Below are 71,768 nucleotides of genomic sequence, written 5' to 3' on the forward strand. Positions count from 1 at the left end.
ACTTCTATGGATAAAAATATGATATATGTATTTTGTGTGTAACAGCTAAGGGTCTCATCTTAGGCGGTTTCGACACTGCCACCTCATGATCTTTTCTACCCCTCATTAGTAGACTTTTTGACTTTCGTGAGAATCGAACCATGTACCTTGAGGTTCAAGTATATGTTCAATCCATTTTCACTACAATTTGTTATAGGGTTTCAAAATTAATCTATTGAATACATCTGATATTTTATAAACACTAACGATATGTAACTATTATTATAGGACCTCACAATTTTGAGTTGAGTCCCCCGAAATTTTGAGGCTCGATGTCATCCCTCACCCTGCCTGCAACTTCATAGTGGCTGGGCTTGCTTCCACATATGACCAAAAGGTCAAAAATAATTTGAGATATACAATCTTTGATGACATCCAACTCAAGAAAAAAGATATTTGCATGTGTTTGCATAAAAAATCGACTATATGCAGTCTCTTTGAGATGACTGATTCTGCCACATACTGACAAGATATTTGCGAGGTTGAGAGAAAATGACCTTAGTGATAACGTTATAAGATCCTTTCTCGAACTATAGTGTATATGACTCTGTTTGGGAAAGCCAATAAGGTAACTTATAGCTTTTATAGCTTAAGCTAAAAGCTTTGTTTGATGACAGTTTTTTAAAAAGAGCTTATAGCTTATTTTTCAAGCGCTATTTCAATTAGCTTTTGAGCTTATAGTTTATCATCTTTTATTCAAATTATACCCCTATCATCTTACTTGAAAAAAAAATTAAATATTAATTTTTTATGTCATTTCACACTTATAAGCTAGTTCATCCGCTAATTTTATCAAACACTACAAATTCAATCAGCTAGCTTATTCGCTATAAGCTCATCCGCTATAAGTTAGCTCATCAGCTATCCGTTATTCTTTACCAAACAAAGCCTATGTCTTTGAACTTGTATATCAATGTTTGAAGATGTAATGAGTCAGAGCTGATTTGCCACTCAAATCAAACAAGACACCACACTGAGGCGGGGCAAAAAAAATGTCGCACAAACATGAATTCAAAGCCAAAGTGAATCGCACAAACATGAATTCAAAGCCAAAGTGAATATATATACCTTGATGAGATTGGATACATCCTCTCAATTGTAAAAAAGAAATGAGAAAATAACGTGAAACTTTAGACCATTAAAACTATACAAATATGATAGAAATAGAATTTGGAAAAAGAAAAAAAGAAGAAGAAAAGTTGGTTAAAGATTTAGATGTATAAATTGAGAAAAAATGAGAGGAAAAAAATGGAGAAGATTCATTCTCTTACCATACCAACATAATTGAAAAAAAATGAGAGAAAAAAAATGAGAGAAAAAAAAATGAAGAAGATTCGTTCTCATACCTTATTAATATGCTTGATTGACATGACATAATAGATCAAATCAAAGTTGTTGCTATATTGTACCAAAAAAAAAAAGTTGTTGCTATATTCCTGTGAATTTAACTCAGTTGGCATAGACGTCACCCTATATATGCAGGAGTCGGGGTTCGAATCTGGGGACACTCCACTTATTCACCTTTAATGTATATTTTTTTTGCCACTAGAGACAAAAATAAAATAAAATTGTTGCTATATAACTAAGGATTTTCTGAATTGAATAATTTCTTTGCATTGATTTGTTATTTTCACTAATTCATGATTTTTAGACGCATAACTTGATTTGAGAGAAGAGATTTTGTTTTGATAATATAACCGATGATTGACGTTTAACTTGGTAGAAAGAATTACAGTTCAATTCTCCGCAACTATGATCGAGAGGAAGCATAAAACAATTAATGTCAAAACTGAAATCGAATCAGATTAGACGGTCTAGTGAACTAGATATTAATGCTGAACAAAAAAAGGACTAAACATTGTCATCAATCACGATCAAAATAGTAGTAGTAGTACTACGTTGTTAATTAATTAAAGAGCAATTAAAAGCTTAGTATTGAATGTCAACGTCACAGTGTCCAAAGTCATTTAATTTTTTCCCGCTGAATCCGCTTCCTAATCATCACAACCCCCAACTTCAACTCCAACTGTCTCTCCCATTCCATTAACACCCCTCTCTCATTTTCTCTCTTCACATTCTTCTTTCTAAATTCTAACCACAAAAAAAAAAAATTCTACTTCACCCCACATTCTCATGTCCACAGCTCAGCCACCATTTTCCACCACTCTCACCACCACCGGTGTAGGTCTCGGCTACGGCATCGCAATAGCCGTAAGCATCCTTGTTCTAATCTCCACCATCATGCTAGCTTCTTACCTTTGCGTCCGTATAAAATCACACGGCCGTCGCGATTCTTTCCATCTCGAAATCATTCATCAAAATCAAAATCAAAATAATACTAATAACTCCGTGCAGCTCAGTCCAATTATCTTAGGCTTAGAAAAGCCCATGATTGAAGCCTACCCAAAGATGATACTTGGAGAGAGCAGAAGATTACCTAAGCCCAATGAAAGCCTATGTGCTATTTGCTTGACAGAATATCTTCCAAAGGAAACAATACGGTGTGTTCCTGATTGTCAACATTGTTTTCATGCGGAGTGTGTTGATGAGTGGCTTAAGATGAGTGCCACGTGTCCTTTGTGTCGGAATTCTCCTGCTGTTTCGCCGGTGACTACTCCGGTGGTTTCTCCGTTGTCGGAGCTTGTTCCTCTGGCTTTTCATGCCAGGTGATTTTCTTTTTGTATTTTGATATTTTTACATTTGAATATTTGAGGTAAATTATCTAAAAGTTGGAATTTCGTTAGAGATCGATAGATAATTTCCTCTAGAGTTGAAGCAATGATTCAATTTGTGAATGTGTCTCTCAAAATTGTACATAATTGCATATATAATTTCGGCCAAACCAACATTTTGGTCATCGGAAGTATAACTCGCTGTCATATTAATTTTTGAAGTGTAAAAATTCTAAACATTAATAAGTGTCATTTTATTAGTTATATTGATCATCAAATCTATTTTTTAGGTAGCTAATGCAGTTTTTGAATTATTTTTTAATGGTCAATTTAGTCTATAATAAAACTATTATCAAAAGAGATACTATGTATCTATAATTTCAATACATTAAGAAAATAACGTGCCAGAGAATTATATATTTTTAAAGATCAAAATAGTTCTTCTACCGCGGTTGTAGGAATAATTAGATTTAGAGAGATAAATGACTCTTAAAATCTAACAATCTCTACAATTACCGCACGCGAACCCTATATTGCAGTGGTAGATTCAAAACATAATGTTTGTTCAATAATAAATTAAGACTAGCTTAGTTCTCATATGTGGTTGATTTACCCACATTATTGTAAGTTTTAAATTGCAATTCTAATTAGTGAGTATTGTTGGGGTTGTTGCGGCTTAAAATTATCTCTTCGCAGCTTAGTAACATTTGCTTGTAACATAAATTGGGGACATTGAGGGCATTAAGGTATTGAAAAAGTATAATGTGTGCCAAAAGAATAAAATTATCTCAGACTTTCACTAGATAGTATAATTATTGAGTAGGGCTACCAATACCTACTCTACTATTAATAATACTACTTAAATTTCACCTTGATGAATAAAGAGAAAGCCAATTGAAACTCAATACAACTGTTTCACCTACTACATTGCAGTGTTGTGATATTGTGATGCAGATTTTATTGAGATCTAGAATCACTGCAATTGCAGACTGATATTGTTTCTAGATACTGTCACAACTTAAATATTGCAGCTGCATCAATGCTGTCTGCAATTTAAAAGTCTCATTACCAGCATAAACTAAGTTGCAAGAGTTGACCATGACATTAACATTTATCAAAGTTTCATTTTTCTGTCTTAGACAAAGTGGCATACATCACTTAAATTTACACACAACTATGACATTCCGAGTTTGATCTCAGATGAAAATATTGAATTTAACAATATTGACAGTGTGATTGTATGCAGCCACACATGCCAGTGTTGGACACCAATATGTATCAAATACTCCGACACACCTTAAATCTAAAGTGGCAGTGCTATGAATATCAAAATATCTGAACTTTTTTTAAGCAAATGACGTGCAGAAGGGAAAGTCTTTGCAATACCTAGATATATTAAAATGAAAATAAAAGACAATACATAAAATTGGGAGGGACATAAATCAAACTCAATCTAACCACATAATCTGCCCAAAAAGGTATACAGATAGTCTAAATACAACAAAAATGGTCTAAAAAGCATAAACAAATGCGCACGCACACCACAAGCACCACACAGCGAATAAGCTAATGGTTTCCTAAAGTGTCAAGATGAATAGTGGTTCCAAAGTCTATGTTTGAAAAAATTCCATTTCCTATAGAAATAATCATAGAATCTGATTCAATGCTTAAACAATTGAAATCATCTTCAGAAAATAAATTATCTGCAGCTTCAATATTTTTAACAAATATGTTGTAATTTAGCACATCAACTCAAACATAGGTGGAATTAGTTGAATGACATGATTTCCACATATCAATAAAGAAGCTATAACTATTAGCTTAAAATTCATATTTAGTTATTAGCTATAGTTGAATCATGGCAAATATTAATTACATTTATTTATATTCATATTTAGCTGATAAAATTATAATAATATGATTAGAATAAAGATGTTTTGTTCATTTGATGCAACACACATAAGAAACTTCAATGGGACTGTCACTGTGGTCCCTCTTGTGCAACACTTGATGCTGTTATATCTATTGATTATCACATCAAGAAATCATAAATGACAATTTCCTATTGGATGTAACAAGTTTTTCATGATATTCACTTGTGATATTGTGGATTTCTCTATGTTGGGGATATAAACAAAAAATCATTCAATAAGATATGTGGTTTGAGAAGCAAGTCTAATGCTCCAAACCAATTGAAAATCAAGATATAGATTTCATAAGATAAGGACCACTTATTTTCCTTATAGAAATCACATATAAATAGTACACATAAGTCATTACTAAGCATCATCAATAACCATCCTCTTCATTTTCAACAGAGCTATTCATTTGATTAACTTAGTTGCCAGTAAAATACTAAAATGGCTTCTTCAACAATGGCTCTCTCTTCACCATCATTGGTTGGGAAGGCAATCAAGCTTTCCCCCTCTTCACCAGACCTTGTCATGGGAAGAGTCACCATGAGGAAAACAACCACCAAGAAGACGGTTCCATCTGGAAGTCCGTGGTACGGTCCAGACCGTGTCAAGTACTTGGGTCCATTCTCTGGTGAAGCTCCATCCTACCTCACTGGTGAGTTTCCTGGTGACTATGGTTGGGACACTGCTGGACTTTCTGCCGACCCAGAGACATTCGCCAAAAACCGTGAACTTGAGGTTATCCACAGTAGATGGGCTATGTTGGGAGCCTTGGGATGTGTCTTCCCAGAACTCTTGGCCCGCAATGGTGTCAAATTCGGCGAGGCAGTGTGGTTCAAGGCAGGGTCCCAAATCTTCAGTGAGGGTGGACTTGACTACTTGGGTAACCCAAGTCTAGTCCACGCACAAAGTATCCTTGCTATCTGGGCCGTCCAAGTCATCTTAATGGGAGCTGTTGAGGGTTACCGCATTGCTGGCGGACCTCTCGGTGAAGTTGTCGACCCACTCTACCCCGGAGGCAGCTTCGACCCATTGGGCCTTGCTGAAGACCCTGAGGCTTTTGCCGAGTTAAAGGTGAAAGAACTCAAGAATGGTAGGTTGGCTATGTTTTCTATGTTTGGTTTCTTCGTTCAGGCTATTGTCACCGGAAAGGGACCTCTTGAGAACCTTGCCGACCACATTGCTGACCCTGTCAACAACAATGCTTGGGCCTTTGCCACTAACTTTGTCCCCGGAAAGTGAGCTAAAACTGTAACAGAACATTGTTAAGTGACTGTGGCTTGTATATCAGACTGTGAATTTCTTGTTAATTAATTTAGTGATATATTTGGTGCATTTAGAACTTTCCTCAAGTTTGTACCATTTAAGAGAGTGAAATACATATGACATTGTTCCAATGCAATGAATCAGAACGATGATTGATATAGTGATTGTGCAAAGCCGTCAGCACTTTATGATCAAATCTAATGAAACACAATAGTATTGTAACTGGTTCTTCCAAAATCTCTACCAGCATGTCACTTGTAATTACTTTATTCTAATCACTTGTTCTAAATTTGTTTTCGTACTTGGTATTGCCGTCTGCAGAAAATTGAGACCATAAGAAACTGTTTGTGTTAATTAACTATTTCTATATGCCATGAAAGAAAATTTTATATGATTGAATTGCATAAAGCAATGGTCACTTGGATTCTAAAATGATAACTTTACATAAAATCACCTTTGTTTACCTCTGTTGCATAGAGGAGTTTATAGGAGAAAAAATTATAAAGTGAGATTGTTGAGCATTAGCACAGTCCTAAAGGATAAATTATTGGACAGACGCTCAAGTGTAGCGTTGCAGATCAAGTAACGCTGAAAGCCAGGGATTCTGACCTTAGTTCTGCTCCATATTATAAGTTGTTCTTAGGCTTCGAATGTGTTATGATTTTGTTTATGCCTATCTTGAAAGTAATGAACTTTCAGCTTCTCCATGTTATCCATACCGAAAATTCGCTGACAAGAATATTCTTAGTTTCTTATCTATTCCATTGTACCTCTATGTTTATCATCAAAACCTATGATTGAACCCACGACAATGACATGACACCGACACCGGTAATAATTTGAGAAAATAAGTGTCAGACACCAACCTATATTAGATACTCAGACTGTTGAGTAATGATAATTGATAACTGTCCTTACATTATGTAGCAACTTGAAGAGAATACTGAAATCTCTAGTTATGACAGATACTGTGTGATGTGAATAACTGTTCATAATTTAAGTTAAATCATAATAAGAGGTTTAGTAGTATTAGAGTGATGGTATATTAGAGTGATTAATTGGTCCACCATAGCTTGAACATTACTTGCAATGAAAGTTGAAGTTGGCATGGGTTCAAATTAGAGTTAGATGATCATGAGTTCAATATCTATAACGTGTGCTAAGAAATTGAGATTCGAACTCTAATATTCTTATTTACTCACTTAAAAATGTTGAAGTTTTAGACATTATACTACTTGACTAAAAAAAATATATCCAGTGAAATTTTGGAAGATGTCAACTATTTAAATGAATATATTCGTTCTTCAAGAATTATATCGGATTGTGGCTGCATGCAACATATAAATTTTTGTGACCTCATTACTACTATTACAATATCAATAATAATCACAACCTTTTTTTACAATTTAAAAATAAACTCTTGAACATAAAAATACATACAGTAACCAACAACAACACATCAATATCACCATGTAAGAGTTTAATTTATATGTATTGTCGGTGTAAAAGTTTTTTATACAAGCATCCAATAATGTTTTGCCATACCATTTAATCAATGTGACACGTTATGTATTTTTAAAACAAAATACATGATGTGTTGGTATATTATTGGACGCATGACAGATATATAAATTAAATTCAAACCGTATTTACGGTTTCTATATATTTTTTTTTGGTACAATATTTACGGTTTCTATAGTAAAAGTCTATTATATTAATTTATGTTATTAATAAAATGACGTACCATAAATTCATTATACACGATATTTTTAAAATTCACATTTACAATGAGTGGATTCCATTAAATCAAATAATGAAAAAATATGAGAGGATTCGAGTTTGATTACTGATAAAAAATAGTTTTTGGTCAAATTATTTACTTCGTGGCTGAATTAAATTACCGAACCCTTGCACTACCCTACCCATTGGAACTAGAGGTTAATACCAAAAAAAATTGGGGGAGGTACATATTCCAAAACTAGATGAGATTCAAATCCTAAGCCCAATAAACTTTTTTTAATAGGCCCATCATACATACACACTGCCCACTTTTTACTTGTTGCATCAGACGGAGGAGCAGTCATCTCAATTCGCCGGAAAACGCTGCCGGACGGAGTTCATCGTTGGCCGCAAGACTCAGAAGAAAGACTGCGCCATAGCAAGTGCCTCTGTTGAGTTAATCAGAAAGATTTTTTAGAGTGTTTGTTTGAGAAACATGTTGAAGCAAGCAATTGGAAGAATTTGCGGCAGAGCCAATGTTTATGTTTATGAAGGAAACATTTTGCCTTCGATTTATGTGCCGTCGTGTTGTTTCCACAATGGACAAGTAAACTCTCCTATTCTTCCATTAAAAGCTTGTGTTTTAGTATTTCCTTATGTTATGTTACTTGAATTTCTTATTTATCTTTTTACTAAAGTAGTTGAATTTGGCTTAATATAGATTTAAGTGACTGAATCTGAGTGAAACATATGGTTGAAAAGGTCTATGGTTCACATGTATTGCAAATTGAAAACAAATTGTGATGAAAGTTTCATTTCCATTTTGATGCATGTTATATAGAATTATATAGAGCTATTGATGATTCAAAACGGGTCGGGCCAGCCTTTCCTGGTTGGCTCACATTAGGTTAAGGGTAGTGAGCTAGGAAAACGCAATTCAGATCGTTCCATCTCAGATTGGTGGGTTGGCTCATCTAATTTTCGAAGAAAAACTATTGGGGTGATTGGTTTTCTGTGCATTTCATATTTTAGATATTATAGTGCTTTTAGAAAGAATTCCTTGTTTCTGAGTTTTGGCATTAGATGAATTATGCCATTGAGCTGAATGCCCGTGACAGAAATAATCTGTAATTTATTACTGCATAGGTTTTCTACAACAGAAGAAAATAATTAGTGCCTCTTTGTCCTTGATGTGAAAGATTTTCTTTTTGAAGAGTTGTTTTCAATATATTTATCTTGTCCCCCACCCTGCTTATGTTTTTGTATAGGAGGAGAAGCACTTCTTGCTTTTCTGTAATAGCAGATTTATTACATCTGTTGTTACATAAAATACGTGTATACTTTAGCCAAACTTGAAAAGAAATTAGAATGTTCCTTCTTTAGACTTAAAAGGAGCTTTTGTTGATTTCTAGCATGGCCAAGTACATTATAGTATCAGCTGCTATTGAATAAGATTCATAGTCCATCTTCCACGCACGAGTTTGAGATTATAGGATTTAAATATTGGAATCCCTTACCTTGTCAAAACTGTTATTCCTACACTCCAATCGCTTCCCGTGATAATTTCCATTATCTTTAGACTCACCTTTTTTGCAAACCTATTGTTTTCTGGATTAGACGATCCTACATTTATAGTCACCTAAATTTAGTTCAAAAAACAATAACGCTTTCTGTGATAATTGCCTCAACTTTAAACTCACATTTTGTTTGCCAAGCTATTGCTTTATGGATTAGATGATCCTAGATATACTTCTATCGCATATTGTTGTTTATCAAAAAACAATGCATTTCAATAGGATAGGTGGCACTTTATAACTCCTAATTTGCTGTTGTCTATGTGTAAAGTTATTCATACAAGAGTCAATGTGCGTTTTATCAGATTGATGTTGAAATTAAAGTTGACATTCGGTCTTCGTGAGTCTTAAAGATCAAACTTACCTAAACTTCTGTTTTAAAAAAGTTGAAATTGGAAATCAATAGTTCAGGTGAAGATATTTGGAGTAATTGTTAGCTTGTAATTTGAAGGCGAATCATATATGAAATATTGATCCTCGTTTTTTGTGCATCTCTTTTATATAGGCAAATATGGCTCCTAGAAGTTTTTTCGGTGTAGAGGATTTCGTCGATGATGACAACAGCCGACCTTATACATACCAGAAAGGGAAGAAGTCAAAGAATCCAAACAAACATATATCGTTCAAACAAAGAACAGTTGCCTACATGGAGCCTTTTACACTTGACGTGTTTATCTCAAAACGATTTGTATCAGCTTCACTCACTCATAGAGTGACTAGCAAACAGGTTGCAGTTGCAGGTACCAACTCCAAGGACATTAAAGCTGTTCTTAGATCTCGATCAGACATACCAGCATGCATAGCCATTGGTCGGATTTTAGCCGAACGAGCAATGGAAGCTGATGTTTACACTGCTTCGTATACTCCAAGGGATCGGGATAAGTTTGAAGGCAAAATCAGAGCTGTAGTTCAGTCACTTATCGATAATGGGGTTGATCTCAAGGTTTATCTTGATTGAGTCACACAGACTCTTTTAAAGCAAACACTACCAGCCAGTTATGTTATTCAGATTTTGGATTTCTGGTTGAAGCGATCTCGCCCCTTTGTGTGTTTCGTTATGTCCATGTAGCTTGGTTAATAAGTGTTTTGATATCAAATACTGGTATTGTGCACCTCTAGGGTTCCATTTTCCGAATCATGTTGTAGAACCACCAAATCATAGGAGACCCTTAGGTTGCACTGCCAACTGTCGTCCCCTTCGCTGTAATATATTGAAAAGTTCAGACAACTTAGTAATGGCTTTTTTCTTCTTTTGTTCATTAGTGGTTTTGTTATGGGTTTGTATTTTTGGGTTGTCTTTATGTGTTCTACTTCCTTCCTCCGTTATGGTTTGTTCTTCTTTCATTTTACTGCATGCTGCAACTTTGCTTTTTGTAAAAGCTTCATTTCAATATTCGACATAGTTGAAGGCACATTATGTTGGCCATGACACAAAGTTAATGTTTTTTCCGTTGTGTACCTCCAAACTTTGGGGTAAGGAAAGTTTTTCGGAAGATAAATTAATGAGAGCTTCTTTTCCCACTTTCGTGATTCTTAAAAGTTGCCTTTGTCCTGATTTACCCATATTGAGGCGTTAACTCGGTGAACTGAGTAGCAAGATTATACATGTGTTTGGGCAGTAGCCCGTTCTATGGTGTCACAGTGTGATGACATAGAAGCTTCATTTCATAGCTTCTAAAAATCACGGCAATATTGCATTGGAACGCGAAAAAGCTGGAATGAACAGAACCAAACATGCTACTGTAAATTCAAAAGTACCATCTGAATAGTCTCACCAGTAACCATCTCCCCAAAATTGCAGCACAACAATACAGGAAAAGTCAGAAACAACATGAATACAAATGATTTTGGCACATTGCTTGACATCCAAACTACTCATCTAGAAATAAATAGTAATGATATTCTCAGTGAATATGAGAAGTATGTTTTAGAAATGGTAACATTGTTTTTGGCTTAAACTACATGAAACTTTTCACCTTTGTTTAGACATTCAATATAACTAATAGTTGACATCTCTTTCCAAACACTTCAAGAAAAGTTGGTAGAGCTATCACCTGTAGAAGAATATGAGAAGATGAAGTTGTCACCATCTTTGCTAGATGTAGCTGCAGTATAAAATGCTCAATACTGAGTTAATAGTTTCAAAATGAGAAGTGGATGACATAAGTATTGTCAATCGTGGATTACAAAAAATAGTGGTTTGTTTAAATTTTAATACACTACTGTTATGACCTTAATTTTTTTGTAAAGCAAAGTATCATTTGCGTGCAACTGCAGAAATTAATCGTTCGAAATAACTGAGATTCATTTAGGGGGTTGACCTTTCCCAACACATATTTTTCCATACGCACCAGTTAGTGATCAAACCTAGGACCAAAATTTGACATCTTAGTAATTGACGCTGAAATGATATAGATATAGATAAAGATAACCTTGTAAACAACGCCATAGAAATAAACCATAAATAAAAGAAAGAAAACATTGACATAAAACATGCAATGAAATTAGAATTTTAATAAACCAGCAAGAAAATTTAAATAACTGACAAAATACTAAACTTACTAGCAATTCAACCCTTAAGTGTGGATAAGTGTGGTGTATATTAATTTTACCTTTATGTCTTAGGGTAAATTTAGCCAAGTTGATAGGGAGTAGGGACATTACATTTTATATAGAGGGGTTAGGACCGAAGTTCGAATGTCGGACACCACACTTTTCTATTTTATGGGTTGAATTTCTAGCCACTAGATTAACAAAAAAACAAACTAACATCCATTTTTTCATACTTTCTATTGTTTAATAAAAAAAATCAAATGGTCCTCAATGAACATAACTCAGTTGATAAGGGCATTGCACAGAGATAAAAAATGTATATTATTTCTTTTTAAAGTGCCATTAATTTTGTCAAAAAAAAAGTCTTCATAACAAAATATTCATTAAAATGGATTTTTGGTAAAAAATAAAATAAATTAAAATTTATTGGAAGGTGAAATTCTATTTTCTAATTTGTTTGTCTATTTCTTTTTTACAAAAATCTCTATTTTATTCTGTGTTATATATAAGCACGAGCGTGGAGAGAAGATAAAGTCATTGGTGACGACGATGATGATGATGATGATATCATAAGTTTTTTATTAGATTCTGTGATGATAATAATCTTCTTCACTTCGATCGATCAATTTCAAGTACGCTTTTCGACTCGTTCGATCTCCTCCGAGTTAACTCACCTCTCTAAGGTACTTTCAACTCGTTCTCAATTCACGCCTCTTTCTCTTTCGCACTTTTCATTTCGATCATCAATTGCTCTCATTTTTGTTACTTATCTATCCATGAATCGCTTCTAGGTCACTCATTTCCCAAATAATAACCGCTTATTTATTTTCATTCATTTTTAATTGAATTTGTTGAAATTATGGTTCTATGTGTTGCATTTGAATTCCTTATTTCTAATTCATTGTTATATAGTTACCTCATTTCGGCATTATTATTATTATTGTAATACATATCGTTAAATTTTGAGAAAAGAAGAGTGCAGACACCGACACAATATTGACACTTTTAATTACATTCAAATATGTTATTTTATCAAATTGCCAACGTGTCTGTGTCGTGTCTGGTGTTTGTGTGTCCATGTTCGTGCTTTGTACTTTTTATCAAATATGTCACATGACCAAATAGACACGCTCACATAATTTTTTTTTGATGATTTATGAAATAATTAAAAGAATAAAATAAAAAATTGAAATTTTGTGAGTGTGTGTGACTAAGAAAATTATATTTGGTCACATGACCGTATAAGAATAATTCATTAATTACACTATGTAGCACTATATGTATCATTCTCATGTCATTGTGTCCTATGTAGCACTGACATTTCAGAGTGAACACATGTATCGGTGTCCAACACCAACCCGTCTGGTGACTTTGTTTGTGTTAGTGTTTCGTAGATTGTGTCTGCCCAATTTGAAATGTTACTTTTGTTTTACAATTAAATCGATGTAGTTCTGTGAAGAATTGATAAAGGATTATCCAGAATACGTTACTGAAGGAAATGGGGGAGAGTTGGATGAGATGTAGTTTAGATAAAATTGTTGATAAAATTTGAATATTATAGTGTTTGGAACAAGTGTTATCGAATATTGGCCATGGTGGATGTCGGTGGAGGATTTCGGCCTCTACGATACGGTAAATATCAGCTGATATGGCAGGTTTTTCCGCCATAATCCACTATTGCGGCGCCACAAAATGGCCATTATTGCGGGATTTTGGCTCTCCGCCATCGACAACACTGATCAGAACTTATAGTTTCAGCTATGGAAATTCCCGTTTAATTCGAAGATATGCTCACTAGAGTTGGACTAATGCGCGGTTGACAGGAATCTACTGTGATTTCGAACATTATATAAAAGAACCTTAAAATAGCTATGAGTATGTTAAACAATAGCTTCTTGTATGTTGAAATTAGTTTTGCATCTCAATTTGTTTCAAAAGCTCTCATTTAACTTCTTCATTAACATCTATAAAACATACAATAGCTTTTTCATAAGGGAAGAATCATAAACTTGTTTTCCTCGAAAAACTCCCATAAGTTAAAAGCAAATTCAAACTGGGCCTAACCCTTCTTTACTCTTGATTAAACTGTTAGAAAACCTTCTTCGTGAACTGTGTTTTGATTTTTGACTGCCCAACTGTTCAATTCAGAGGACGCGCGGTCTCTAATTTGTATTTTATTTATTATTGACCTCCAAAGGTAGAGGCGTGAAGCTGTGTTGCATTTGAATCTGTTTTATGAAATGCTTTCTAACTTTTTCTTTATTTCCCATCTCTTAATCTTCTGTATTTCCTTTGTGTTAGGTCTGTTGTTATTAAGCGGAATCATATAAATTTTTTGTTATTTTGTAAATTGTATGGGAATCAACATGAAGAGTGAATTGGAATTGCAATGGGAATCAACATGCCATATTTGTGTCACTCTAATGGCTTTCAGGGTTTAGAAACTTATAATTTCTTCTTCTGTTGTATTTTTGTTGCCTTGTTGTATGACTTTCTTTTTGTCGTTAGTTCTACAAATCACTGTCTGTCTGTTGTATTTTCTACTGAACTATTGCAAATAAGAACATTTTTAGACGGCCTCTAATTTTTTTACTTTGTATTATGTAAGAAGAGTTAATTAAGGTTGTTCTTAGATATTCTAATTGGCCGTTGCAGTGATAGAAGAATATGGAATATCTCATTTATAATACGTCCCATAAGTGTAGCTCAAATGGTAGCTACCAGGGACGTTATTGGAGTGGTCGGGGTTCGAACCCCGGATTCCACATTTCTCCACATTTAAATGTGTGAGAGTCTAGCCACTAGGCTACTTAACCAAAAAAAAAAAATACAGATGAAGCACATGGGTTAGATGTATAAACCTTCAACCTTAACAAAAAGGGAAGGAACAATAGTCAAATCCCAAGATTTATAGGATTCCTATCACAATAAAAAATAAATTATATTAGCTTTATTCTAGGAATATAATTTACAAAGCTTTCCATCTGCACCTCAAGCTTATGTAATATAATTTATAATTAAAATTCCAGACTCCTTAAGCTCATTGGCAAGCTGACCTTGTGTGGACACATAGGATTTGCAAAGTAAGTTACTCAAGTTTCCCTTTCTTAAAGTGTTTTTCAACCTCGATGTGCCTTCTTATGCTATGTTTTTTTTTTGTGTGACATAGATATGTCTTCCCACCATTATACGTGTCTGCTATTGCAACACCATCTGATTGTTTAAGTCTCATTAAAAATCTATTATATTTGCCAATCTGCATGCTGTTTCTTTTAGGAGATATGTAGCATACTTCTTGTTGGATGATATATAATTATCTTATATTGTCTGATACAGTCTTATAGTATCTCAGATGACTCCTTAAAATTAGTTCCAACATTTCTTAGTTTTTATTATGATTTGTATCCCTATTTGGTTAGTACTTTGAGGCTTGCATTAGTTTAAGGAAGTGAATAACATGCACCAATTTTTAGTGGTGCAATAGTGAGGTAATTTCAGATATTCCCTAGTCCTTCTACTATAAAACAAACAGGATAGGAAATAACAAAAGATTAAAAGAGCAACGCTTCAAAGCCACCATGAGCTTCACTGTGGCCACCCAATGACCTTCATCGTATTTCCCTTCCCACAGAACTGTGATCAGAAATTACCTCTGCCACTTAGAGCTACTGCTTGGAATTGAAACTCTGCTAATATTTGGAACATTATTCTTGTCAATTGTATGCAAACCCTGGGAAATTTCTCTCTCTCACTCTCTCCCTCCCGCGCCGTGCACCTTTCCAGCATTTTCAGAAGCTATCCTCTGTCATCTTTTTGTGGTTTATGTGAAATATCAATCAGGTTTAAAGACATCGATATTTACTTTGTTTTATTTATTGGTTACAGTAACATTTTTCCTCGGAAACCTCCGTGCTAAGTATCTGCATAATATGGATCAAGAAGAGAGCAAGATCGACACTGAGCATAACATAGATCAAGAAGAGCGCATAGTCGACACTGAGCATAATACGGATGAAGAAGAGAACAAGCTGGGCTCTGAGAAAAACATCGATCAAGAAGTGAGCAAGATGGGAACTGAGCATAACATGGATCAAGAAGAGTGCGGAGTGGGCACTGAGCATAATACGGACCAAGAAGAGAGCAAGATAATCACTGTGGATAGTATGGATCAAGACGAGAGCAAGATGGGCACTAAGGATAACATGGACCAAGAAAAGAGCAGGGTGGACACTGAGCATAATATGGACCAAGACGAGAGCAAGATAGGCACTGTGGATAATCTGGATCAAGATGAGAGCAAGATGGGCACTGAGGATAACATGGATCAAGAAAAGAGCAGGGTGGACACTGAGCATAATATGGATCAAGAAGAGAGCAAGATGGGCACTAAGAATCTTCCTGATTTTTCTTCTAGTCCTAATCCTCAGTCATCAGAAAATGATGATAGCAAGAAGGATACTGGTCTTCCTGAAGGATCTAGTAAACCAGAGTTGAGTGAGAAGATTACTCCACAATCATTGAAGGCCAAAAAAATTGTTAAGAAATCTCTTGTTGGTGTTGCTAAATTGAAGGCCAAGAAGAACAAGAGAACCCCTCAGATTGTGAGGAAAAAAATAAAACGGAAGATCAAAAAAGTAGGGGACAATGCTGAAAGCTCTCACAAGGAAGACGATAAACAGATTTCAGACAGTCCCCGGCAGAATGAACCACCTAAGGAGAAAAATCAAGAGGCTGGAAACAATGATGTGAAGAAAAGTCATAATACGATCAGTAATGATCAAAGTTCTACAGAGAAGAGCCGTCAGGATAAAAAAGATGAGGAAATCAATCTGTCGGATAAGACTGAACAAGAACAGAAGAGTGAAGAGAAGCACACAGAGTCAAATAAGGGTTCTAGGAGGAGAAAAAACAAAAACAAGCAAAAAGGCAAGGAAAAGAATCTACCAAATGACCAGGAAACGAGTCTACCAAATGACAAGGAAAAGAGTCTATCAAATGACAAAAAGAGTGGAAAGCTTGGCGGTCTCATCTTTATGTGCAGTGCTAAGACAAAGCCGGATTGTTTCCGCTATCGTGTCATGGGTGTTTCAGCTGCTAAAAAGGATGATATTTTAAAAATTAAGCCTGGGCTTAAGCTTTTTCTTTATGATTTTGATCTGAAGCTACTATATGGGATTTACAAGGCTTCATCTTCTGGTCGCATGAAGCTTGAACCCAGAGCTTTTGGTGGCAAGTTTCCTGCCCAGGTTATTCTCTTTTATTTTTCTCCATTTTATTCTGGTTGTCTTAATTTATGATGGTTTTTATGCTGATAGCTGACAAATTCAGGTGCGGTTTAAGATTGTTTCTGATTCTTTCCCGCTACCCGAAAGCATTTTCAAAAAGGCTATCAAGGATAATTATAACAAAAAGAACAAGTTCAAACCAGAACTTACTGTTGCGCAAGTGAGAATCAAAGTTACCTCTTGGCTTTTTGTTTTTTTTCTTGCTATATCATGGATGATATTCAAAGGTTCTTCTCCAGGTTAGGAAGCTCACTAGACTTTTCCGACCAGTTGGAGCTCATTCAGCTGTGCAGCAGCCTGTTTATTCTCCTCCAAAAGCAATAATTCGAGAAAGGGAAGTTCCGGGTCGGGTTAGGGAATCACAGCACCATTCACACAGGGAAAGAGCTGCTGGACATCGATTTGAGCGTCGAGAGGATATTCCCCGTGATTCATTTCTTATGGAGATGAATTATCGAGCTTATGATCGAAGAAATGTAGCTACTACTTCGCATGTTAATCCTATAATGGAACCTTACGAGAGAGATTATGAACACCGTCTCGTGGAACCTCGCTACCGGAGCAATGTCCCTGCTCATGTAGAAAGTCTTCGAAGGGATCCTATTTATTTGAATGACCGTGAACAGCAGAGCTATACTCGTGTTTTTTCAGACCATATAAATGATCCTTATGCCTATCGATACGGTGCTTCATCTAGGGATGCATATTTGGCTCCATTAAGTAGAGAGGACATCACTCCAAGCTCGTATTTGGCTGGGGGAAGACCTTTCTCCGGGACTGATAACTTGCGAAGGAGAGAGATCGTTGATGATAGGCATTACTCAATATATTCTGCTGCTGATTCTTTACCTGATTACCATCCAATACAGCCATATCGTGGAGACAAGTTGGAATCCTCACCTATACGAGTTTCAGCTCGTTACTCCTTTGCTGGCCCTTCTTTTTCTCGTCGCTAACTTAGAAATGCAATTTGAATCCCTTGGCATGCCTTCCTTTTGACTATCTTTCATTTTGATGACTGAGATATTTTAAATTTGTATTAATGCTAAATGCTTAGGTACCTCTGGATTCGGGAAAACATTTTTTCATTGAGTTTCGAATGTTTTTTAATGTACGAATCATCATTACAACCCAGACTCTATATGGAACTTTGATGAGGGGCTAGTTTATTGTCAATTGGTGAAGGATTTGAATATGAGGTTTGTAGTTAATCACTGTATAGTGGTTGAATGGATGCAAGAGTTTTAGGGTGAATAATGATTGCCTCACCGATTTTGTTATACTAATATCATCTTTTCGTGAAGGATTAGAGCTTTTTCCTCATCTGATTTTAGTTTATTTCTCTCCCAAAAATGTGTTTCCCGCTCACTATTGCTTTGTATTTTGACAATCAGAGTTCGATTTTTTTTTCTTCTGACATTTGTTGTGATGTATGATAAAAACTGTTCATATTCAATAAAACCTTGATGTATGTGGAATAGTGACCATGTTTTCACATATAGACAAACATATATCTTCAGGGTGACAGCTAAGGTGCACCACTTGAAATGTGGTATTGATACACCATTATTTTTTTGCCATATACTAACAATTATTTTACTCTCGTGTTGAGTTTGTTAGGCGACAGGCAAATAAGGTTGCAATTTTGATTGATATACCATATTGTATGAAACACATATGGATTAATGAAATGCTATAAACACATTTACGTCCAAATAAAATAATATAGGGATGGTCGGGGAAAACGGATTTCCCGCATTTGCAAGGAACACATTCACATATTCAATTTCGAAGTGATATGGGTCGTCCCACGACGTGGTAGTGGGTTTGATGTTTTCTCTTCCCACCCCCCGTGAATCTTTTATCCCTCTGAATTTCCAATTTTGCCCTTGAAAAAACTTCGGTTCGTAGAAATTGAAGTTTTTTTTGTCTTGAAAACAAATTTTGGTTTCTAAAAACCGAAATTTACTCTGAATTTGCACTAGTAAAAATTCGGTTTCTGCGAACCGAATTTTTCTGCAAGGACAAAATTAAAATATTGAGGGTATAAAAGATTCACGGGAGGTGGGAAGAGAAAACTTGGTGGGTTTCTGCCGATTGCAGGAAATTTGGTCCCATTACGGTGTCAACCTAGCCTGGTACAAGTAGAAAATAACAATGTTGGTTTTAGAATTAAGTTCAATAATTTCTGTTTGGGATGGTTAAGGTTATTTTCTTTTCATTGTTGTTTTATACGAGGACGAAGTGTTTATGTTTTTAAGGAAATGATTCTTGGTGACAATGACAATAGTGATGTAATTTTATTGCCGAGTCTTGACAACTACTTGATGAAATAAATGGAACATTGTAACTTTTTTTCCTAAAAGTGACAACAAAAGTAAGATATCAGTATGAAAGGGTAAAAGGGCAGTATCCCAGAATCTCTCTTATATTCTAAATTTATTTTGATATGTTAATCCTAAATCTAATTATTTTTCCATTCATTTTAATCCTAATTTAATTTAAATAAAATGTTAAAAAATACCTCAACAAAAATCGAACCTATGACCTTTAAGAATTATTTGGTACATTTGCCACTAGGGCTACATCAAGCTGATATAATTTGGTAATCCACATGTAATAAATATGAAATCAATGCCTAATTTTATTTAAATAGAAATCAACCCGACTTTTTTTATACAACTTTTTTTTTATATAATACACATTCAATTTATTTTTATACAAATCTTTTTTTTGTTTAAATAAAAATCAATTAATTTCTTCCTCTCATAACTGATCAAGACAAATACATCAATGATGCATTTTTTGTCACATTTTTTTTTTCGCCGCCTGTATCAGGCGCACTGGACAACCTAATTTGGTTCGGGGTCAGTTGCTGGCATCAAGTGATTTCAATCCCTCCTGATCGCAGTTGCGGGGGAACGAACTGTGGTCTTCCCAACATCACATTTTTTTAAAGACACCTGCACTATAAGGAAGAATTTCGTAATATATTATAATTTCTGTTGTATGAAAATTTATCCAAATTTATTGTTGAATTAATGATTAATGTTACTCCAATTTTTCATATACAGTATCTTTTAATATTAAAATTTTTGTACCGTATTTTCTATTGTTACATATTATAGCTAACCAGACCCGTGCGTGCATGGGTCGAAATTCTAGTTGTTGAAAGGAAAATTCCAAACTTTAACCTAAAAACATTTTATAGGAATAAAACAACGGGGTTAACATAATGAGGCATCAAATTGAAATTACGATTCATTCATGTTTTTGACAAAAATATGATAATACTTAATTTTGTAAATATAACCTTTTAGTGGAAGATGAGCTATTTAAGTCAAGTAATCTAAGATTCTACTGAGCAGTAGTTATGGTCTGCCTATAAACAGAAAAATGCCACATTATCCGAAACCCTGTATTTTACCATCAATAGAAAGTCTTACTATACATATCTATGTGCAAGTACCACTTTGAAGCCACAATGAATAATTTCTATTCCACCTATTAATCCTTAGTAATATTTTTTGATGTATACATATAATAAGCTCATTTATGTTTGAATTTGTTATATGTGATCAGTTTCTCTTGATTAAGGGGTTGCTTTGCACTTTTTTAAGAAACAATCCCACCTACTAACATAAAAAATGTAGCCTGATGTTTTATTTGCTTAATGCAACTAACAAAAGTCTGAATTAGTGTAACTTTTGACCTCGTCAACATAAAAAATACCATTACTCAAGTAAAAGTCAACAAAATTTTTTGTCCTTAAATATAAGTAAAAGTAACCAAATTCAACTATGTTTAATGTTATTGTCACAAAAATATCCTCATAAATTATTCTACTTTTTAAAATGATCGTATAATTCTAATGTAAATTTAATACATTGTAAAGGATATTTTAATAAATATAACAATTTTCTTAATAAGTGTGAAACAACACATTTTGACTTATAAATAAGACTAGAGAAGTATAAATGAAAGAAAAAAATGAGTAGTTTTATTAAATTATCATTATCAAGTACTATTGTTGTATTCACAATTCTCATAAATGTAATCCTAAATTTTTTTTTTTCACCATCAGTTGAATCTGGTTCGGGGGTCAGTTCTGGCATCAAGTGGTTTCAGCCACCTCCCGATCGTTGTTGCGGGGGATCGAACCGCGGTCCTCCCTACCAAGTTTAGCGTCAATCACCACTGAACCAACTAATGATCGGTAAATTTAATATAATATGAAAGACGTTGAATTGATAGTGATGCACATTGCTATTAATTAAATAAGGCCAATTAAGTTTTTGGTCGTATAAAATTATCAAATTTTGTTTTTCATCTCTATAAAAAAAAAAGTGACATGTTGTCGCCTCTACAATTTTTTATAGGAATGAAACCATGTCACTTTTATTTATAGAAACGAAAAACAAAATTTAGTAATTTTTAAACAAAGAAACTTATTTAACCCAATTAAATAAATACAACTAATAAACTAATGTACCAAAAAAAAATACAACTAAAATAAAAATAATTTATTTTGGAATTAAATTCTAGTAAAAAAAACATCCATAAAAAAAAGTAAAAAAATACTGTATAAGACAAAAAAAAAAACTAGTACTGTAATTAAATTTGCATAAATAATAAAAAAATATAGAAAAAAAGTACGGTGCATAATAGATACGAAAGCGTTTGATTCTCAATTTGTAAGCGTAAGCGCATCTCATCGTGTTCCTCTCTCTCTCTCTCTGAGGCTTTGGGTTTTACTTTTTCATCGAAGAAGGTACTTTATCTCTTCCAGCTTCGATTACTGCTCTTTTTTCTTTCTGTATGCTTTGGATTAGATACATGGTTTTTTTGTTTTGTTTTGTTTAGGAGCATGTGAATCTGAATAAATTTGATGAATTTGATTGATTTATTGTGGACCCATTTGGTCAGAATTGTTAAATTTTTGATTTTTTCATCTGGGTATCATTGGTTCTCATTGTTTAATTTTCAATGGAATCTTCATATTTTTGTGTTTTTTTTTTCTTTCTGAATTTAAGCTATCAAATTGAATGCTCCTTAAATTATTGTTATTGTTGTTGTTATTGTTTTGGATTTTGTGATCAGAAGAAATATTAGGCTTGTGGATTTGTTGTTTATCTTTTTAGGGTTTTTTTCTTTTGCTGCTAGCAGCTAGCTAGCTACTTCAGAACATTGTCTTGTAATAATGTTATTAGTTTTACATTTAGTTTTAGTTATATTTTTTTTGGTTAAGGATTTGACATGGTTCAAATTTAGTGAATATAGGACCCGTTTTATTGTCTTTTATTGGTCTGTTTCGTTTTTCGTTAATTGAAAAGTGTCTTGTTGGTCCTCCATTGACTTTATGCCAGGGTTGTTAGATAGTGGGACTACAGCGCTATTGCATAACGAAATTTTAACAAAACACAATTGTTCTGCGATATTCTATTTAGTACAAAATATTGTGAAAATAGTGGCGCTATAGCAATGTTCGCTTAGCGGAATTTGAACAAACCTCTTTTCTGTGATCTGCAATCTGCAATCGATAATACTGCTTTATTGAAAAATTGAGCTTGCAAAGCTTTGGGAACTTTGGGTTTTAGTGTAGGGAATGGGGTGGGGGGTAGGACATCTATACTCGTAATGAAAGTGAAAATCCATAAGTTGTAATGGTGGTGAAATGATTTGTGTTGGTTAAATTGTAACATGATGGCATGTTCTTTTGTTAGGATCATAAAATTCATAAAACAACTAAAAGTAAAACACTTAGAAAAGTAGAAAATCACAACTTAAAACAACTAAATTTTTTAAAACGGTAGCAAAGGGTGTGCAGAGAACAAAAGGAAAAGGGTCAAAGGGTGTGGAGAGCTTAAAGGGTTGTGTATCGACAGTATATGAATTGAAAATTAGAATGAAGCAGAGTATTTAAAGTGAACATGTAAGAGAGAGAGAGAGAGTGCAAATGTGCAATGAATCTCAGTGCATTGAATAGGCTTAGTGAGTGTATTGGGAATGTTTCCAGTAATTAATGGGCTTAGTAATTAATAAACTAACTGGTGCAGGTTACCACAAAGTAAAAATGTGTCTTTTAGAAGCCACTAGGTTTGGTCTAGTGGTGAGGGATTTGGGTAGTATGCATGAGGTCCTAGGTTCGATCCTCTCTGGCTCCGTTGTAACAAAAGAAGAATGTGTCTTTTAGTAACTGGGTTGCGAACACGACACACGAACCCGGAACTGTGAGGAAGACCAACATAATCTGCAGAAACAAATGATTCCGCTGCTCCCACATTTTTTCACGGCAATCCTAGCCGCTCCCACCATTTTCCGATTCGAACCATACACGAGCATGCAAATGGTGTCAAGATCATAGCAACGCACAATTCTATGTTTCAGATTGCGTCTTGACCTATGATTGTATTGCATTGTGGGAGGTGGCTGCTACATGTGCTAATTCACGTCACACAATTTCAGCCATGGCTATATTGTTCAAGATTTCAGCTATCATGGCTCCTATGTTGAGGAGGAGCCAAAACCGACATCTTTCATTAATTTCTGAGTTTCAGAACTGGTATCAGATTTGTCTCTTTATTTATTTCACAAGTATTATAGGGTTTGAAACTCTTCTTCCTTGACCATTCAGACAAAAAAGTTATCTATCTTTAACTCTTTTTTATCCTCTCATTTTTCTTTATCCATCTCAGCCTCCTTAATTGAATTACCATTGCTTTTCTGGTTAATGTGAAATATCAGACAAATTTTAACTATTTTCTTTTTTCTCGACTGGTTGCAGTAACATTTTCCTTTGAAAGTAGTTATTGTGTTCTTGTAACTGTATAATATGGATCAAGAAGACGGCAAGAATGGTGCTGAGAATCCTCCAGAAGAGTCTTCTAATCCTCAAACATCAGAGAAAGATGATAGCAACAAGGATACAAATGCACCTGAAGGGTCAAGTAAACCAGAGTTGAGTGACAAGAAAACTCCAACATCACTGAAGGCGAAGACTAAAGTCCTTAAGAAATCTAAGGCTGGCAAGTTGAAGACTGTGAATAAAGGCTCTCAAAAGATTGGAGGGAAAGGAAAGAACAAAAAAGTTGCAGGGAACGTTGATGAACAGCCTAAAGAGAAGAGTGAGAATGTTAAAAATAATAAAGGAAAGGAAGTTGAAAATGGGAGCACCAGTGGCAAAAGTCCTATTGCAAAGAATGAGAAGGCTGAAAATAATAAAGAGAATAAAATTCAAGAAGGGAGCACTAGCGGCAAAAGCCCTGTTGGAAAGAGCGAGAAGGATGATAATGATAAGGGAATTCAAAAAGGGACAACTAGTCGTAATGCAAAGAGACGCCGGGGTAGACTAGTTAAGATTGGAAAGTTGGATCAGTCTGAACAAAAGCCGGATAAGACTGAACAAAAGCCGGATAAGACTGAACAACAGCCAAAGAATGAAGAGAATCATAGAGAGTTAGACAAGGGTGGCAGGAGTAGAAGTAACAAAACAAAACGCAGTGGCAATGACAAACCTGAGTCCAGTGAGAAAAATAGAGAAAAAGTTGGTGGTTTGATCTTCATGTGCAATGCAAAGACAAAACCTGACTGTTTCCGCTATCGAGTCATGGCTGTTCCAGGTGGTAAGAAAGAGGTTGTTTTAGGCATAAAGCCTGGTACTAAGCTTTTTCTTTATGATTTTGATCTGAAGCTGTTGTATGGGATTTACAAAGCATCGTCTGCTGGTGGTATGAAACTCGAGCCCCGTGCTTTCGGCGGTAACTTTCCCGCTCAGGTTGCTTCCCTTCCCATCATTTATTTTCCTATTTAACGTGTCCTGATGTTGTTTTCAACAATTATGATTTACTCGGTGATGGTATGACTTTCAGGTGCGGTTTAGTGTTGCTTCCGATTGTTTACCGCTGCCCGAGAGCGTTTTCAAGAACGCCATCAAAGAAAATTATAATGACAAGAACAAGTTCAAAACTGAACTTACTATTAGACAAGTGAGAACCAAATGATGCCTCTTGTAAGCTAGGTGTCACTAATGTATTTTATTCTATGTCATAGAAGATATTGATTTGTTCTCTTACAGGTTAGGAGGCTTACAGCACTTTTTAGACCAGTGGATATCCATTCAGCCGTGCAGCCTGTCCGCTCCCCTCCAAAAGCAAAAATTCGAGACAGGGAAGCTCGTGATGATGTTAGGGGATCCCGGCCTCGTGTGCATAGGGAAATACCTAACATGCTGCCATACGAAAGGGATTCCCGAATTGAAAGGCGAGAAGAAGCTCCTCCTCGTGATTTATTTCTTACCGAAAAGAGTTACCGTGCTTACGGTCTCCTAGGTGTTTCCCAAGCAAATCCTGTACTCGATCCTTACGAGAGGGATTATGAAAGAGAACGCCGCCATAATTTGGACCACCCTATTTACAGGACAGACGAAAGGGATTATGAACGAGAGCGCCGCGACAACCATCATATGGACCACCCTATTTATAGGAAAGACGAGAGGGATTACGAAAGAGAGCGCCATCATCACTTGGAGCCCCGTATTTACAGGAACGACGCCCCTTCACATGGCGCTGATCGTCTTCGTTTCAACGAGGATGAGCATCAGGCCTATTATCGGAGTGCGGTTTCTGATCGCGTGGACGATCCTTATCATCCCTATCGCTATGGAGCTTCTCCACTGGATCCATATTTGCCACCTGTGAATAGAGAAGAAATACCTTCAAGGTCTTATTTGGTTGGAACTGATAACTTGCGAAGAGGAGAACCTGTTGCAGATAGCAGGCTTTACTCAACCCATTCTGCTGCTAATGCTTTGTCCGAATATAACCGGATGCAGCGTTACCATGGAGCAGAATTGGAGACTACAACTGTGCCAGTTTCATCTCGTTACTCTTTCGCTGGTCCTTCATATTCACTTCGCTAAATCAAACATGTTGTAGATTGAACCCCCTTTGTCTTATGTTACTTGATATTTTGTCTTCTATTCATAAAATAACTTATGAATCCTGCATACTGTTTTTCTTAGGTACCTTTAAATTTGGAAAGCACATTTGCTTTGTGCACTAGATTTGTTGTGATATTGACAATTTACCATGCAGACACTACTAGCTTTGGAACTTTCCAATTTTTTCTTAAGGATCCTTCTGTTTCATTTCAATAGGTGGTGTCTCTATTATACCACCAAATTAGGTGGTGCACAATACAGCACTGTCATCTTTAAATTTCATTTTGGGACCCCATCCCACAGCAAAATCTCCATTGCTTGCTTGTCTCCATTCTCCTCTCCCCCAACTTGGATCCTTCTTTCTTAAATGTCCATGCCATTTTCTTTTGTGAGCTTCCATCCTGTGTTTTCAAGTGATTGAATTCTAACATCCGAGATTTCATATCATTTGCATTTGACACTTTTGGCTTCCTAGCACTAGAGGCTGAGTGATAGACACATTAAAGATTAGTGGGGTCCACAAATTAGTGGGACCTACTTTTACTGGGTCTCACTAATATTTATTATGTCTATCTCTCTCTAAATGGAGGGTTATCAAATGGAGAAAACCCAAATCCCTTTTGCAAAGAGTTCAAAAGGATATGAATAACAATGTTGCGTTCCCTACAACTATGACCGTTGTTTTTAAGAGAATTGATTTTGCCATTCAAAAAGGGTTAGCGGCGCAACTTGTTGCTCGTTTGCCTTTCATTCATATGTAATTATCCTATATTTATTAATGATAGTATTGAACTCAATTCCTTCTCTTTCCTTTCACTTCTGCACGCAGTCCCAAAATACCAAAGATTTGAGATAGAGGAAGTACTTATTTACTACCTTTGTTCCAAAATATAAGAACTCATTGATCACTACTGCACGTATGTCAATACATGATTTTGATTACAAATACTTTTTTTTTGTCAAGATTACGAATATTTTTATTTATTTATTAGTAAAAATTATAAAAATTTGATATTTTGAAAATATTTATCGAAACAAATCAAACAATAATATTTGTATTTATATACTCTTAGAAAAATATGGTGAACACAAGACACGTGAATAGTACATTTAGTTAAAGTGGATTTTATAAAATGGGACAAAGATAGTATCTTTTTATTAGTATTATATATTGCATTAACCAATTATTTGTTGGTTTATAATTCTCTTAGGGTATGTTTGGAATCGGCATAATTTTGAGCTTATGAATTAACTAATACATGAGTCACGAGACATTTTACCGTGTCTTTATCATATTAATAATTAATATAAAAAAATAACAATTTATAATTTGGATATCCAAAAATTTTAACGAATTTCAATTTTGAAAATTGTACATTGGAACACATATTAATTTTTTTTTGATAAAATTGATGTGGTGTGAGCGCACACTTTTTTTTTGGATTTTTTTTGGAAAAATTGTAAAAAAAGGCGTAATATCTACTTCTAATTTAATATAATAAAATAGATTACTACTAAATTTATTAATTTGTCCTTATCAATTTTTATAATATTCCAAATTTTGTATTATTGATTGTAATTTTACTCAAAAAAATTATAAAGAAATAAAGAAAGAATAAGATAAATAAAATAAAAAGATTATATATTGATTGAATTCAATTTTTGGCTGGTTCTTCTTCTTCTAGTTACCGATATTCATTCACTAAGAATCGCGTTTGTTTTCAGAGTCCGTTTTTTTTTTTCTTTCTTAATTCATTCATTCATTGATTTTCAATATTTCTTCCCTCACTCGTGAGATTTTCTTTTTATTTTTTACTTGACTTGCTGACATACATGCATGCATGCATGTTCTTATATACTAATTATTATCATCATCGTTGATCTTACCCGATCAGAGTCGACCTTAACCGCTGGTGCTCCTCTTTAGTTCCGGTGAGTGGAGAGGTGTTTTGTACTTACAAGTAGGTGTAGGTGCTCCGACGCTCATCGGAACCGAAGAGGAGAATCTACTATGATCAGGTAATATCAATCATAATCATCATTAAATTAAATTTTCCTTCCTAATTTAAAGAAACCTTGCCAACTGGCAGCCGAGTCTCTCGCTCTCTCTCCAATGGACGACATCTCACCGGCGCAAATGCAAATGGGTAACTCAAATCACCACTATTATATTTTATCAATGGAAACTGTGTTAATGTTTGATGTATATGCATTTATTTTGTCAAATAACCTCACTTTCTAATTGTTTCTTATTTCATGATAAACACAAAAGTTGCTAAGAAGCAAAAAGTAGAAAGCACAAAGGGAGAGCTTCCTCATGGGAAGAAGCCAAAGCCGTCTAAGGGTAACTCAACTAATTCTAGTTTCATTTGCGACTAACTCATGTGGTCAAACGTCCTGTGAACTTAGCTCAGTTGACAGGGACATTGCATTATATATGCAGGGGTCGAGGTTCTGTATATTTGCTATTTTGTCTGTCTTCTATTTTCTTATCTGATGATCAGCACAATAAACACGAGTTGCTAAGAAGCAAAAAGTGGAAAGCACAGAGGAAGAATTTATCGAGGAAGAGTACTTTAACGATCACGAAATTCCTTTTGATTCCAGAATTGATGAGGCAAGTTTTTCTTCTAGTCTCAACAAAGTTTACGGGAACTTTAGAAATACTTTTGTTGATACAAGTTTCACAGATTTAGTTTCCATGTACATTATTTTAATTTTTCGAGTATCAATGTCTGCAGGTTGATATCTTGCACCATGAAAAAGTAATTGCTGCAGTTGTCGAGAAATATAGAGAGTTTCTAGACGAGGTTTCAGCTTCATATAGGAATCTAAATTGTGAAACTAATATTGATAGGGCCATGGCTACTGATATGGGATCAGGACAGGAGCTGAGGAAAAAAGGAGGGAAGAAGAAGAATGAGAGGGTCAAGAGAAAGGGAAAAAAGAGTAGTTACTGAAGACTTCTAGTTATTAGGAATTTTTTTTTGTGTGTGGTTTTATGTGGACTAGATAATGCACAAAAATTTGTATATATTGATGTGTATGCATGGTTCATTTTTATTCACAACACAAATGAACTCTCATTCGGACAAAGTGAACTATAACCTCGCTGCAATTTACTACAACAAATGAAAACTTTATTTGTTTAGGATGAATGTTGATGTTACTCTGTGTGATTAGAAGGATCAACTTAGACCAACTGAATGGTCGTCTCAACTACTGCGACACAAGAAGAGTGAATAGTGTTGAGTATCATTGTCTATCGATCAGCTTAGAGGCGATCTATATGATCATACCGTTATGTGATTTATTTGATCTATGTATCCGAAAATTATGAGACCTTATACTATAGACCAACTTGCACGGATTCTAGGTCGACTGTATCCGTTCATAAATTATACAAATTTTGTTTTAGTCCCCAAAAGATCTATATATGAACCACTATAATAATTTTTTTTTTTTTGTAGAATTTCAAAATGAAGCAATAGTAGAGAAGTGCAAGAGGATAGATTAGTGTATGCATTAGCCCTATATTTTATGTATGGAAAGTGGTGGAGGCATTATGTCATCTTATGAGTTTAAAGAATTGTATAGATACAATAATGTTGTTTGTTTTCTTTTGATGCAGAGGCATAACATTGATAAATTTTGAATTTGTGAATTCTCTCATATTCTTATAATTCTCTTACTAGACATGCCATTTTACAAAAGAAACTACTTAGTAATTACATAATGGACATTCATGGTTGTGGTCTTGTGGTTTTTCTATAATATTTTTTTTAGAATAAGTAATCAATTTGGTCCCTAAACTATCAATTTCTCTATTTGATTCATATGAACTATCAAAATATACTAAATAGGTCATAAACCATTATTAATACATCAATTTAGTCCCTCAATTCTTTTAAAAACATGAGAGAAAGTAATGGTTCGGAGACCAAATTGATGGATTATTAATAGCTTAGAGACTATTTAAAATATTTCTATAGTTTAGGTACTAAATTCGAGATAGGTTGTTAGGTTAAGGATCAAATTGAAGGTTTATTCAATTTTTTTGTGACACATTTTTCTACATGTTAAATTAAGTCAAATGTCCTCGTGAATTTAACTCTGTTGTAAAAACATCATATTATATATACAAAATTGAAGTTTAAACTCTAGACATTCTACTTATTTAACTTAAGGAATATTTTTTTGTAATCACTACACTACACAAGTTGTCATCTCACTTATTGTTGTTTGTGTGCATAGGGAAAGTGCTAAATTAAATTGATTTCATTCTATTAAAAAAGGGAACAAGTTGCGTTCAGTTAGTGCCTTTGTGGGGTTGTGATTTGTTTTTTGGTTGACTTTGCATGTTAGCTAACTGATTTATGCACATATTCGTCTGTATCTTTAAACTAAGGCCACATTCATTAATTCCCAACTCACAACCAAGTCAAGAAAAGAAAGAACCTAAGCATGTGATCTTGTTATGTACGATTCACTTTATTCATTTTCATAAATAAAAATACACAATGTGAATAATACACTAGGACACTTGTAAGAGAAAGTTAAGAGAAAATTTATGTTAAAGGATATAGGTAAATATATTAGATACAAAAACAAAATATTTAGTATTTACATTTTCATCTTCCCTTGCTGTCCATGAGTAGAAATGGACAAGAGTAAAAGGACAAAAAATGAACATAGACCAAAGGGAGAAAGAAACTAAAGAGATACTACTAATAAACAACTTTGTTAGATGGGGTTCAAGTCCAAAACTCTTTGGTAATATCGACGGTTAGTAGTCGCTTCGGTTGTGATTACACTGCGAGCCTAGATACGATCGAGAAACGCGAGTAAATGCAGTCATAATTACAATCGTGAAGCTTAATGCTTCGGTAAATTCGATAATTTTAATGCTTCGGTTATAGAACAATACCGTTGAAAAGTCAAAAACAAAAATCATGGAGAGTTGAAAAAAAAGATATTTTTTTTGGTGACATGAAGTATGATCCAAGAAAAAAAAACATTTGTGAAAAAAAGGAACATATAAACATTTGATACCCTACTTTACCCCACTATCCTTCTTTCAGCCACAAAAATATATATCTAACATTAACATTTCAACTAGTCAAAAAACAACTCAACACTTGTTTTTTCTTCATTTCTCATTTATGAAAATGGTATTTTGAATAGCACTTCAAAGTCAAATATTTGTTTTCATTTATGAAAATGGTATTTTGAATATCCTCATCAAGAGTAGCATCAACAATTTGCGACCTAGTCTGCGATTCAGCCTAAAATTCCGTTCGTGTTCGATCATATTTTTCCATAATATGCTAAGTGGATGGAGTTATGATGTGTTCCTTAGTTTTAGAGGTGAAGATACAAGAAGAAGTTTCACAGGCTCTCTCTATCATGGTTTATGCCAAAAGGGCATCAATGTTTTCATAGATGATGAAGAGCTTAGAAGAGGAGAACAAATATCTCCATCTCTTCTAACAGCAATTGAAGAATCTAGAATTTCTATCATTGTGTTTTCTACAAACTATGCATCTTCAAGTTGGTGTCTTGATGAGCTTGTTAAGATTCTTGAATGTTGGAAAACAAAGGGACAATTAGTTTTTCCAGTTTTCTACTATGTTGACCCTTCTTTTGTAAGGCATCAAAGAGGAAGTTTTGGAACAGCAATGGCTAAACATGAAGTTACATTCAAGGATGATGTTGAAAAGTTGAAAAAGTGGAAAAAAGCCTTGTTTGATGCAGCCAATTTTTCAGGTTGGAGCTTAGAAAATGGGTATGTAATCTATTCTTATATTCTTATATACATCATAGATCATAGATCAATACTATACATATATCTATTAATCCAATAATATGATATAACTCGAGTTTTAAATAAAGGTTTGTGATTGTGCGATCTCAGCCGTGACATAACAGTTTTTTATGTTGAAATTGCAATGCGACCGCAATTGAGGTTGGACCGGTCACATTTGACCGTGGTTCTTTGCAATATGGAGGATTGCAACATGACTGTGAGTCTGTGACTGCTATTGAAAACCGATGATATAACATCGCGAAGTAAATAGTTCAAGTTGTTACCTGCATATATACCTTTCAATTCCATTTTTTTAATTTGTAGTAATCAAAGGTTTAAACCACTGTTGTGGTCACAATCCTTGATGGTAAAGAATATCACAAGCATATGCTTATACAACCTTAATCGCAAACACTTGTGGTCATGGATGCATAAAAAACCTTGATATCGTGACTGATACGACATCATTGACACATGATTGTGTGGAGACATAAAAAACCTTGATGTTGCGATCTAAATTATGACCGCATATCTTTATAAAAACCGTGATAGTAATTATGATGAAACTTGTAACTTGATAGGTATGAATTTGAGCTTATCTTAAGGATCATTGAGGAGGTCTCTAGCAAACTAAATCACACCCTTTTGCATATTGCTGAGCATCCAGTTGGACTAGAAACTCGCATATCGGAAGTGAAATCACTTCTGCAAACTGAAAATCTTGGTGAACAGGTTTCTTTCATTGGAATCCATGGACTTGGAGGTATAGGAAAAACAACAATTGCAAGAGCATTGTACAACTCAATTGCTAATCAATTTGATGCCACAAGTTTCCTTACTGATATAAGAGAAAGTTCAACTCAAAGACAAGGCTTAGTTCAACTTCAAGAAACACTTCTTTATGAAACACTTGGTATAAAGAATATTATGCTAGGAAATGTTTATAAAGGTATCCCTATTATAAAAAAGAGATTATGTGGCAAGAAAGTGCTTCTGATTCTTGATGATGTCGACAAGTTGGAACAGCTTCAAGCATTAGCAGGAGGACGCGATTGGTTTGGTTTCGGAAGTAAAATAATCATAACAACAAGAGATAAGCAATTATTAGCTAATCATCAAGTTGACAAAACTTATGAAGTAAGGAAACTAAATCACGAAGAAGCTTTTGAACTTTTTACATGGAATGCATTCAAAAGAAAAGCAATTAATGAGGGCTATATGGAGATTTCCAATAATGTTGTACTCTATGCTGAAGGACTTCCATTAGCTTTGAAAGTAATGGGATCAAATTTGTTTGGTAAAACAGTTGAGGAATGGAAATCTGCATTGGCAAAATATGAAAAAATTCCTAATAAAGAGGTTCAAAATGTGCTTAGAGTAACTTTCGATAATTTAGAAGAAAATGAGAAGGAAATTTTCTTGGATATAGCATGTTTCTTCAAGGGAGAGACAGTTGAATATGTCGAAAAAACACTTCAAGCTTGTGGTTTTTTTCCGAAATTTGGTATCAGTGTACTTACCGATAGGTCTCTTGTAAGTATCGATGAATATAACAGATTGAGAATGCATGATTTGATACAAGACATGGGTAGGGAAGTTGTTAGAGAAGTTTCTCCGTTAGAGCCTGGAAAACGGAGTAGGTTATGGAATCATGAAGATGTTATTGAAGTACTAACCGAAAGTTCGGTAAGTGGCATGTGTTTGTTATTCTCATTGTTTTGTTTAACTTGAGTCATGTTTGGATAATAAACAACTTAATTAAGCATTTATAGGCTTATAGCATAAACACTTACCCTATAAGTGCTTATGTATAAGCTACAAATTGTTTTCATAAGCTATCCTAGATAGATTATGGAAATAAGACGAAAACAACTTATGATATTATCATAAACCATATCATAATTGTTTATGCCGGTAGATAAAATAAGCGAGGTCTACAATTTTTTTATCAAATTATAACTTTTCATGTTTTCTTTGGTTTAAAAGGGGACTTATAGTATTCAAGGCATGATGGTGGATCTACCTGATCAATATATGGTACACTTGAAAGATGATTCCTTCAAAAAGATGACAAATCTTAAAATTCTTATAGTTAGAAATGGAAACTTTTATGGAAGCCCTCAACATCTTCCAAACAATTTAAGGTTGCTTGATTGGGTGGAATATCCTTCATCATCTTTACCATCAACGTTTCATCCAAAGAAACTTGTTGTACTCAATTTGTCGCGCAGTCATTTTACAATGCAAGAGCCATTCAAGGTAAGGTTTCATGTTATCATTTTACATATTTCTTTCTTTCTTCTGTTATGATAGGTTACAAGGTCATTTCTTTGGTTTTGAAACCGTCTCAGAGGGGATTTGAACTTTGTCCCTTTAGAGCTATATATGAATGGACCTTATAGAAAATAATTAGAAAATTTGTTTTTTCGAATTTACTTTAGTAATATAGAACTTAGAGCGTTTAAATGAGGTGACACAAGTCAGGGGTCTCTTTTGTTGACTTAGAGGTCTCGACTTGAAACCATGTTTGGTTCTTTTCGTAGATATGTTTGTCTAATAATTCATTTCTATTTTGCAGCATTTGGATTCTTTGACTTCTATGGATTTGAGTCATTGTCAGTTCTTAACAAAGCTACCAGACATTTCTGCTGCTCCAAATTTAACCGAACTAAATCTTGACTATTGTACAAATCTAGAACAAGTTCACGACTCAGTTGGATTTCTTGACAAACTTATTGAGTTAAGGGCTTATGGATGCACTAAGCTTAAGGATTTTCCACATGCCATCAAATTGACATCATTGCGAAGTCTAATTCTTAATTGGTGCTCAAGTCTTCAAAAATTCCCAACCATTTTGGAGAAAATGGAAAATCTCATATCTATTTCCATTGAAGGAACTGCTATTGAAGAATTGCCTCCTTCCATTGGAAATCTTGTTGCTCTTCAAGAGTTTAGCATGACATCTTGCTTGAGCCTCAAGGAACTCCCAGAAAACATTGACATGTTGCATAATCTTAAAAACCTTGATATTGAAGGTTGTCCACAACTTAGAAGTTTTTTGACAAAATTGAGAGAATTAGGACAATCTACTCTTACTTTTGGTAATGTTCAATCGTTGAATCTAGAAAACTGTGGTCTTATAGATGAAGATCTTCCCATAATTTTCAAGTGTTTCCCAAATTTATCATCATTAGTCCTTTCAGGAAGTAATTTTGTAACTCTTCCAAGGTGCATAGAAGAATATTATCCCTTGGAATTGCTTCACTTAGACAACTGCAAACAGCTCCAAGAAATTCCAAGCCTTCCTCCCAATTTACAATTCATCAATGCAAGGAACTGCATATCATTGACTGCAGAATCATCAAACTTATTAATACGCCAGGTTTTCCTCATTCTTAAATGGTTTAATTACTTTCTCATGCTTTGAACTATTTGAAAATATATAAATAGGTCCCTAAACTAAGGTTTATAATAAGTCTTAGAATTTTGGTTGGCCAAACTCAACCCTTACAAAACCAGCTTGTAAGGTAAAGAATGCCAATGTGAGACTCTTAACACACATCCTCATGTCCAATGTGAGACTCTTAAAATACATCCTTATGTCCAAGACATCTGGAGTGTAACCCGAGTGGTCTAATAGCTGTAACCTAATAACAAACTCTGATACTATCTTAGACTTCGAGTTGAGCCTAATTCAACCCTTACTAAACCAACTTGTAAGGCGAGAAATGCCAATGTGAGACTCTTAACACACACCCTACTGTCCAAGATATATGGAGCGTGACCCTAGTGGCCCAATAGCTGTGACCTAATAACATACTCGGATACCATCTTAGACTTCGAGCTGAGCCTAACTCAACCCTCACAAAACCAGCTTGTATGGCGACTTTGATACCATCTTATTGATTTTATTTTTCTTTTTACAGGAAACTTTTGAGGTATATGAGTTACAAGTTATGGTTCCTGGAACAAGGGTTCCAGAATGGTTTGACCACATAACCAAAGGAGAATATATGACCTTTTGGGTGAGAAAAAAATTTCCAGCAATTATTTTATGCTTTGCTCTTGCAATAGAGAGTAAAATGAAGAAGAGTTTCAGCTGCGAAATCCGATTCTATATAAACAGTGAAGAAGTTTATGAATTGGAAATACCAATAATGTTTTCAGAACTAGTGACAGATCATGTATGGCTTTCTGATTTGAGGACTCATCCATCCATCAGATTGAATGACCTTGAATCATATCTTGTTGATGATGATTGGAATCAGATTGAGATTTCATGTGAAAAAGTAATTGGACCATCAAATATGACTATAAGCTCGTGCGGAGTTCATGTATGCAAGCAAGAAGCTAACTTGGAAGATATTCTATTTGAAGATCCTTATCTTGATTCAGATTTAAGCAGAGAAACTGAGAATATTGATTCTGATTTGGAAGATTATAATCAAGAAAAGATTTTATTGCATACCGAAACATTGGTTAATGTTACTGAAGATTCAATGGATATAGTGTGTTTTGATGGCACCAATGTTGTCAAAGGTAAGAATCAATTATTTCTGAGCTTTATTAAAATGTACTTATACTTAAAGTGAAACGTTTTTAATAATCTGACGATTCTGATTGATTGACAGTGTAGATTAAAAAAACTTACGCTTTAAGTTTCTTTTGTTCATGTAGCATCAAACATGGCAGCTTCTGATCATCAAGAAAAACCTCAACAAAAATCCGAAGTCACAAATCCGGATGATGAAGACATGGAAGCATTTTATGCTATTCTTGATGCTGAGACCTCAGTTCTTTCACTTTCCAATGACAACAAAGTGGTTTCTGAATCATCCAAAAGAATAATTCCAAGTGAAGAAACCAAGAAAGCTTTGAAGACACTTCAAGATTTTCTCACCAAAGATTTTTCTGTTCTTTTAAGGCCTAATGAGTACAATATCATGGAATCTACCTTAGATTACCTCACACATTTACCTTCAGAAGATGGAATGTCAGTTGAAATAAGATCATTGGTTAAAGAAGTTTCAAGACAGTTCACTTGTTGGAGTTATGATTACAAACACGAAGGCGAGAAAATAGAGTTTACAAAAGCCAAATTGTTGAAAAGTGATGAACTTGAAGAGGGTCTTGAAGCTAACAAAACCCTTTTTAGAGAAGTTAAGCATTTGGAAAATGAGTTATGCAATGAGTTGCAATATTTAGAGGAAAGAAAGAAGATGCTAGAAGAACAAATAAATGCTGTTAGGGCTAATATATCTGCTTCACAAGTAGCTAAGAACATAGCTTCTCATACAAAGAGAGAAATCTTTGAGAATGCAAAGATTCTAAAAGTTCAAAGAGATGAGTTAAGGGAACAAGTACATTGTTTGAGAGATGAGCATGAATTGGCTAAGAAAATTCAGGCAAATATTAGAGATGAATGGTCAAAGCTAGGTGAAAAATTTAGTAACATTGCCGACAAAAGTTAGTCCAGTCGATAAGGAGTTAACTTGTACCCCGCAAGTAGGTAATATGAAAATATATCTATTAGCGTTATTTGAGCCTCGGGTCTGGCTTAACATTAGCGCGTTCAGAACACCAAAACTTTTATCTATAATTTTTTTATCAATGCTATAAAGTATGAAAGTGATATATGAACAAGATGAACACATCAAGGAACTCTGCTCTCAAATTAAAGTTAAATAATTTTAATGATATCAAACGGTTACATAAATGATTAATGGTGCAGAAGAAAATTACACCAATATTGTATATAAATAAATTCCAAATTTATAACATGAAAATGTGGAGACAAAAAGATATATTAAACTTGGTGTTTTACTTTAGCAATTCAAGTGATACAAAAAATGATTAATTTTTTGGAGGTAACAAACAACAACACAAGGACCCAATACCTTGTTGACCACATAATGAACCATATATATATCCTTTTTGTTGACAGTCGTATTCACAATTTGGAGTACATTCTTTTATGCAACAATATTTCCCTGGCGACCCAATTAAGCAATCTTTGCGAAATGCATCAATTTCCAAACTACTAGCCAATCCTGAAAAAATTATAATAAACATGATCACTATTTTTATTTTTATTTTTTGCGTTTACCACATGCCGGTTTAATCTGATTCGGGGTCAATTCTGACATCAAGTGGTTGCAGCACACTCCCGATAGCAGTTACGGGGATCAAACCGTAGTCCTCCCTACTAAGTTCAATGTCAAACATCATTAAACCAACTAACGATCGGTAATATGATCACTATTTTGTTCAAGAGATAATCACTTTATTGTTGAATATGTAGTCTATGAATATTAATATAACAAATCATAAAAAATTTCAATTTAAGATAGTAAATTGTTTTTGAAACATACATCTCAAAGATAAAATAACTTTTCTCGTTACCTGAAACCAAGATCAAAGCAATGCATGAAATACCCAAAAGATAAGATTGATGGTTGTAAGAAGTCATGTTTGTAAAATCCTATATTTTATTTTATTTCGTGTAAGAACTAAGAAGTAAGACATTTCTATTATATAGACTTAAAAATGTATTTCATCAATAATGTTTAATAAGTAATAAGAATCAGATTTGTTATATTCCATGAATTTTGTACTAAATTTTTGTATTGATTGACAGGGAATGAATTTTTTTGTTGACCAAATCTTGATAAGAAAGGAATGCATTAACCAGACAGAATCATGTTGATTGTTTCTAATTACTAATTAGTCAAATGGAAACATTTTCTAATTAGTAGATTTGATGCAAATAATGGTTTCTTGAAGTCCGAGACACAATTTATGGTAATGAAAAGCATCCTTTAGAGCATTTCCAATAAGGGTATATAAGAGAGTTTCATAGGTTAATGATATCGTACCTTAAGTTTTTTATTATTGGAATTTCATGACGTGACACAGAGGGTATCAAAATTGATGATACCGATACCTTAAATAAGGTACCGTATCATCAATTAAATGTTATTATTTCTTTATATATATAAATTCAATTTAATAGTTTCCATGTATGTCAAAACATTACAGTTTGACATTCAATGCCTCTTGATCTTCGTTTTGGCGATGCCTTGGGTTTGGCTTGACATTAGTGAGTTTTGAACACCAAATTTTTTTTTTATAATTTTTTTTAGCAATACTATGAAGCATGAAAAGTTATATTTGCCGTCCGTACATATAATCATATATCTAAATTTAAATAATGTTTTGAGTGAATACAAATTCTTTTGTTTTGATGATTAATTTGAAATTTTTTTAAAATGATAGAAATTTATGAAGTTATATTTAAGAAATTTGAAATGACACAAAAAAAACTAGGAATTTGAAATTTCTTCCACCATATGATTCACAATTTTCAAATTGACTCCTATAATATTTTTTGAAATTGCAAATAGATCCTTAATTTTTTCAAAAATTGCAAATTGGTCCCTAAAATTTTTCAAATTTGTCCTTTACATTTTTATAAAAATGGCCCAAAATGTTCACGGTAAAATTTCTTATTATTCTATCTAAACACACATATTTAAAAATAAAAGTAATTCAAATACAATCATTTAAATTGCTTAAAATTTCTAATAATTACTATCCAAACGCACTATAAGACAATGTGAAGTGTAAAACTATATATTAAACTTCGTGTTTTATTTTAATTTATTAATTCAAGCAATACAATATGATTTCATCACACTTATAAATAACAACAACATACGATTCCAAGACCTACTTTATCACATACTCCACCATTTATAAATCCATTTTGCTTACAATCTTGATTGCAATGTGGAGTACAAGATCCTATGCAACAATATTGTTGTGGAATTCCAATAAGGCATGATTTACGAAGTTCTGCAAATGAATTAGTCTCTAGACTAGTAACCAATCCTGAATCAATATAAACATAATCAATATTTTGTTCAATATGAAATAAATAAATAAATAAATATACAATTCAAAGATAAAATAATAAGTTTTCTTCTTACCTGAAACTAAGATCAAAGCAATGCATGAAATACTCAAAAGATAATTTTGATAGTTGTAGAAAGCCATTTTTGTAGAATTCTATCTTATGTTTTTTATCTTGTAATTAAAAGGTAAGACAAACATCATTTCTATTATATAGACTTGGACAATGTATTTGAATTTAAATTAATATTATTAACATTTGAGTAAATTCTAAATATGAAAAAGTCAGCAGGACTATAATATTATTAAAATTTTCAAAAATTTACTTTTTTTTTTGTGTGTTAATATATACTTTACTATATTTCATGATTTGTTTACATAATTTATATTGCTTGATAAAGAATGAATTAATATGATAGACTCTTTCCTAATCCCACTTATTCTTGCTTGGTCTTGGATTCGGAAGTTGCAGCTTTTTGAAAAGATTAATTGTTTTTATTAATTGGTGTGTCACAACTCGGTGCTTACTTTCCTTACTTAACCATAAAAAGATGAATCTCTCTCCCACTTCTGTCTCAAGATCAGACTTTCCTCTATTGTATTCGTGACTGTAATTTCTCTTGAAGCCTTTGACTCCATATAAGTTTTAACAACGAGGATTTATTCTCTCTCATGAACGTTCATGATTGGTTAAAGCTCGGTTCTTTGGACTCCCAAGCCTTCATCTTCTCTGTTGATGTATGATGGTCTTGAAGACATCGAAACTTGATGTGCAATTGAATAACGAGACTGGTCTGTAAGTGACTATCCTTTAACATTCGAAACATGGACTCAAAACCTTCTCATCATGCTTCACCTCAAATAACATTGGCGCTTCTGTGGATAGGCACATCATGGTGAAATAATAAAATTCATTCTTTCATCATCCTTATATTGGTGATATTATGATTTAAATTAGGCACTTTTAATTAAATTTTTTTTTATCAAATCCAAATTTGTAACATATGGTGTAAAGCTATATCTTAAACTAGCTTCATGTTTTATTTTAGAAATTCAAGTAATACAATATATATGATTCATTACCTATACTATATAACAACAACATACGAGTCCAAGACCTACTTTATCACATACTCCACCATTTATATATCCTTTTTGTTTACAGTCTTTATCACAATTTGGAGAACAACTTTCTATGCAACAATATTGCCCTGGAATCCCAATTAAGCATGGTTTGCGACGAAGCTCTCCAAATGAAGTCTCCAAACTAGTAACCAATCCTGTATGAATATAAATATAATCATTATTTTGTTGAAGAGATAATTAGAACTGTAAAAAATAGGCCGGGCTGATGGACTGACCATTAGCCCATGGTCTTGGACGGGCTGGGCCTCAAAAACATAGTCCAAAATATAATCGGACTTTTTCGGGCCAAGCCCATTTAGCCCATATGGACATCGGGTTGTGCTGGACTAGCCCACCGGATTTTGGGCTGACCCATTAGCCCATCATTTAATTGATAAAAATATATTTTTGTGATTTTTGTAAAAATAATATCAATGAAAAATTATCATTTAATTGATAAATTATTATTAAAAAATATATTTAAACGTGTAAACTTAATAAAAAGGGGTATATTTACTTAAAATTAGAGTTTAATTGATATTTAGTGTTGATGTAAAAATTATTTATACTTGCATCAAATAATATCTCAATAAAATTTATAATTATGAAGAACTAACATCAAAATAATATAAAAAATATTGAATAAAAAGAAAAAAAGAAGTAAAATGAAATGAATCGGTCTGGCCCAGTTGGCCCACAAGGGTCGGGCCGGGCTTGATAATTACTAACCCAATAATAATCGGGCCAGACCAGTCTAGCCATTTATTTTGACTGGTCAACCGGGCCGGACCGGACCGGGCCGGCCAACCCATTTGACAACTCAAGAGATAATCACTTTATTGTTGAATATGTAGTCTATATGAATATTAATATTAATATAACAAACCATGACAATTTTCAATTTAAGTTGGTAAGTTGTTTATGAAATATAAAACTCAAAGATAAAGTAAATTTTCTCCTTACCTGAAACTAAGACCAAAGTAATGCATGAAACACCCAATAAATAATATTGATAGTTGTGATAAGTCATTTTTATATAAATGTTTCTTATACTGTACTTCTTGTAAGAAATAAGATTAGCATAATTTCCATTATATATAGATTTAGAAAGTGTATTTTTTTAATATTGTTAACAATTTTTATTTAATACAATATTATTAAAAATCAATTGCATTAATAAATTATCTTTTATTTGTCATAGTTAATAAATATAAACGTAGTAATTTGTACGCCAAAAAAAAGGTAGTAATTATATTTATAAATCAAACAATAGTGTGCAGGATTATAATATTATAATATGTTTTTGAAGAGATAGTAATTAATTATATTTTGTTCAAAGTGAGCAGGATTATATTCTTTACCTTAATAGTTAATAAATATAAAGGTAGTAATTATATATTTATAAATCAAACAACAGTGAGCAGGATTATATATAAAGGTACTTTTTCTTTCAGTAATCAATTCTTTCTTCATCAAACAAATGAGGATTATGTAACCAAAAAAAAAAGGATTATTTAGTAACCTATTTTATTTTAATAATAATAATAATAATAATAATAATAATAATCTTTCTCCATCAACAAGCCGATTTTGTAAATATGAGTTAGGCCCAAAACTAAATTCTAAAATGATATCAGAGCCTCCTCCACGATCTGTTGGGTCGCCTGCTATTAATTACTGATCGGACCATCCACCATTTATATCCGTGCTCCAAGCACAACAGCGCTAGGTGCGAGTAGGGGTGTTAACAAGTCTCACATCGGTTGCGAGATGACCTGAATATGTGTTTATAAAGTGAGAGCAATCATCATCTTACAAGCCGATTTTATAAGAATGAGTTAGGCCCAAAACTCAGTTCTAAGACAAATAACAATGATAAAAATGATAAAAGGAGACACGAGTAGAATCCAAATTGTCATTACTCATTAGGTACACATTTCGTTCTAAAATATAAGTTAAAATTTGTTAATAAAAGAGAATGTATTTGGTCTTGTGTAACAGCCCGGGCCCCTTTTCTACGTATTTAGTAGGCAATCCCGGCTGTCACCTCACGATCTTCTCCACCCCCCTCTCTAGTGGAGTTTTTGCCTTCCGTGGGAATCGAACCACGTACCCTGGGGTTCAAATACGTGTTCAATTCATTCCCACTACCAATTGCCTACTAAATACGTAGAAAAGGGGCTTGGGCTGTTACAAAAAAGGCGCCTTTTTTTGTAACAGCCCCCGGGCCCCATCATGGCGATCCCGGTGCTTTACCTCACGACCTTCTCCACACCCCTCTCTAGTGGAGTTTTTGCCTTCCGTGGGAATCAAACCATGTACCCTGGGGTTCAAGTACATGTTCAATCCATTCCCACTACCAATTGAGCTACGTAGCCCAATTGGTAGTGGGAATGGATTGAACATGTACTTGAACCCCATGGTACATGGTTCGATTCCCACGGAAGGCAAAAACTCCACTAGAGAGGGGGGTGGAGAAGGTCGTGAGGTAAAGCACCGGGATCGCCATGATGGGGCCCGGGGGCTGTTACATCTTGTACCGGACAAAATATTAGGATATCATTCACCTAAGGACCAACTCGCCCAATTGGGCTCAACTGGCCCAATAAACATCCCACTGGATGAAAATGGACTTGGTCATGCTTAGGGCGAGATGGGACTAGGAAGGTAGAAACACATGGAGCCACTTCATCCCCATGATCTCAAACTACCTAACCCACTACTCTCACAATATTCTTCTACATATAGGCCAAACATCCATAAGCAAAGGATGTTCCTTCTTTTCACCAAACACAGAGAAAACACAATATCAGTACGTAACACCCCACTAGCCTAGGACTATAAGTATATGCCCCCTCAAATCCTTGGAGGAACAAATCCAAATTTTAAACCAATTATATCAGGTTTTTTTGACTCATTTTTGCTTATATTATGAAATAGAGGAATTATTTATTTATTTTTAGTTTTTTGGTCAAGTGGTGTCTAGTGAATAGAATTTCACCCTTTTAAAGTTAAATAAATGGGAGTATCATAGTTCGAACACCGATCTTTACATATTACGTGCAATATCTTTGTCAACTGATAAGTGCTAAATTTCAGTGATTTTACCTATACATTTTAAGCACTTATTGACTTATTTTATAAGTCATTTGATACAAAACCTCCAACTATTTGTAAATATTAGTCTTTATTGGCAAATTAGTATTTAAGCTATTTTCCCTCATTTTTGTAGGTTTTACTAGCTTAATGGACAAATGGAAGCAAATACAAGTATATACTTGAAGGCTAAGATAATTATAATTGGTCTCGGACTACACTTATCCTCTTAATTAAAGAAGAAAATTTTCTGTACCAAAAAAAAAAAGAAGAAAATTTTCTATTGGACCAAAACAAAAGAAGTACAACACCGTTTCTTTTGACTCTTCACTACTAAGTTGTCTTGGTTGGAGCAGTATCACATGTGGTCTGAAAAGCAATGATCAAACCGCCTTGTACAAGTGGGCTTAACATATACTTTTCAAGCATATAAAAGGGGATGCATTAGCCTTGGATCATTCACTCTAACACACCATCAGAGAACATCACGAAACAGAGGAGAAAGGCAGAGAGTTTGAGCACGGAGCGAAGGTGGATGCACGCCAACTGTTTGAGGAATCAACCGGTGTTGTTATTTCATCTTTTTTCTTCTCACTTGTGTAAAGCTACCATGGTAATGAGTAGCTAAAGATACTTTTATTGGTATTAGGTGTAATTGACTCTATTAGTATGTATTTTTTTTTATCATGGCGTTATATATGGTTTTAGTTATTTATTAATATTGATCTTATCATTGTTTTCAATGTTTGAATCTTTGATTTGAAATGATATAGGAATATACTTTTTGAATCTAGAACTAGGATAATGGTCTCTTAGATGTTAAACTCTAGGAATAGATTTAGGTTTAACATTCACTCAAAGTATTGGAACTTAATGCTTTTATATCGATTAAGCACCCTAGGGATCGGGGTTTGATAGGTTTAATAGATTTCTCGTCGTTCTCTGGGGACGGAAACGCACGATGAGCAATACGTGATGATATTGGGAAATAATTAGAATCTATATAACTAATCAGAGAAGTGTATATGAATGAGTTAATGCAGTCTAATTCCAACAATTCCATCTCTTTGATTTATATATGTTGTGAGTTTGGATGATTAACAAACAAAGACTTTCTTTATACTTAAAACAATATTAATTGTTGAACGACATCGATATCGCATCAGTTCTTGTGAGACTATAAAAATATAATTACTTTTGTACTTTAACATCAACTGAGTTATGAGGAAATATAAAGTATAAAGTGCATATGTATGTTTTTATTTTCTTTCCTTATTTATAGAGATTTTGTTTTGTTAATTTTTTTTTTTGTTAAAGAGATTTTGTTTTATTAATTACTTGTAATTTTTTAATTAATTAATGAGTTGTAATTATGTGATTGGTTGTGCCTAAACATTAATGCTTAGGTGATGACTCGCATAAGAATTTCTCCAATTTCGTTTCTTCCACATGCAGAAAAGATCTTTTTATTGAAAGAACATGGCTTCTCATACAAAGAGTGAAATCTTTGAGAATGCAAAGATTCTAAAAGTTCAAAGAGATGAGTTAAGGGAACAAGTACATTGTTTGAGAGATGAATGAGCATGAACCGGCTAAGAAAATTCAGGAAAATATTAGAGATGAATGGTCAAAGCTAGGTGAAAAATTTAGCAACATTGCCAACAAAAGTTAACTCATTTGATAAGGAGTTAGCTCGTACTCACAAGTAGGATATGAAAGTATATTTATTAGCAATGCCTCGGGTTTGACTTGACATTAGCGAGTTTTGAACACCGAAACTTTTTTTTATAATATTTTTTAGCAATACTATGAAGCATGAAAAGTTATATCTGCACTCCGTACATATAATCATATATCTGAATTTAAATAATGTTTTGAGTGAATACAAATTCTTTTGTTTTGATGATTAATTTGGAAATTTTTTAAAATGATAGAAATTTATGAAGTTATATTTAAGAAATTTGAAATGACACAAAAAAAACTAGGAATTTGAAATTTCTTCCACCATATGATTCACAATTTTCAAATCGACTCCTATAATATTTTTTGAAATTGCAAATAGATCCTTAATTTTTTCAAAAATTGCAAATTGGTCCCTAAAATTTTTCAAATTTGTCCTTTACATTTTTATAAAAATGGCCCAAAATGTTCACGGTAAAATTTCTTATTATTCTATCTAAACACACATATTTAAAAATAAAAGTAATTCAAATACAATCATTTAAATTGCTTAAAATTTCTAATAATTACTATCGAAACGCACTATAAGACAATGTGAAGTGTAAAACTATATATTAAACTTCGTGTTTTATTTTAATTTATTAATTCAAGCAATACAATATGATTTCATCACTTATAAATAACAACAACATACGATTCCAAGACCTACTTTATCACATACTCCACCATTTATAAATCCATTTTGCTTACAATCTTGATTGCAATGTGGAGTACAAGATCCTATGCAACAATATTGTTGTGGAATTCCAATAAGGCATGATTTACGAAGTTCTGCAAATGAATTAGTCTCTAGACTAGTAACCAATCCTGAATCAATATAAACATAATCAATATTTTGTTCAATATGAAATAAATAAATAAATATACAATTCAAAGATAAAATAATAACTTTTCTTCTTACCTGAAACTAAGATCAAAGCAATGCATGAAATACTCAAAAGATAAGGTTGATAGTTGTAGAAAGCCATTTTTGTAGAATTCTATCTTATGTTTTTTATCTTGTAATTAAGAGGTAAGACAAACATCATTTCTATTATATAGACTTAGAAAATGTATTTGAATTTAAATTAATATTATTGACATTTGAGTAAATTCTAAATATGAAAAAGTCAGCAGGACTATAATATTATTAAAATTTTCAAAAATTTACTTTTTTTTTGTGTGTTAATATATACTTTACTATATTTCATGATTTGTTTACATAATTTATATTGCTTGATAAAGAATGAATTAATATGATAGACTCTTTCCTAATCCCACTTATTTTTGGTCTTGGATTCGGAAGTTGCAGCTTTTTGAAAAGATTAATTGTTTTTATTAGTTGCTCTGTCATAACTCGGTGCTTACTCTTTTCTTTGCTTAACCATAAAAAGATGAATCTCTCTCCCACTTCTGTCTCAAGATGAGACTTTCCTCTATTGTGTTTGTGACCGTAATTTCTCTTCATACCTTTGATTTCATATTGGTTTTAACAACGAGGATTTATTCTCTCTCATGGACGTTCATGATTGGTTAAAGCTCAGTTCTTTGGACTCCCAAGCCTTCATCTTCTCTGTTGATGTATGGTGGTCTTGAAGACATCGAAACTTAATGTGCAATTGAATAACGAGACTGGTCCGTAACCGACTATCCTTTAACATTCGAAACATGGACTCAAAACCTTCTCATCATGCTTCACCTCAAATAACATTGGCGCTTCTGTGGATAGGCACATCATGGTGAAATAATAAAATTCATTCTTTCATCATCCTTATATTGGTGATATGATGATTTAAATTAGGCACTTTTAATTAATTGTTTTTTATCATATGGTGTAAAGCTATATCTTAAACTAGCTTCATGTTTTATTTTAGAAATTCAAGTAATACAATATATATGATTCATTACCTATACTATATAACAACAACATACGAGTCCAAGACCTACTTTATCACATACTCCACCATTTATATATCCTTTTTGTTTACAGTCTTTATCACAATTTGGAGAACAACTTTCTATGCAACAATATTGCCCTGGAATCCCAATTAAGCATGGTTTGCGTCGAAGCTCTCCAAATGAAGTCTCCAAACTAGTAACCAATCCTGTATGAATATAAATATAATCATTATTTTGTTGAAGAGATAATTAGAACCGTAAAAAATGGGCCGGGCTGATGGACTGGCCATTAGCCCAGTCTTGGACGGGCTGAGTCTAAAAAACATAGTTCAAAATGCAATCGGACTTTTTCGGGCCAAGCCCATATGGACATTGGGTTGTGCTGGACTAGCCCACCGGGTTTTTGGCTGACCCATTAGCCCATCATTTAATTGATAAAAACATATTTTTGTGATTTTTGTTAAGATAATATCAATGAAAATTTAATTGATAAATTATTATAAAAAATATATTTAAACGTGAAACTTAATAAAAAGGGGTATATTTACTTAAAATTAGAATTTAATTGATATTTAGTGTTGATGTAAAAATTATTTACACTTGTATCAAATAATATCTCAATAAAATTGATAATTATGAAAACTAACATCAAAATAATATAAAAAATATTGAATAAAAAAAAAGTAAAATGAAATGAATCGGACTGGCCTATTAGCCCAGTTGGCCCACAAGGGTCGGGTCAGACTTGATAATTACTAACCCAATAATAATCGGGCCACACCAGTCTAGTCCATTTATTTTGATTGGTCCACCGGGCCGGGCTGCCCCGCCAACCCATTTGACAACTCAAGATAATCACTTTATTGTTGAATAAGTAGTCTATATGAATATTAATATTAATATAACAAACCATAACAAATTTCAATTTAAGTTGGTAAGTTGTTTATGAAATATAAAACTGAAAGATAAAGTAAATTTTCTCCTTACCTGAAACTAAGACCAATGTAATGCATGAAACACCCAATAAATAATATTGATAGTTGTGATAAGTCATTTTTATATAAATGTTTCTTAATTCTTATACTGTACTTCTTGTAAGAAATAAGATTAGCATAATTTCCATTATATAGATTTAGCAAGTGTATTTTTTTAATATTGTTAACAATTTTTATTTAATACAATATTATTAAAAATCAATTGCACTAATAAATTATCTTTTATTTGTCATAGATAATAAATATAAAGGTAGTAATTTGTACCCAAAAAAAAGTAGTAATTATATTTATAAATCAAACAATAGTGTGCAGGATTATAATATAATAATATGTTTTTGAAGAGGTAGTAATTAATTATATTTTGTTCAAAGTGAGCAGGATTATATTCTTTACCTTAATAGTTAATAAATATAAAGGTAGTAATTATATTTATAAATCAAACAACAGTGAGCAGGATTATATATAAAGGTACTTTTTCTTTCGGTAATCAATTCTTTCTTCATCAAACAAATGAGGATTATGTAACAAAAAAAAGAAGAGGATTATTTAGTAACCTATTTTATTTTAATAATAATAATCTTTCTCCATCAACAAGCCGATTTTGTAAGGATGAGTTAAGCCTGAAACTAAATTCTAAAATGGTATCAGAGCTTCCTCCACGATCTGTTGGGTCGTCTGCTATTAATTACTGATTGGACCATCCACCATTTATATCTGTGCTCCGAGCACAATATAATTAACAAGTCTCATATCGGTTGCGAGATGACCTGAATATGTGTTTATAAAGTGAGGGCAATCCTCACCTTACAAGCTGGTTTTATAAGAATGAGTTAGACCTAAAACTCAATTCTAAGACAAATAACAATGATAAAAATGATAAAAGGAGGCACGAGTAGAATCCAAATTGTCATTACTCATTAGGTACACATTTCGTTCTAAAATATAAGTTAAAATTTGTTAATAAAAGGGAATGTATTTGATCTTGTACCGGACAAAATATTAGGATACCATTCACTTAAGGACCAACTTGCCCAATTGGGCTCAACTGGCCCCATAGAGCGAAATGCCCAATAAACATCCCACTGGATGAGGATGAACTTGGTCATGCTTAGGGTGAGATGGGACTGGGAAGGTAGGAACACATGGAGCCACTTCATCCCCATGATCTCAAACTACCTAACCCACTACTCTCATAATATTCTTCTACATATAGGCCAAACATCCATAAGTAAAGGACGTTCCTTCTTTTCACCAAACACAGAGAAAAACACAATATAAGTACGTAACACCCCGCTAGCCTAAGACTATAAGTATATGCCCCCTCAAATCCTTGGAGGAACAAATCCATATTTTAAACCAATTATATCAGGGTTTTTTTGACTCATTTTTGCTTATATTATGGAATAGAGGAATTATTTATTTATTTTTATTTTTTTGGTCAAGCGGTGTCTAGTGAATAGAATTTCACCCTTTTAAAGTTAAATAAATGGGAGTATCATAGTTCGAACACCAATATCTACATATTACGTGCAATATCTTTGTCAACTGAGTTATGCGGAGAAAATATTTATTATTAAAATAAAATATGTTACAACACATTCTTATTAAAAGAAAGAAAATAAACTCTTGTATATCCATAATACACACCTTACACAAGACATTTTTAAAATTTAATGCTTCTCGATGAATTCTTTGACCCTCTCAATGAGTGCATCCATTTGAGCACTAACATTAGGGTCCATATCCACAGCAATCTTGTTGAGATAGAAAGCATGTGTCATTCCCTCACTCACAAACAAATCTATTTCTTTATTGGCCTTCTTCATGGCTTCATAGTACTCCATTTCTGTATCCCTCATCAAGTCTTTTTCAGCTATGCATAGAAGAAATGACGGCAGTTTTAGGCCGTCCAGGGGTGGCGCGGCCACGCCCATTGGGCATGTGAAGGGGTGGTCCTTGTTGCTTCCAATTGGTAGTGCCAAATTCAACAATTTGTCCAACATTTCCAATGTTTGAAATGGTGATTGTGGCAATTCAATTTCGGACCGGCTTCGAACAGACCTGACAAATCCAGGATGAATTAGAATTCCTCCGACGAGTCGAACTGGGCTCAGATCTACCGAACCGACTCTAGCTGCTACTTCGTGGACCAAGTTTCCTCCCGTGCTATCTCCTATGAGGAAAACTTTGTTGAAGTCGCCATGTTCCTCAAGCCATGGGTCACAGGCTTCTCCTTTGGCAACTAATTGAAGCCACTGAAGCGTTGCAAGCCCATCGTCAATAGCAGCAGGAAGACGATGCTCTGGTGCTTGTCGGAGGAAAGGTGAGACACAAATAGACCGAGTGCAACGAACAAATTTAGTGTAGACATGGTAATACATGTACGAATTTGCTTCTGTAATGCAAAAACCGCCACCGTGAAAGTGTATGACTATGGGCAGTTTTTTATTGTCCTTGGTTGTTTTCTCCGGTAGATATAGCCGGGCGCAATGAATGGAACCTTCATTGGTGGTGATCATGGCGGTTGTCACATCACGAGTGGCAACTCCTTCGATGAATTGTTCATGGGGAGCAACAGGGTCAATCATGAATTTGGCCTCAGGTGGTCCACGCCATGTCCGGTCTACCGAACCATCGTCATAGATTCTAAGCCAACCGTACACGTCCTCCACCAGCTTCTTCTCTTGCACCATGATTAACTAATGTTACACTAAAATGGAATATATGGCTAGTTAATTAGAAACTTGGGAAGCTACAAGATCAGGACCTTGGATTCTTGAGAGTGTATTCGTTGATTTTCTTATATAACAATGTGAAAATAGATCAAAGGATTGAACATGTGAAGCAAGGTTCCATAGAATTTATTTTATGTATATCAAACGAGTTGACTTAATATAAAATAATGGAGATGGATAACATTGTTTTATCTCTTGACCCGCAATTTTCGCAGATCTTAATATTAAATGACCTTTTATTCAAAAAAATATTAAATGACCTTTGTTGTTTTTTTTCTAAGGAACGCGACCTTCATTTTTCAGCCGTTCCTTTTTTTCAGATTCAATAACTTTCGTATCATCAATGTTGTTGTTCTGGATATATGATCATTCCGAAAATTTAAATTTTGTGAGATCAATTGTAGGCTTGGTCATAGACATTATGTCGTTTTATGCTATTAATTCAGATGATGTGAGCCTGTTTGCAGATTCATTCAACAATAAAAAGGGAATTCATTCATTCAAATTGGTAGAATACATTGAACAATACAAATTCAAAATCGTTAAAAACTGAAAATGATGAATCTGCGAACAAACTCGCTGCACCCACGTTAATAGCATATAACGGCACAATGCCAACTAATGTGCAAAACCTACAAATATGACGAGATTGAGTTGCTCACATGCCTCCGAGTCTACAAATATCCGAGGCACCGAACCTGAGGAGGATATATATACTTTTTTCTTTTTTTTTTTTTGGTATAGTAGAGGGCTAATGCCCAAAAAAAATAAACAGGATACTTTTAAAATTATTTATATGTATATACAATGTCAAAAAATATATATAGTTTTTAAAATTAGTTATAATTAAAGTCATAATTTTTATGACGAAACGGTGATATAATTGATTAATGGTGTAAAAGAAAATTACACTTATATTGCATAAGAGAACATGGAGACGAAAATATATAATACTATTAAAGTTGGTATTTTATTTTAGCAATTCAAGTGATACAATACAATATGATTCATAAAAAACAACAACACATGTTTCCAATACCAATTTTATCACAGAATGAACCATTCATATGTCCATTTTGTTTACAGTCTTTATCGCAATTTGGAGAACAACCTTCTATGCAACAATATTGCCCCGGGTACCCAATTAAGCATTTTTTCTCAAATTCAGTTTCAAAACTAGTAACCAATCCTGAAAAAATATAAATATCATCACTATTTTGTTCAAGAGATAATCACTTTAATGTTAAACATTTAAGTCTATGACTATGAATAATTTTTTTTTGAAAACTTAGTATCTGGGCTTAAGACCGACTAATCCAAGGAGATCAATCCCACTTGCGGGGGCCCCATTTAAAGTCAGAGTTTTTTTTCTCCTCTGTGTGGACTTAGCCTACCGAAATTGGTATCAGGGAGAATCGAACCTGAGACTTTGATAAGAGCATACTCCAAGAACCCAAACCAACACAACTAGACCAACCCCGTGGAGTTTATGACTATGAATATTAATATAACAAACCATAAAAAATTTCAATTTCAGTTAGTAAATTGTTTTTGAAACATATATCTCAAAAATAAAATAACTTTCTCCTTACCTGAAACCAAGATCAAAGCAATGCATATACTCAAAAGATGAGATTGACGTTTGTAAGAAGTCATTTTTGTAGAATTCTATCTTATATTATTTTTCTTGTAAGAAGTAAGACAAACATCATTTCTATTATATAGACTTAAACAATGTATTATTCTGAATTAAAAATTTATATTAAAAGATAATATTGATGTTTGTAAAATGTATTTTTTTAATATTATACTAATAATAATGAGATTTGTACTGTTATATATACTTAGAAAGTGTATTGTTTTTTTACCAAAAAAGAAAAGGAAGAAAGTGTATTATTTTGACCAATTTTTTTTTTTACTGATTTTTGACCTATTTTTGTTTAGTCAAACCAAAATAATTTATTTTGGATTGGTAAATAATTATTTCGGGAGTTTCCCCCACCCAAATTTGATCCACCTCCCTAGTGGCATATTGGGCCAAACCATGAGCAGCCCAATCACTCATCATATTACAATGAAAATTACTCTTTAGGACCCTTTCATTACACCAGACCCCCCAAAACTTGAAAAATACCTCTAATTTTGATCTCAGTTTACTTCAGATCTTACGTTCTGAAATCAACTTTAATTTCGGAATATACATTCCAAATTCGCCTTATAGTTGTTTACGCGATTCATGTTATCGATCCTTCCATTTCATCAAGCTTCTTGACATTTATGAACAAGGATGGTAATTGAAAGACATTTGTTTTCCATAAAATAAAATAAAAAGTAATAGCCCGTCCATGTAATAGTCAGTATATTCATTCCAATTTTCATAATTTGGGAAGATACATTACGAAACCACTTAGTTCGGAAGTTACGTGTTAAGTGATGCTCATGATCAAGCTTTAAGTTGCAATATACATTGTACAGCTAACATTTTGTAACTAACTTGTAGCACAAGTTACTGTGTAGGTAGTGTAGCTTAGCTTATGGTAGATCATCTATGATTGTATATAAGTGATGTTAGTGTAAGAACAATTCATTCTATTCAATAATGAAGAATCTTTTCCTTCAATTCCCTTTCTATTCTTGAATCATAACATGGTATCATCCGCCTTCAAGATCCTAACCGTTTTTCCACCACCGTAACCGTTTTCTTCCGCCGCTGTAACCGTTTTTCATCATGGTTCGAGCTCAACCTGATCCAGTTCTTGACAATTCTTCTCCTTACTATGTTCATCCCGGCGATGGACCTTCCTCTGTTATCGTTACTCCTCTTCTCACCGGTGCTAACTACCATTCTTGGTCACGTTCTATGAAACGTGCGCTCGGTGCGAAGATGAAGCTTGATTTCATCACCGGTGCTCTTCCAATGCCGGATGATGACTTTGATCCTGCCTATCGTGCTTGGCATCGTTGCAATCAGTTGATTTCATCTTGGATTTTGAACTCCATTTCTCCTTCGATTGCTCAATCTGTCGTGTTCATGGAGAACGCCATTGATATATGGAATGATCTTCGTGAACGTTTCTCGCAAGGTGATCTGGTTCGTATCTCTGAACTTCAACAAGAAATCTATGCTTTGAAACAAGATAATCGTTCTGTAACTGATTTCTACTCTGAACTCAAGACTCTTTGGGAGGAATTAGAATTGTATCTTCCAATTCCTTCTTGCACTTGTCGTCAGCGATGTGTTTGCGAAGCTATGAGGTCTGCGCGTAGAAATCACATCTTGCTTCAAACTGTTCGTTTCCTAACTGGTTTGAATGAGAATTTCTCTACTGTTAGGTCACAGATCTTGATTATGGAGCCTCTTCCTCCAATTAACCGAGTTTTCTCCTTAGTTATCCAGCATGAACGCCAAGGTAACTTTGCTGAAATTGATGATTCTAAGATTTTGGTTAATGCTGCAAGATCTGCAAAACCTTCTTCTAGTTCCAAATCTTCTACTCGTAGTTGTTCTTACTGTGGAAAGGACAATCATGTGGTTGAAAATTGCTTCAAAAAGAATGGTGTATCTCCACACATGAAGAAGTATTCATCTGCTCATAATGTTGCAGCTGAGGGAGGTAGTGTTGATTCTAATGTTGCTCCTACTCCTCCATCACTCTCTCAAGATCAGTATGATAAGCTCATGACTCTCCTTCAGAATTCTAATCTTGCTTCCAATGTTGGTTCTGCAAGCTCCAATCAGGTTGGTTCTTCCATCATCACTGATCATTCATCAGTGATTCACAAAGGTATTCATCTTTCTTCTCATAATGCATGTGTTCTTGGCACTTGGATCATTGATTCAGGTGCTAGTCACCACATATGCAACTCATTATCTTGGTTTCAATCATATATTGAAATCAATCCTATTCACATTAAATTGCCTAATGGAAATTTTGCAATTGCCAAATATTCTGGTATTGTTAATTTTTCTTCAAAATTAGTCATTCATGATGTTCTATATGTGCCTGCTTTTTCAATCAATTTAATTGCTGTGTCCAAACTTTGTAGTTCATCTAATTACATTGTTAATTTCACTGGTTCACAATGTGTCATTCAGGACAAGAAGTGCTTGAAGATGATTGGTTCTGGTGATGAGCATGAAGGCCTGTATCACCTTAAGCTCACAGATAGTTTGGCTCATGTTGCTTCCATTGATGGTTCTAACCATGCCACCATTCCCAAAACAGCTATATGGCATTTTAGATTAGGGCACCCTTCCCATCATAGACTTGTTAGTATGAAAAACAAATTCCCTTATGTAATAGCAGATCATAAAGGAATATGTGACATTTGTCACCTTGCTAGGTTTAAGAAATTACCTTATGGTAATAGTTTTAATAAAGCACTTGCTGCTTATGATGTAATTCATTTTGACATTTGGGGCCCTATATCAATAAAATATGTTCATGGTTATTCATATTTTCTAACTGCTGTAGATGATTATAGCAGATTTACTTGGATTATCTTAATGAAGTCTAAAGCTGAAACTAGAACTCATATAGTAACCTTACTTAAAATGATAAAAACTCAATATAATCACCAAGTCAAAATTGTTAGGTCTGATAATGGACCTGAGTTTCTAATGCATGATCACTACTCTTCTAATGGCATTTTACATCAAACAAGTTGTGTGGAATCTCCACAACAAAATGGTAGAGTGGAGAGGAAACATCAACATCTTTTGAACATTGGTAGAGCTCTCTTATATCAGTCTAATTTGCCTAAAAATTTCTGGTCTTATGCTGTGTTGCATGCTGCATACATCATTAATAGAATTCCCACACTTGTACTTGAAAATAAATCACCATATGAAATGTTGCATCAATCCTTACCTGATTTAAATGATTTGAAAGTATTTGGTTCTCTTGCATATGCATCTACTTTAACTGCTAATAGAACAAAACTATCACCAAGGGGTAGAAAATGCATTTTCTTAGGCTACAAGCAAGGTGTCAAAGGCACCATCCTTTTTGATCTTGAAACCAGAGACATTTTCATTTCAAGAAATGTTAAACATTTTGATCATATTTTACCTTATACCACCAACAATTCCAAAAACCATTGGCATTACCATTCAATCCTTGACAGTGATTCCATCACTCCCTCACCAGATAATTCAACTCAATACTTTGACACTCCTGCCATTACACCACCAAATGACTCACCTCCTAACACACCTGACCAACAACATAATTTACCTGACCAACAACATAATTTACCTAACTCTACACCAACTGCTACTTCACCATTGGTTAGGCCTGACAGGATAAAGCATAAACCTTCCTATCTGTCTGATTATGTATGCAGTTCTTCAGATTCATCCACACAGCCATCATCTCCAGGTATTCTCTATCCTATCTCCTCTTTTCATTCTTTAGATCATCTGTCTTCTTCACATAGTGTCTACACAATGTCTCTCACACAACACACAGAACCTAAAACCTATGCTGAAGCTTGTAAATCAGAACATTGGATACAAGCTATGAATTCTGAGCTTGAGGCATTGGCTCGTACTGGCACTTGGAAGATTGTAGATTTACCACCTAATGTTAAGCCAATTGGTAACAAGTGGGTTTACAAAATTAAGCACAAGTCTGATGGCACCATAGAGAGATACAAGGCCAGACTTGTAGCTAAAGGCTATAACCAGGTAGAAGGTCTTGATTTCTTTGACACTTTCTCACCTGTTGCTAAACTCACTACAGTTAGAATGCTTCTTGCCATTGCATCTATTAAAGGGTGGTTCTTACATCAGTTGGATGTAAATAATGCCTTCTTGCATGGAGATTTACAGGAGAATGTTTATATGCAAATACCAGATGGTGTTCAGTGCACTAAGCCTAACCAAGTATGTAAGCTGCTCAAGAGTTTGTATGGTTTGAAGCAAGCCAGCAGGAAGTGGTATGAGAAGCTTACATCTTTGTTAGTCAGGGAGGGATATACACAATCCACCTCTGATTATTCATTATTCACACTCAATCAACAAAACAACTTCACTGCATTACTTATATATGTTGATGATGTGATATTGGCTGGCACTAATATGCAAGAGATAGATAGAATCAAATATATTCTGGATCACAACTTCAAAATCAAGGATTTGGGAGTAGTGAAGTACTTTCTTGGATTGGAAGTTGCTCATTCTAAAGAAGGCATCAGCATTTCTCAGAGGAAATACTGTCTTGATCTGCTCAATGACTCAGGTTTGCTTGGCTCCAAACCTGCATCTACACCTCTGGATCCTTCCATCAAGCTACATCAAGACAATGGGAAACCATTTGAAGATATAAGCTTGTACAGGAGACTTGTAGGGAAATTGTTATATCTCACAAACACTAGGCCTGATATAACATATGCAACACAACAGTTAAGTCAGTTCTTGCATAACCCTACTGTGACACACTACAAAGCAGCATGTAGAGTCATTAGATACCTCAAGCACAATCCTGGTAGAGGCCTCATGTTCCACAGAAACACAGATATGCATCTCCTTGGTTATTCAGATGCTGACTGGGCAGGGTGCTTAGATACAAGGAAATCAACAACTGGATATTGCTTCTTCTTAGGTTCATCACTAGTTTCATGGAAAGCTAAGAAGCAGTCAACTATATCCAAATCATCCTCTGAAGCAGAATATAGAGCACTATCTTCAGCAACTTGTGAATTAACATGGCTGCTATACTTGCTGAAAGATTTACACATTGAAAGCTCCAAACAGCCAGTGTTGTTCTGTGACAACCAGAGTGCATTGCACATAGCTTCCAATCCTGTCTTTCATGAAAGGACTAAGCATATAGAGATTGACTGTCACCTTGTTAGAGAGAAGGTACAAGAAGGCTTGATGAGGTTACTTCCTATATCAACACATGATCAGGTAGCAGATTTTTTGACAAAAGCATTGCCTGCACCAAAGTTCAACAATCTCTTGTCCAAGCTTGGATTGCTTGACATATACCAAGCATCAGCTTGTGGGAGGATGTTAAGTGATGCTCATGATCAAGCTTTAAGTTGCAATATACATTGTACAGCTAACATTTTGTAACTAACTTGTAGCACAAGTTACTGTGTAGGTAGTGTAGCTTAGCTTATGGTAGATCATCTATGATTGTATATAAGTGATGTTAGTGTAAGAACAATTCATTCTATTCAATAATGAAGAATCTTTTCCTTCAATTCCCTCTCTATTCTTGAATCATAACATTACGTTCCGGAACTAAGCGATTTCGAAGACATTTATTTTCACTTCCTTCAATCTCGGAAGGTGCGAAATCACTTATTTCTATTTTTAACACTAAATTGATCTGTCTGGAGAATCATTTTAATTGATTGATAGTATAGAGTGACTTTACACCGTTAAAGTATTCTAACTAAAGTACTAAACTCTATTACGAATGGTCATTCCAATTTCCAACGTAACACGCGAAGAGCAATTTCTAATCTTTTATGTACCCAATAATCCATTCAACTCTTATTTCCGCCAAACGTGGAAATATCCGTTTCTTTTGTTAGTAAAATTATGACATGTTAGATTCTTGGGACAAAAATACAACATCAAGGATAATGTTATCATTTCTATAAAATGATATTTCAATAACATTTCTTATTAATGAACACATGATTGATTGAAATGACAACATTATCGTTGATGTTTCTTTTTCACCTCGACTTGCATGGTGCATATTGAACACAAATCTACAAAGACAAAACAATGTGACACAAAAGATTGGTAAGAGTACTCCTAAATTATAAAATATCTAATAACATATCTAATTATTTTAGTTTTGAATAAAATTTTATATGAATAAACTGTATTCATTAACATTAATTAAAAAATTATAAAATTTATATTTATTAAAATATTATTGAACATTATAATATTATTCAATTTATTTTTTACATATATAAAAGTAAATATACGAGATATGGAGTAGAATCCAAATTGGCATCATGTATTATTACTTACTAGGGATAAACCCGTGCGTTGCACGGGTTTGATTAAAATATAAAATTAAAATATTTTTATAAATAAAAAATAATAATTGCGATAACTATAATCACATATAGTTAAATAATAGATATTATTTTAAAATATGATTATATTTAATATTAGTATATGAGTAAAAAAAAAATTGTTTAGAAATATTAGATTTTTTATTAATTTATATCGTAGTTTGTTTACATTTTAATGTAATAGATCTCTTATAATATTTCATAAGTTTGAAAGGATGTATCATTTTTTATTTTATTAGTGTAATAATATAAGATTTTAGTTTTCTTTATATGAGTTGCAATTTTATAGTCAAATGTCACTTTGTTTTTTATTTTTGATGTATCCCTTATTTTATTATTTTCAATAAGAGTTTGAGGCATACCTAATTATACTTGTAGACAATATTGCTCATGAAAAATGTTAAAAAAAGTTTTGATTATAGAATATAATTCATATATGGTGGCTTTGACTATTTGTTCCACGTGTTCTCATTTTTTGAAAATTATGTATCAAATAGCATATTTTGCTTACTATGTTCTATGCAATTTAAGGTTCCAAATAGCTTATCTACTTACTCATCTCTCGTTTTCTTGGAGTTTATTCTCACTCATTCACTTGGTGAAATTTTATTCCAACTTTATTAGTCCCAATTTTTTAGTCTATTGTTTGGTTCACTTTTTTTTTTTGCTTGGTCCTTTTGTTTTTGGTTTGTTTTTCTTTTTCTTGGTGAGGTTTGTGTCCCTTCAAAATTATTGTTAGTTTTTGTCCCTCTTATTTAATATTTTCTCGAACATTTATTTTCTTATTATATTATATAAACTTGAATATTTATTGTTGTCAATATATAAGTTTGGACGAAGATTTTATATATTTGAATTTTGGTTAAGGTATAGAAAGTCTTATAGATGAATTTAAGATTTAACATATGTCATATTCTTATTTGCTTAAAAAAATTTCATCTTATTCTTATAAATATTCCACTATTTTATTTTCAGCCGTAACGTAAACATTCTTTTAGAATATGTACTTAATTTATCCAAAAAGATATATTATTATGTAAATTAAATTAATAATTTTTGAATTGTTGGTGAATTTTAGTTGTGTGTAAATATGTTTAAATATATGTGTGATTATATTTTCTAAATATATGTAAATATATTTTAACATCTACGGTTTTAATAATTTCTAAAATTTATTTTGACAAATGAGCATCAACAATTTTTATTTAATAATTTTTGCCTTTTTTTAATTTAATTTAGAAAGTTTTTAGTACAATTCTAAGTGGGAGGAAAAAGTATTTAGCCCAATTTCTAAACTAACATGTTTTTAGCACAATTCTTTTCATCGATTCATTTTATGGTTGTAAGAATAAGATGGCATGCGTAGATTAAAATAGGACCGTCCATTAAAATTCATATATACTCATATTGAACCATCCAGATTTAGGCAAGTGTTATACGATAAATGCATGAAGATTATATATTTGGACAACCTCTAAGTCAATTTGAATCAATATAACTTCTTGCATGTATTACAATTATAAAAACCGCATGACTTGAGTGTCAACTACAAAAAAAAAAAACTTATTTTAATTTCTACTTTGTTTTTGTTTCTATATTTCTTTTGATCGAGATCAAGTAGATCACATACACATTGTAGACAATATAGTATTTAAAAATGAGACACATATTTATATTTCTAAATTATTTGGATTGTCCTCTTTTAATTGAATTCCTCCAACATCAATATACCCTCGATCTATATAAATTTTAAGGCACTTCAAAATCAATAAATAGAAGTCTCTTTTATCCTCTTCAACTTATTCACATGAAAATAATTAATTATATTTCCATTAATCAACAATTTTTTATACAAATCTTTTACCTTATATAAAATAATAAATGAAAAGGAAAATAAGAAACAAATAAGCTAAAACATTAGACTAATAAAATAATAAATGAAAAAGAAAAGTTGTCTAATTACAAACATTATATCAATAAAAAAAAAATGATGGTTTACAAACTGCCATTAGAGTTAAATACACATCCTCACATGAGGTGCCATTTCATAGGTTTACAAAACATTCATAGGATGCAACGTAAGCAAAAATAGAAGTATGTTTTATCCTGTTCTCTAAAGCATGCCACATCATCACAATGCTTGTTTTTGAGCAACTCAACCTTCCTTTTACTTCAGCCGTAACGTAAACATTCTTTTAGAATATGTAATTAATTTATCCAAAAAGTTATATTATTACGTAAATTAAATTAATAATTTTTTAATTATTGGTGAATTTTAGTTGTGTGTAAATATGTTTAAATATATGTGTGATTATATTTTCTAAATATATGTAAATATATTTTAACATCTACGGTTTTAATAATTTCTAAAATTTATTTTGACAAATGAGCATCAACAATTTTTATTTAATAATTTTTGTCTTTTTTTAATTTAATTTAGAAAGTTTTTAGTATAATTCTAAGTGGGAGGAAAAAGTATTTAACACAATTTCTAAACTAACATGTTTTTAGCACAATTCTTTTCATCGATTCATTTTATGGTTGTAAGAATAGGATGTCATGCGTCGATTAAAATAGGACCATCTATTAAAATTCATATATATTCATATTGAACCATCCAGATTTAGGCAAGTGTTATACGATAAATGCATGAAGATTATATATTTGGATAACCTCTAAGTCAAGTTGAATCAATATACTTCTTGCATGTATTACAATTATAATAATCACATGACTTGAGTATCAACTACAAAAAAAAAAACTTATTTTAATTTCTACTTTGTTATTGTTTCTATATTTCTCTTGATTGAGATCAAGTAGATTACCTACACATTGTAGACAATATAGTATTTAAAAATGAGACACATATTTATATTTCTAAATTATTTGGATTGTCTTCTTTTAATTAAATGCCTCCAACATCAATATACCCTCGATCTATATAAATTTTAAGGTTCTTCAAAATCAATAAATAGAAGTCTCTTTTATCCTCTTCAACTTATTCACATGAAAAAAATTAATTATATTCCCATTAATCAACAATTTTTTATACAAATCTTTTACCTTATATAAAATAATAAATGAAAAAGAAAATAAGAAACAAATAAGCTAAAACATTAGACTAATAAAATAATAAATGAAAAAAGAAAGTTGTCTAATTACAAACATTATATCAATTAAAAAAAATGATGGTTTACAAACTGGCATCAGAGTTAAATACACATCCTCACATGAGGTGCCATTTCATAGGTTTACAAAACATTCATAGGATGCAACGTAAGCAAAAATAGAAGTATGTTTTATCCTGTTCTCCTCCTTCACATGAAAAAAAAGTCATATTCATATTAATCGATTCAACTCAAAGTTTAATTAGTCATCGAACAAAACACCGGTTGATATTTTAAAAAATATCCAACCTAAAAAAGAAATATAAAAAATGATTAGAGATGTTCTAAACTCAGAGTAATAGAAAAATTCCAATTTACAAACATATTAATAGGCAACTATCACATATATGTATATCAATTTCTTAATCAATCACATGTAGACATACCACATACTCTAAGAGGTTAGACATCATCACCTACCAAGGACAAAAACCAATATACTTATGATGTAACTATATATATGCACACAATAGCTTTTAAATCAATTCAAGACACTATAATGTGGAACTTTAACATATGGAAGGTGAAGAAGCATAACTTTTTCTCATGGAGATGTTAGACAAAGAAACCATAGAGTTTTTGCTATGAGATAGATAAATTAAAATTTTGTTAAAACATAGAAGGTAAACTTCCTCATATGGTGGTGGTGATAATTAGCTTTTGGGTTAACTTTATATAGAGCTTGTGTTTGATAATTAGCTAAATTAACATATTCAATATTAGTGTCTCCAAGAATTCTTTGTTTGCAATTGCATTAATAGGGAATTGTAACATACAATATATATTTTAATAATATATTGCAATGCAATTAAAACAATAACATGATGCACCATTCCACCTTTCATTGCTTGCAATTTATTTTTGTCTCAATTCAATAACAATAAATTGTGTTAGTTTTTTTTTAATATATTATTATTATTTATTATTTATTATTAGAGTAACTCTATTATTTGAAAAAATATGAAAAGGTTTTAATAGAGATTGTAAACTTTTCTTATAGAGTGTCACATCATCACAATGCTTGCTTGTGAACAACTCAATCTTCCTTTTAAAGGATTGTTTGATAAATTTATTTGTCATAGTTAAAGAATAAGAGTTAAAGAATACGAAAGAATGATAGTTTAAAAGTTGGTGTGACAAAGTTAATTTTTTTTTAAATAATAGCACAATAGTAATTAATTAATAAACAATATAACTAAAGTATTTTTTTTCATAAAATTTATTTATTTATTTTATCAAGCATGGAATTTTTTTGAGGAGTAATTTTTTTATTTGGATTATTTATTTAAAGTAAAATTTTACAAATTGCAAATCATATTTACGCATGCATGATTTATATTTTATGTTTGATAGTGTAAAATATGAAAGAGCTTATATCTCTTTTGACCATAGAAAGAGCATATATCTATTCATTGTTCTTTTGTAATTTGATCTTTTTTTTCTTTTCTTTCTTTCATTATTATTGGGAGCCATTATTATTGTAACATATAAATAATTATTTTGGAGGATGAATGGACACACAAAATAAATTGTGGGACAAATTTTAAATAGATATTAGAAGCTCTCTAAAGCATGCCACATCATCACAATGCTTGCTTTTGAGCAACTCAACCTTCCTTTTACTAGTAAAAGATATATATTGATGATGAAAAGGTTTTAATAAAGATTGTAGACTTTTCTTATAGAGTGTCACATCATCACAATAACTTATATGTCTAAGTAGAGTCATAAAATTAGAAGTATGATCCCTTTTAATTCATTAGGCTAAGTAGAAGTATGATCCCTTTGGTTTCAAGCAATCCCTTCTAAACAATATAAGTAATGAAGAATGATCCCTTTTTAATTCATTTAGTATTGAAAGAATATATTTCAAGCAAGAGAGACACACATTTTTTTAATTATTAAATTCAGTTCTTTAAGGGATTGATCAAAGAGGTTTGGAATATCAAAGTGAGTCACTTGCTTGAAATATAATGATTCCTTTTTTTATTAGTATTGAAAGAATTCCAATAGTCATGAATATTTTGTGGTTATATAAATCTTATATATTAGTTGGTCCATTTTAATTTAATAATTTTTCATTTTAGTTAGTTGGTCCCTTGTAAGAAGTTATATAGTGATAATTTGATATATTGATAATTAAAATAAAAATGATTTAATTAAAGATAATTAAAATTAAAATGATTTAATTAAAGGAGATGATGAAAAGGTTATATAGTGATAATTTGATATATTGATAATTAAAATTAAAATGATTTAATTAAAGATAATTAAAATTAAAATGATTTAATTAAAGGAAATGATGAAAATGTTTTTTAATAGAGATTGTAAACTTTTCTTATAGAGTGCCACATCATCAAAATACTTGATTGTGAGCAACTCAACATTCCTTTTACTTGTAAAAGATACTAGTAATAGGTTAACATCTCATTCTTACATACCCACTCTCAATTGCAACAATGGCACGTATAACGTCCACAATAACAAAACAACCCTTCACAAGACATATCTTTTTTCAAACTTTAATTTAATGCTTCTCAATGAATTCCTTTACCCTCCCAATGAGTGCATTCATTTGGGATCTAACAGTTGGGTCCATATCCATAGCAATCTTGTTCAGATAAAAACAATGTGTCATTCCCTTGCTCACAAACAAGTCAACTTCTTTATTGGCCTTCTTCATGGCTTCATAGTACTCCATTTCTGTATCCCTCATCAAGTCTTTTTCAGCTACACATAAAAGAAACGGCGGAAGTTTTAGGCCGTCAATGGGTGGTGCGGCCGTGCCCATTGGACATGTGAAAGGGTGATCCTTGTTGCTCCCAATTGGTAGTGCCAAATTCAACAATTTGTCAACCATGTCCAGTGTTAGAAATGGTGATGGTGGCATTTCAATTTCAGACTGGCTTCGGATTGACCTGACAAACCCAGGATGGATTGGAATTGCTCCTGCGAGTCGAATCGGGCTCAAGTCAGCCGAACCGGCTCTAGCTGCTACTTCGTGGACTAAGTTTCCTCCAGAGCTATCTCCTATGAGGAAAACTTTGTCAAAGTCGCCATATTCCTCAAGCCACGAGTCACGGACGTCTCCCTTGGCAACTGATTGAAGCCACTTGAGTGTTGCAAACCCGTCATCAATGGCAGCAGGAAGACGGTTCTCTGGTGCTCTTCGGAGGAAAGGAGAGACACAAATAGAATGAGTACACCGGACGAATTGGGTGTACACATGGTAGTACATGAACCAATTTGGTTCGCTAATGCAGAAACCACCACCGTGAAAGTGAATGAGTATGGGCAGTTTTTTATTGTGCTTAGATGTTATCTCCGGTAGGTATAATCGGGCGCGATGGATGGAACCATCATTGGTGGTAGTCATGGAGGTTGTCACGTCACGAGTGGCAACTCCTTCGATAAATTGTTCATGGGGAGCAACTTGTTCAATCATGAATTTGACCTCAGGTGGTCCGGTCCATGTTCGGTCCACCGAACCATCATCATAGATTCTAAGCCAACCGGACACTTCATCCACCAGCTTCTTCTCTTGCACCATGATTAACGAATGTTACACTAGAATGGGATATGGCTAGATTGAAATTTTGAAGCTAGTAGAAGCACTTGGATTCTTGAGTGTTGTTCGTTTATCTTCTTCTAATAATGTTTGAAGGATTGAACATGGGAAGCTGCTATAGAATTTCTAACGTTTAAATAGCTGATCGGTGTGACTTTAAATTTACTCCCTCCGGTCCTTATTATAAGGAACAATTTGGAAAAAACACACATACCAAGAAACCTTATCTTTCTTAATAAAAATTCTAAAATTTTACAATCTATTCCAAAACTAACCTTGGTGTATTAATTTATCCTTAGGGAATATATCACTCTAATTAATGCATAACTTTGGAATGTATACAATTTAATAAGGGTAAAAATGGAATTGTAAGAATAAATTTAATGATTGTTTCTTATAAAAAGGACCAAATTTTTTTTCCAAATTGTTCCTTATAAAAAGAACCGGAGGGAGTATTAATTAAGTTGAAAAAAGAATGACATCAATTGAATTTATTGTAGTCAAAACTATACGTATTCATGTATTCAATTAAATTTAAACTTTTTGACTAAATAATAAATGTACATGAAATTTTTTTTGAGAGACAAACTTCTCATTTTCTCTAAGTTTTCTTCTCATCCTTTTATCAAAAGGGGAGTAATTTTGGGTTATTTTCGATCCAAAATCACCCATTTGCATATTTTTCTATTTGCTTTAATCTAAATAAGTGGTTTTTATGTAGATTAAAATTTTCTTTTTGTGTGTTTTTTTTGTGATTTCGTCGTCCCGTCTTTATGCGGTGTTTGTATTCCCGTCTTGTTGCGGTGTTCGTTTGATTGAATTGACAGATCAACCACGGTCAACTACTGATTCACACGATGATTAAGTTCGTCAACGATGCAGATCCGAAGGCATAAGTATTCCGGTTACTTTAATTTTATCACATTATTTGTAGACATTAGTATAACGTTTTATGCTATTAACTTGGATGCTGTGAGTTTGTTCGCAGATTCATCTTTATTGTATTTAGCGGTATCGAATTTGTACATGAATCTAATGTACTCTACCAATTTGAATCAATGAATATCTTTTATTCTAGTCAAACTAATAAATGTACACCGTAAGTCAAAATTAGACTTTTTGACAATTCTTTTTTTGTTAAATGGATGCAATTATGCCGTCAATCAAAATCAAACTTTTTGACAAAAAAATAAATAAAATAAGAAACGATTCTTATTGTGGCCACATACCGTTATCAAAAAGAAGTGTAAAATGAGTTGGATAATTTTTGGATAAAATTTATCTCATTTTTTATTTATTTATTTATAATGCAGTAGATGATCAAACTCAATATCTTGTATATACTTTAGGATTATATTGTTGTTCAGTGCCTGTTTGTTGTCTACGTTTTATTGTTGTTATAATTTATTTTGTCCGACTTTCGAACACATGATTTAGAAGTACTCTACAACCATTAAAAGGTGAATAGTTTATATATCTTACTATAATGCTAGGCTCGAACCCCTCTCATTGTACATGGATTGGAGTACTCTTTATACTCATTTTTTTCTGGACAGAATTTTATACTCCTATTAATAACATTGCTTATTAAAAAATAATATGCATGGGGCAACCGTAAAACTTTTCCATTTTTTTTACGAGTGATTAAGTTATTTCATCCTTAAATTATTGACAATTGGAATTTTTCTCAAAATATCAAAATTATCCTTCAATTTATTTTATGTCTAGCATTTATATAATGGAGCACTTCGATTTTGATATTTAATTGGATCTCACATATACAAATCCCTCATTTTTAATTTTTTAATAATAATATTTAATAACCATTCGATCATTTCAACTCAGCATCTCTTTAAAAGTTCTAAAAGAGTCCCACTAATAACTCTACATTCCATCAGTAATTCTACATTTTTATAACGAGGAGAAAGGATGAACTTAATTATTTACTCAAATATATTTTGCTCCAATGGTAATACCTAATAAGTATCACTTCTTATTGAAATAGGTAATACCATCGGAGATGATTATCTCTTTTATTATTTAATAAAAGTTTCTTTTTGGCCTTTTAAAAAAAATATGGGGTAGCTTTCTTTTTTTGATCAGTATTTTTGTTGTTTCTTAAATTTACACTTTTGCTCCTTTAAATTATTTTTATATTTTATTTTAGTAGTGTGAGTTATTTTATTTTCATTTTAGTTCCATATATAATTTATAAACATTACCCATTTTAATCTCTTGATTTTGTTTGTTTCATTTTGATCTTTTAAATTACATATGTTTGTTCTCGTTAGTATAATTCAGTTAGTAAAAATATTGTTTGTAAAATGTAGGGACTGAGATTCGAACTTTAATACACTTATTTATTAATTTTGAAGGTAAAATTTTAGTACCTAAACTATTTGACAAAAAAAATTACATATGTTTGTAATTTACATAATAAAAATTAAATACAAATAATTTAATAAACTAAAATGTCTAATATTTATAACTCAAGAGACAAAAAAAAAAACCTTTAAAAGACCTAAACGAATTGATCATTTAAAAAATTATCTACTAATTTTTCCCTAAAAAGCTAAATCAGTAAGAACCTTGTCTAAAGCAAAAAAAAAAAAAAAAAAAAAAATTCAATAATATAAAAAAGGTATAGAGACAAATGTTTGGTAATTGGCTTTATAGACTTCATAAAATCAACTTTTTGCTTCAAATTCTCGTCATCATATCCTAAAATTGGAAAAAAACAAAAAAAAAAACAATAAAATAGTTCTAAACTCAATAAAAATCAGTTTATTAAATAAAATATAACTAAAAAGTGTATAAAATTTGGGGTGGTAAAACAAGTCAGATTCGTCAGATCAATCCATTTAACCTGCCATTTTTTACCGGAGATGTTGATGTTTTAGACTTCGTACCTTAAGTTGATATGCCTTTGCCGCGTCTAAATTTTACTTATAAAGTGGGGCGGGTTGGTCCGTAGAAATTTTAAAAAATAATTGGACTGGACCTATTCTACTTCGACCTTCGATGACAGTCACATAGTAGCTTTCGACTTATATATTTTGTTATTTATCTTTTTGATTGGTAATTTAGAGGTTGAAACCATATTTTGTTGAAATTTCATTGTAAAAGATATTCATCATCAACTTTTTTGCAATAATTACTAATTTTGTAAATCAATCTATGAGTAGAAAAAAATAAACTTTGGGGGATCGACATGTCAAATTGGCACAATTTATAAACTTGGATGTCTAAATTCAATTAATTGTTGCGATTTTTCTTCGACGTCCTACCTATTTCTCGGACGCTCTACGCGTTTTCATTTTTACTTTTCTGCTACTTAAAATGATGTTATAAAAATGAGAAATTTTTGATTTTTTTGAATATGTCGTCCTCCACTACTTAAATAAAACATTGGTAAGGTGTCTTTATGAGTTATCTGCGATCTAAATAACGGTTAGAAGTATTTGGCTCACACACTTCCATAATTCATCACTGCCCTTCACTGAGTGCCTCACATAGATTGCACAAAATGGGCAATTTTCAACCTGATTTATAAAAGTGAAAGAAAAAGGCATAGATGATAGAGAGAGGGAAAAAAAAACATAGACATGATATGGTAAAAAGGTATGTCTCCATTAAAAAATAAAAGGCACCAGTAAAATTCCACATGTTTATCAAAATCTATGGCTACAAATCTATGCTCTCAAATAATATTATAATGTTTTTAATTTTTATGAATCTCTTTAAAATTATCAAATAATTTAAAAACCACATAATAACTAAACCCCATTCCAAACTAATAATACATAAATTAAAATTTGATTGTTTTGAGTTTTGACATTGTCTCACTATTTATATTTGTGGAGTTTTTTTTGTTGTTGTCCTACCTAGCTACTTCTCGCGTGTCATACACCTTTTCATTTTTATTTTCCCGTTACTTAAATAGCGAATGTTATAAAAAAGATAAATTTTAAATTTACCGCATGTTATTTAAATAGCCAACTTTATTAAAAAAAATGATAAAGTGTCTTTAGGGGTATCCGCTACTTAAGTAGCGGACGAAAATATTTTACTAAATTCGTATGGCGTGCAAAAAAATGAGTAAAACGGCAAAAGAAATTTTCATATTTGTGATGTGAAGTGAAGATCCTATTTATATCCCAAAAGCAATGACAAAAACATGTCATCAATATTCCTATTTGTGCACCAATAATATTGAACAATAATACACACCACATGACAAAAACAACCCTGCACGGCTGCACAAGATAAATAAAGTTACACCACCAATGTAATGTTTATGCAATATTACACCGCATAGTAATATTTTAATAAATATAAATTTTATAAAATGGAGTGTTGGATTAAAAGTTTATATTATTATTATTCATGTAAAATATTCACAATTTTTTATAAAAAAAACACATTTAAAATGATTACCAAAAAATAAAATAAAATAGAATACCAAAAATTCACAAATTTGAAATGATTTGACATGTAGAATAAAAACATATCGAATGATTTTAAGTTTGGATAAATTTTTAATGAATAATTTATATGATAAAAACTTTTTATCCAGGGATGAATTTCATAAATATTTAGATCGTTAAAATATTATTGAGCAATACGACATTATATAAATATGTTACATAGGTAAATAATTGAAATTTTTAGAATAATATGCACTCTTCCTTTTAAAATGCTTATGCGCAACCGTTGTTATTCTATTTTTTTTCTCCAACAGTCTATAGTAAATAGACTAACACATTATTATTGTAAAAAAGAAGACTAACACATTATTGGTGTAGGGAATTGAGAAATCTGGGATTCGAATTATGACCCTTTTAATAATTCTCTATTAGTTATCATTCAAGTTACTATTTAAGTTACTATTATCGAACTTGTTTATTCTATTTTAAAGAGCTAAAATCTTCAAAAGTCAATACAAATGTTTTCATTTTTTATTTTTTGACAGAAGGTTACACTAATACAATTGTTCAAGTAGTACAAGATACAAATTGACATTAGGTATTTAGTTATTTTATTAAAATAAAAAGGTTGCAACATAGTAGCGTCCAAAATAAAACAAAAACTCTTGTGATCAATAACACAAACACATGAAAACAACCCTACACAAGACAGAGACATCTTCAAAACTCAATGCTTCTCAATGAATTCCTTCACCCTACCAATGAGTGCATCCATTTGAGATCCAACAGTTGGATCCACATCTACGGCAATCTTGTTGAGATAGAAACTATGTGTCATCCCCTTGCTCACAAACAACTCCACTTCTTTGTTAGCCTTCTTCATTGCTTCATAGTACTCCATTTCTGTATCCCACAATAAGTCTTTTTCAGCTAGACATAGAAGAAATGGCGGCAGTTTTAGGCCGTCTAGGGGTGGCGCACCCACGCCCATCGGGCATGTGAAGGGGTGATCCTTGTTGCTCCCGGTTGGTAGTGCCAGACTCAAGAATTTGTCCAACATGTCTAATGTCAGAAATGGTGATTGTGGCATTTCAATTTCGGATCGGCTTCGGTCTGACCTAACAAACCCAGGATGGATTGGAATTGCTCCAGCAAGCCGAATTGGGCTCAGGTCGACCGAACCAGCTCTAGCTGCTACTTCGTGGACTAAGTTTCCTCCTGAGCTATCTCCAATGAGGAAAATTTTGTTGAAGTCGCCGTGTTCCTCAAGCCATGGGTCACGAGCGTCTCCCTTGGCAACTGATTGGAG

General features: G+C 32.8%; 9 protein-coding genes across 12 annotated transcripts in view; 6 read left to right on the plus strand and 3 right to left on the minus strand.

The window, feature by feature from the left end:
• Nucleotides 1–2,150: 2,150 nt before the first annotated feature.
• On the plus strand, nucleotides 2,151–2,897 carry LOC123917398 (putative RING-H2 finger protein ATL69). Its single transcript, XM_045969099.1, has one exon. The coding sequence runs from the start codon at nucleotides 2,173–2,175 to the stop codon at nucleotides 2,707–2,709; it is 537 nt and encodes a 178-aa protein (XP_045825055.1). The 5' UTR covers nucleotides 2,151–2,172; the 3' UTR covers nucleotides 2,710–2,897.
• A 1,942-nt stretch (nucleotides 2,898–4,839) lies between these two features.
• Nucleotides 4,840–6,053, plus strand: LOC123917097 (chlorophyll a-b binding protein of LHCII type 1-like). The gene has a single exon (XM_045968722.1). It carries the CDS (start codon nucleotides 5,072–5,074, stop codon nucleotides 5,867–5,869), a length of 798 nt encoding a protein of 265 aa, XP_045824678.1. The 5' UTR covers nucleotides 4,840–5,071; the 3' UTR covers nucleotides 5,870–6,053.
• A 1,862-nt stretch (nucleotides 6,054–7,915) lies between these two features.
• On the plus strand, nucleotides 7,916–10,445 carry LOC123919015. The gene is made up of 2 exons (XM_045971238.1): nucleotides 7,916–8,219; nucleotides 9,692–10,445. Exons 1-2 carry the CDS (start codon nucleotides 8,109–8,111, stop codon nucleotides 10,142–10,144), a joined length of 564 nt encoding a protein of 187 aa, XP_045827194.1. The 5' UTR covers nucleotides 7,916–8,108; the 3' UTR covers nucleotides 10,145–10,445.
• Nucleotides 10,446–12,189: 1,744 nt separating this feature from the next.
• On the plus strand, nucleotides 12,190–18,304 carry LOC123915434. Of its 3 annotated transcripts, none has more exons than XM_045966546.1 (5): nucleotides 12,240–12,422; nucleotides 14,769–14,822; nucleotides 15,625–16,985; nucleotides 17,068–17,184; nucleotides 17,264–18,304. In XM_045966546.1, exons 3-5 carry the CDS (start codon nucleotides 15,669–15,671, stop codon nucleotides 17,978–17,980), a joined length of 2,151 nt encoding a protein of 716 aa, XP_045822502.1. In that variant the 5' UTR covers nucleotides 12,240–12,422; nucleotides 14,769–14,822; nucleotides 15,625–15,668; the 3' UTR covers nucleotides 17,981–18,304. The 3 variants fall into 3 exon arrangements, with proteins under 3 accessions (XP_045822504.1, XP_045822502.1, XP_045822503.1); XM_045966547.1 differs by having other exon boundaries at nucleotides 12,243–12,422; nucleotides 14,041–14,822; XM_045966548.1 differs by lacking the exon at nucleotides 14,769–14,822 and having other exon boundaries at nucleotides 12,190–12,422.
• A 3,372-nt stretch (nucleotides 18,305–21,676) lies between these two features.
• Nucleotides 21,677–26,153, plus strand: LOC123914408. Its single transcript, XM_045965553.1, has 4 exons — nucleotides 21,677–21,795; nucleotides 23,809–24,798; nucleotides 24,893–25,009; nucleotides 25,099–26,153. Exons 2-4 carry the CDS (start codon nucleotides 23,857–23,859, stop codon nucleotides 25,939–25,941), a joined length of 1,902 nt encoding a protein of 633 aa, XP_045821509.1. The 5' UTR covers nucleotides 21,677–21,795; nucleotides 23,809–23,856; the 3' UTR covers nucleotides 25,942–26,153.
• A 4,929-nt stretch (nucleotides 26,154–31,082) lies between these two features.
• On the plus strand, nucleotides 31,083–45,728 carry LOC123915740 (TMV resistance protein N-like). 2 transcript variants are annotated; one of them, XM_045966958.1, is made up of 7 exons: nucleotides 31,083–31,747; nucleotides 32,350–33,454; nucleotides 33,755–34,027; nucleotides 34,347–35,150; nucleotides 35,695–36,307; nucleotides 36,446–37,092; nucleotides 45,422–45,728. In XM_045966958.1, the coding sequence occupies exons 1-7, from the start codon at nucleotides 31,287–31,289 to the stop codon at nucleotides 45,479–45,481; spliced, it is 3,963 nt and encodes a 1,320-aa protein (XP_045822914.1). In that variant the 5' UTR covers nucleotides 31,083–31,286; the 3' UTR covers nucleotides 45,482–45,728. The 2 variants fall into 2 exon arrangements, with proteins under 2 accessions (XP_045822914.1, XP_045822913.1); XM_045966957.1 differs by lacking the exon at nucleotides 45,422–45,728 and having other exon boundaries at nucleotides 36,446–37,484.
• A 4,350-nt stretch (nucleotides 45,729–50,078) lies between these two features.
• On the minus strand, nucleotides 50,079–51,407 carry LOC123916471 (probable carboxylesterase 15). The gene has a single exon (XM_045967934.1). It carries the CDS (start codon nucleotides 51,204–51,206, stop codon nucleotides 50,184–50,186), a length of 1,023 nt encoding a protein of 340 aa, XP_045823890.1. The 5' UTR covers nucleotides 51,207–51,407; the 3' UTR covers nucleotides 50,079–50,183.
• Nucleotides 51,408–64,887: 13,480 nt separating this feature from the next.
• LOC123916246 (probable carboxylesterase 15) lies at nucleotides 64,888–66,159 on the minus strand. Its single transcript, XM_045967659.1, has one exon. The coding sequence runs from the start codon at nucleotides 66,012–66,014 to the stop codon at nucleotides 64,992–64,994; it is 1,023 nt and encodes a 340-aa protein (XP_045823615.1). The 5' UTR covers nucleotides 66,015–66,159; the 3' UTR covers nucleotides 64,888–64,991.
• Nucleotides 66,160–70,968: 4,809 nt separating this feature from the next.
• LOC123916850 (probable carboxylesterase 15) overlaps nucleotides 70,969–71,768 on the minus strand; it is a 1,419-nt gene continuing 619 nt past the window's right edge. Inside the window, exon 1 of the mRNA XM_045968415.1 lies at nucleotides 70,969–71,768. This exon is cut by the window's right edge and continues 619 nt beyond it. Within this exon, the coding sequence (XP_045824371.1) occupies nucleotides 71,187–71,768 (582 nt within the window). The 3' untranslated portion in view covers nucleotides 70,969–71,186.

The sequence above is a fragment of the Trifolium pratense genome, linkage group LG3 (genome assembly GCF_020283565.1).
Source record: "Trifolium pratense cultivar HEN17-A07 linkage group LG3, ARS_RC_1.1, whole genome shotgun sequence".
In the NCBI taxonomy this organism is placed as follows: Eukaryota; Viridiplantae; Streptophyta; class Magnoliopsida; order Fabales; family Fabaceae; genus Trifolium; species Trifolium pratense.

Excerpts from the sequence above, each read along its gene's own strand:
- LOC123917398 (XM_045969099.1), top strand. The coding sequence starts at position 2,173 with ATGTCCACAGCTCAGCCACCATTTTCCACCACTCTCACCACCACCGGT.
- LOC123917097 (XM_045968722.1), top strand. The coding sequence starts at position 5,072 with ATGGCTTCTTCAACAATGGCTCTCTCTTCACCATCATTGGTTGGGAAG.
- LOC123919015 (XM_045971238.1), top strand. The coding sequence starts at position 8,109 with ATGTTGAAGCAAGCAATTGGAAGAATTTGCGGCAGAGCCAATGTTTAT. Across the intron at positions 8,220-9,691 it reads GTTGTTTCCACAATGGACAA|GCAAATATGGCTCCTAGAAG; the intron begins GTAAACTCTCCT and ends TCTTTTATATAG.
- LOC123915434 (XM_045966548.1), top strand. The coding sequence starts at position 15,669 with ATGGATCAAGAAGAGAGCAAGATCGACACTGAGCATAACATAGATCAA. Across the intron at positions 16,986-17,067 it reads GTGGCAAGTTTCCTGCCCAG|GTGCGGTTTAAGATTGTTTC; the intron begins GTTATTCTCTTT and ends TGACAAATTCAG. Across the intron at positions 17,185-17,263 it reads CAGAACTTACTGTTGCGCAA|GTTAGGAAGCTCACTAGACT; the intron begins GTGAGAATCAAA and ends GTTCTTCTCCAG.
- LOC123914408 (XM_045965553.1), top strand. The coding sequence starts at position 23,857 with ATGGATCAAGAAGACGGCAAGAATGGTGCTGAGAATCCTCCAGAAGAG. Across the intron at positions 24,799-24,892 it reads GCGGTAACTTTCCCGCTCAG|GTGCGGTTTAGTGTTGCTTC; the intron begins GTTGCTTCCCTT and ends TATGACTTTCAG. Across the intron at positions 25,010-25,098 it reads CTGAACTTACTATTAGACAA|GTTAGGAGGCTTACAGCACT; the intron begins GTGAGAACCAAA and ends GTTCTCTTACAG.
- LOC123915740 (XM_045966957.1), top strand. The coding sequence starts at position 31,287 with ATGCTAAGTGGATGGAGTTATGATGTGTTCCTTAGTTTTAGAGGTGAA. Across the intron at positions 31,748-32,349 it reads GGTTGGAGCTTAGAAAATGG|GTATGAATTTGAGCTTATCT; the intron begins GTATGTAATCTA and ends GTAACTTGATAG. Across the intron at positions 36,308-36,445 it reads TGGCACCAATGTTGTCAAAG|CATCAAACATGGCAGCTTCT; the intron begins GTAAGAATCAAT and ends TTGTTCATGTAG.
- LOC123916471 (XM_045967934.1), bottom strand. The coding sequence starts at position 51,206 with ATGGTGCAAGAGAAGAAGCTGGTGGAGGACGTGTACGGTTGGCTTAGA.
- LOC123916246 (XM_045967659.1), bottom strand. The coding sequence starts at position 66,014 with ATGGTGCAAGAGAAGAAGCTGGTGGATGAAGTGTCCGGTTGGCTTAGA.